Consider the following 57,679-nt stretch of genomic DNA (forward strand, 5'->3'; position numbering starts at 1 on the left):
AACGAATAGCAAATTTTCTGTAGGCGTGTATGCAGATTTCAGCAAAACATCGAAATTAAATGTCAACGAAATTGGAAGTTTTCCTTAATCCATGAATATTGGTTCCCACGAAAATAAATAAATCCACAGTACTGAAAATTACTTTAAATAAATCTTCACCTTTCTCTCTTTTCTTTTTTTAGATTTTCCATGAACCGATGCGCGAGTTTTCTTACCGATTGAAAAGAAAAAATGAATTGACATAAGTTAGTATGTCAACTTATCAATTATAATACTTTTTGCTTGATGAATGATTTCTAATCAATTTGTGTATTAAAACTGATTTTCTTTGAATGAAAAAGTGTAGAGTTTTGTTTGGGGAAAGGGTATTTAAGACGACGACAGAAACTAATTGGGTTTTTAGCTAGGAAGATGTTTTACACGAAAAATCGAAATATTGACATACCACAATGAAAATTCTTGTTAGAAGAAGACAGCTTTAATAAATTGTAATAGTTTTATTGTCCGTTTAATGTCAATTGAGGTTAACCCTTTTGCACCTTGTATTGTTATATTATATTATTTATCTATCAAGACGGAACTATTACATGAAACTGGGTAAACTGGCTCCCCCCAAATTGATCTATTTGATTTAGTATTCAGATACAGGAAAATCGCCCTCCAACTTATTGGCCTACCCCAATTTCGTCCCGATCAAAAATTGTAAATAAAAGTTGACATTGACTAAAAGACAGTCGAAGGTATTAGAGGGATATTCAAACTCATAAGTCGAAAATGAACTGACAACACCATGGCTAAAAGAGAAAAAGAACTACAAGCAAAAAAAAGTACTCACAAACAACATAGAAAACAATAGACTTAGCAACACGAACCCCACCAAAATCTGGGGTTGATCCCAGGTGCTCCAGAAGGTTAAGAAAATCCTGCCCCACATGTGACTTACTTTGATTATTAGACTATTGAAAATAATCGTCTTCTTTAACGAAACTGATTTGTATTCCAATCATTTAAAGTGTAATATACAGTAAGCAAACAGTACAACTTCTTTATTTTCTGTAGCACGTGAGTTCACAACCGGTTTTGAAGATGTTCATGTTGTTAAAGGTTTAGCTGTCTATGTAGTGTTTTGAAAATTTGTTTGTCCGTTTATCTATTTTTGAGTATTTGCTATGACCTGCCGTGTATTTGTCAGTTTTTCTTCGAATTGAATGTTTTGAATGTCCCTTTTGTATTTTCCGCCTCTTTTATATATTTGATACTAGACGATCATTGGTATTCTGTATGAGGTGAAGTTTTAAGACTTATTGGTAGACTTTTAATCGTGATATAGTTATAGGGTCTTTTGTATAACGTCATTTTGAAAAAAAGGCAAAGATAAATCAAGGTGAAACCGAAGAAGTTTTTCTTGGCACTACTAATATTAAGAAATAATTGGCTAATAACCAAAATCAAAAGCGCAAACACATCAAACGAATGGAAATCAACTGTAATATCCCCGACCTGTCACACAAATTTATTGTTAAGTAGAAAATGGAAGATTACACCTGGTTTTATAGCTAGCTAAACCTTCCACTTTTGTACTTTGAATTTTTCAAAAAACTTAGGATTTTCTTATCCCAGGAAAAGATTACTTTAGCCGTTTTTGACACAACTTTTTGGAATTTAAGGTCCTCAATGTTCTTCAACTTTATACTTGTTTTGTTTATAACTATTTTGATCGGAGCGTCACTGATGAGTCTAATTTAGACGAAACGCGCGTCTGGCGTATTTAATTATAATTATAGTACCTTTGATAGCTTTTTATACAGTTGTTTTTAGTTCCACTACACTAACAAAATTCAGTGATCAAGTGAAACATAATAGGTTAATGCGATTCCCAAAAAAACTGCGTAAACATGATTATGGACTTTCAGTTTTCGATTTTTCTCGGAGTTCGGTTTATTTGTTATTTTACTTTATACATCACAGATATACAACACAAATCACTAAAGGCAAATCTGACAGTGACCCCAACAAAAATGTTATTGTAGTTGACAGTATGTAAAAGCGCCAGCAAAAAAGTGTTTGTTATTAAGAGTACTAAAGCTATATATTATACACTTTCTACTTATTTGTTTAACACATGGGTTGTCATTGTGTAATTTTGCTTTTCTCAGACTGGTTATGATTTTCACTAAATCCTTTGAAGGTGCAATTATTAGTATAAAATCATCCTAGATATCAGGATTGAAATTGTGTATGTCCAATGCGAATTCGTATAAATAAGACTCATAAGTGAACATATAGTACCAATTTGAATGGCCTAGAGGAACCAAATGACCGTCAGGTTTTGCAAAATATAGCAGTGGTAATCTATTCCTGGTTAAAACACACAATTATTCGAAAAATTTAAAGCTATTAATATATTTTTGATAATTAATGTCAATACAGAAGTCCTTGTCCAACACCAGGAGCTTATAATCAAGTGGGTGTCACAGGTTTCTGTCTGTCATAATCGTTTAAGATCAAATTATGCCATTCGTAGTCTCTCTTATTGTTTTCACATTTTGTCATCTTGGGACCTTTAAAAGCCTTTTTAATGCATGGATTTTACTTATTGGTAGTGGCCGTCGGGTAACCGATAGTTCACATTAGTTTCATGTTGTTGGTTTTTGGTAAATAGTCTCATTGTAAATCATAACTCTACTTCTTATTTTTATATAGTTATCTTTCAAAGACTACAAGAATACATTAAGACAAAATATTTAAAGATTTGTTTTTATTGTCCAATATTCTCCCATGTACAATGTGTTGGATATTCAACTAAGGCGAAATCAAATGGTGGATAGTATGGTACTGTATTATTCCATATCAAAACATGGTGGACACTATAATGCTGTACACAATCTCCATATAAACACAGGTTGCTTACACTGAAATGAAAAATAAAAAAGGTAAAAAATCTGTTACATATTCTTACACCAAATAATTCTTTATAGTTGATGTACCTGTCTCCTGTTAGAATGGAAGTATTTAATGTAATCATTGGTTGCTGTATACCATTTTAGTTTTTAGTTTAATCTATTGTTTAATTTAATGGTATTCGTTGGTTTCTGTGTACCATTTTATTTTTATGTATTGTTTAATTTTGTAGTTGTCATGGGTTGTTGTTTTTAGGTAATCATTTCTTGAATAAATCAGTTCGTTAGAATTATTTTGAATTTGAAGTTTGTTAAAAGCCGTATAGTGACCTGTCCTTTTGTCTTTGGTCATGCCAGTGGCAATCGTCTCATTATTTTAGTGTAAAAACAGCTTGACCGTTGTTTAAAATATGGACAAAATTAGGTATATTCTTTTTCTTATATCTTAAAACTTTTAATTAATTATAATGGTAGGTGTACATTATATTGTATATCTACAGGAAATAGTTAATACACGTATGATGTAAATGCACTAAACCGTTTGAAGAAACATCGTGTGTTCTGATCGGAACATCACACTGACGTCAAAATCCTTTTTTTCTTTTATTTAAAAATTCACATTTACGTCTCAAATTCTTAAGGTATTTCGCAAATGATCAGTTAGGGAATAAACAACATATATTCTTGTTATGATACATCATGCTTATTTTGTTGTCCGCTATACATATAAATACGAGATTGTACGTGTATATGTATCAATAGATAATGTCATAATATGAACTGAACGTGTGCATTCTTCCAGTTGATTTGACTTTCAAAAAATGGAGAGGGCTTGCTACATAAACAGTTTCGATAGATCGTTTTTGTCATATCTGTTTAAACATATCTATGACAATTATACATGAACAAGAACAAGTAATCAAATATAAATATTACGTACGGGCATCGTCCAACTGGGATAGCCTGAAACTTTCCTGGTAACTGTATTACCTGGTAATTTGTTTCATCTACAGTGATGTTTTGGTATACTTCGTGTCTCGAAATTCTACAACAGTAAATAAAAAAATAAAAGCTATCACACTATTTATATTTCATCCTGCTCAAATGTGTACAATTTCTTGTTTAATATTAACAGCATGATAATAAGAGACAAAGTCTTTAATAAAAGGTAATGATAAACACAGAGCTGGGCAGCAGTTATGATACCAATATCGAGAAAAAATACCACAAAACGACACGTATCAAATAAACAGGGGGTTTCCAAAGTAAAATTATTTGATTTTTCTTGATTTATTAGTTTGTTCTTGTTTTACAATAGTTAGTAACATTTTCTTATCAATGCAGAACTCTCAGTTTAATAAAAAATAAAAATGTATGTCTTTAGAATCCAACACACCTATATATAAATAATGTTGATTTCAAGATAATTTATCCATTTTTATGTTATTTGTTGCTGAAATACTTCTTCACGAATAGGTTGATCTAGATACCATTTTTGGTATAGTGTAACTTTTTACAGAATTTTCTGGTTCTACAGCAATGTTTTACATATTGTTTTGTTTTTACTTTAAATCCAATGTTTACCTATTGCTGCTTAAAATATTTGGATTCCTAAAATATTTATATTATTTGTCTTTCGTTTTACACGATGAAGATTATTTCAAAAACATAAACTGAAATGTCAAATATTGGGTTATTTGTAGTTCTGAAATCGATATATAGGAATTGGTTAACCTCGATTATATACTAGTACCAATCAAATGACGAACTATTTGACAATAATTTGTGAATGATCAGTGAGGACATAGAAGTCTATATATAGTTCACACTTACGTTTGACAACATGAACAAACTTCAGAATTACGACCTGATGGAGGCCTTGTGCGGTCACGTATTTCTGAATTATTATTCGTTCGAGCAAATCTCTGTGTTGTTGTTTCCACTACTTTTGGGACTACTTCTGGGACTATTTGGGGGACTTTATTTTTTGGTTGGCTGTATGTCCGCACGGCATCGCCATGCCACCTTTCCTTTTTAATAACTTTTGACGTTTCACTTAGGATTTCTGTTTCTGATTGAAAAATTCCAGGAAATAAATCATCCAGGTCTTCATCATTTCCAATATCACAGTGACCGAACACCTTGCCCTTCTGATTGTACTGTTTTCGCTTAGCTCTCCGTGTTGTTTGTCTTATCGGGACTATATCTGGAATATTTGTTTCTTTGTTTGTGTATGCCCATGCAACATGTTCATTCAAAAAACTTGGAATGTTTTGAGAATTTCTAAGTCTTTCATTAATCAATTGTCTGTTTGCTAATCTTCTTGGATTTCTTTGTCTTGGATTGAAAAATCTCCTATTCTTTTGTTCATTTCGATTTAAAAACAAGTTTCTTGTCTGTCCATTTGAATAGTTTATAATTTGTAGAAATAGCACGAACATTGTAACACACATATAACTTATATCCATTTTTATAATTACGAAAGAGAAAATTCAAGTAACGTAAAGTAACCTCTTTCACCTGCAAAATAATTAATGATAGAAATTATATTGATAGAAAGACTTACTAGTTTGTAATATTCTATTACAGATTCATTGTTTCTTCAATGAAAAAAGTAGCTTAAAAGAAGTATGCTCAGTTGTATATATGTAAAATGTAAGACAGAATAAAGACCTAGAGAAAAATTTAGCAAACAAAGCATCAAATTAGACAATAATGTTCATTTTATATCTTGCATAACTGTCAAGTGTATATGTTCATTCTATTTTAATAAACTATTTTCTTTATTGTTTTTCTATAAAAGCTGATGTCGAAAACATGTCAGTCTGTGACACCTTCCTAATTCTAGAAATTGTCCCTAATGCAACTGTTATATCAATAATATAACAGGGACGACCAACGGCTTGTCATTTACACCATATAGGTTGATTAGAGAGGCATTTTTTTGTTTTGTTTATTTGGCCATGATATCATTCATGCTCATTTTAATTTTCTGACGAGGTGAACAGAAAATAAAATATTTCTTGAAAAGGTTGCTATGTATTCTAACCAAATCAAAATCATAAAAATTTGTGTTTAACCAAAATTTATACAAAAAAATCATGAAAATTATGGCAAAATAAACAATAAAACTTTAGACATTTCTTCATCTTGTGATATCTATTTTATAAAAACCGCCCATAAGATGACTTAGAAATATTTTTTGAAAAAATATTTATTTTGGTTGAAATGATATGACATTTTTAGAGTGGGAACTCACTTTTGTCCTATAACTGTATGTACTGTCGCTTTTACAGCGGACAAAACCACAAGTACACTTAAAATAGTGTTAGATAACACTGTAAAAAATGCTTGCAGAAGGTTAAATGAAAATAGAACTATTTTTCGTGTGATTGATGAATATTGCAAGGATGCCCCTTTTCCCCTATAATTTAGAGATTTTTCGAATTAAAATTTGTATAAATTTTTGCTCGCAGTTGGGTTGCAGATTAACATACTTATAGCAATCAATATACTAGTAATTTATTTACTGAAGGTTGAATAAATTTCGAACTATCATTTCTTACCAGAACAGTACTTGGACAAACTGAATCCGTTTCTTCATTAAATTTCCTAATTCAAGTCTAGTTTTTATATATCTATGTGTATTTACCTCACTTGTGTGTCATACGATGATGGACATTAATTACATGAGACTGACATCAGGTGAACACACAGACAGTATTGTTGATCATTTCCGATTTGCCTTGGGAAATCCAATCAAAATTTCTATTTCATCGTGACAATTACATAAGACAAATTCAAAAATGTAAAAAAAAAATGTTCAATTGTAAAAGTTGAATCATCAGTAGGCGCTAAAATAATTGCCTGGACATTGGACAAAGGTAAAGGGAAGGTTGTGGTTGGCTAATTATGCAGTGCATGCAAATTAATAATTTTGTCAATTTCAAAAACAAGCTACATGAAAACTCACAATGATATATATTTCTCCTTGCTCACTTCTAAGTGCCATTATAGCTGCATTGAAATTAAGATTTTCCCTGAGAAGCCCTAAACTTGTGAAAGACTAACAGAGAACAACTTGCGGGGGTGATGCTGGAATTAATCCAACGTTGCACTTCTTTTCAGTTAGTGGCTAAATTTAACCATGGACAAGCCTTCATCGCTCGAACAATACACAATTGCTTTCCTGCCAACAAATCCACCCACATCACTTACATAATTATTCAATTGACACGAAAATTTTAGGTGGACGTTGGATTATTTTTGCTTGGTTAATACACTTAATCTAAACAAAGCAGTATTCATTCCTTTCCGGAAGCCTGCATTCCTTTTATTAGATCGAGTTTCGTGATTTAAGAGGTTCGATTAAAGGATAAGAAGGGTATAATACGTCAATGAGACAGCAACTGTAGTACATATTTCATTATGACTGCATATTCGATGATATAGGCAGATTTCATCTTACTTCTTCTATAGAACGCCCAAAACCTGTAAATACGAAAGCCAATAGTATCTCATTCGGAGGCAAGGGTAGAGTTCTGCAAGTCAAATAAACAAAAATCAGTTAAGTTAATTATTAAAACCAATTGAGACTATATAAACAAAACTCTGCCACTTAATCGTTTATTTTGTAAAGTGTTCAACTGTAAAAAAAAAAAAAAAAAGAGAAAAAAAAAAAGAAACAAAAGATACTAAGAGGACATTCAAACCACTTAAGCCGAAGAACAACAGACAAAGCCATTGTTAAACTGAAAACGACGAAAAGACAATACTAATAGTTCACGAAACACTACATATATAGAAAACTAAAGATAGAGCAACACGAACCCCATAAAAAGTGGTGTTGAATTATGTGCTCTTGAAGAGTGAGAAGTATCTTTGTTGCCTTTTGTCCGTGTTGCTTAATCTTTGTTTTTATGTTGTGTTTTGTGTACTATTGTTTGTCAGTTGATCTTTTTCTTTTTTAGCATTGACGTTGCCAGTTTGTTTTTGACTTATGAGTTTGAATGTCCTTCTGGCAGCTTTCGCCTCTCTTTTATTCCACTAGTGTTCTTATCAAAGTCCCCATTCTAATAAAGCAGGTGAATGTTAAATTGCTGCAGTGCGAGTCTGCTTAAATTTACCATCTGGAATAACCTAGTAAGTTATACAAAATACTCTAACAGAGAACCTACCCCAATCCCTAACTCTGGTTTATTGTATCAAAATCAACGTATCTGTATGTTGTTGTTTTTTTTTCAAATGAAAGAATACTACTTTGCATTGACCATTTTAAGAACATTTATTTATTTCTGGTGTCTGTTTTCTCGTCTTGAACGCACAACTGAAATTACTCTTGGATATAAACTACTTGCAAAAACATGACGATATTATCGGAGTTATGGTAAAGAAAAAAGACAATTGTTCAAGGAAACAAGAGAGAAAATATAACAATGATTTGCAAATCATATTCCGATTATAATTCCCCTTGTGTTCACCTAGCTACGTTTTTTCTCTGCTCACTTCCTTACAAAAGGATAAACAGGTGTCCTTGTCGTTAATTTAATATGACATCAAATGTTAAGAAACAATTATATCAAATTCAAATATACGCAAACAGTTCTTTTGTTTGAAATTTTGGTAGTTTTTATTGGTCTAAATAAAGATCTAATTGCGAGTAAGTACTTTTAATAACAAAAATTAGCTATATCATCTATTGAAATATCACGGCTGTCTCGTTATTTTCAAACTAACTTTTTCCGTACTGACTTATGGATTTATTTTTTTAATTTTCTCTTTTTCAAAATTTTTCCAAAGATGGTTAGAAAAATAGTATCTTTTCTAAAATAAAGATTAAAAACATTCAAAATCTAAAATCCACTTAAAAATATTGCAAATCTGTCAACGAATCTCTAGAAAGAATCCTGGTGTTACAATGGATCCGTGTGATTTTTAAGATGTTTTAGGTTATAAGTCTAAATTCGTTAATAATTGCATCGAAAAATCAAGGGCTATATGATAGCACGAAATTCTGCATACTATTTTATTTCTTCGGTTAAACATACGCAATTATAAACAGATATATCATGTTAAGGAGGGGTATTTGCGAAAAATACCAGTCGAGAGAATGTTAAATTTCGCGAGCCGTAAGGCGCAGAAAATTCATTCTCAAGATTTTTACATAAGGTGTAATTATAAGGAAAATGTGACACTCAAATAGGTCTTTTCAAATCACATATCCATCACTCAACTCAATCAATTAACCATTTTCCTTTTATATTCATACGCGACAATGATTTATTTTATTCATAATGGACAATTAATTACGAACAGAAATATAGCGTGTTTTGATATTGGGATATATTTTCCACCTCTGTTGTAGGTCTAAAGTTGAACAGCTGGCCTTACAAAAGAAACCGATTTAAAATTAGAATCAAGTAAAATATACATTTGTAATAAGCTAGAACACCTGTTAAAGTTAGGCGTTATCTTATCTACTTACCATCATTTTAAAATATATGCATTATAAAACAGCAGTAAATCAACAAGTAAAGCTAAATAAGAACGTACGTTACAGATTTATTGACCCAGTAACCTACATGTATATATACATGTTTTTAAGTAAGATATCTTACATATAGTAATAGATGGTTGGTGCGACAAGGTTGTCCACCAACTCATTTATTATTAAAATCCTTTACTGCACTGATACACACGGTATTTAAAATTCATGTAATTGAAACCTTGCAAAGGGAAGAATTTTGGCAAATACAAAATATAACTTAAAGACAATAGTTGACAATGCGACATACTTAAATCGGAAGGAATAGGGTGAGCTTGTTTCAATTGGACTAAAAAAACTCAGTTTATAATATGAATAATACAGGTCAACATACGGCCTTCTACCGTGACCTAAAAACAAGTCTCCTTATAGATTTTATAGTAAGTTAGGATAGCTGTTTAACGTACTGAGACAATAGAATGTAAATTCAGGAAGAAAACATAGTCTAATATTGACCGACACTCAGAGCCGGAACAAGACAGATGTTTGCTACAAAAGAAACCGTGGTGACAAAATGTAAAACAAAAAAAAAAAAAAATCAGAACTATAACAACATAGAAATCAATTTGATAAAAATGGTCGGTTATGCAAAAGTGCTTTAACTTAACGTTCAGCAAAACACAAACAACCCGTCAGTTTTAATATTTTTCCGTTTGTTCAGTCTTCAATGTTGTCATTTGTATATTGTTGGTAGCATCATAAAATTGAGAATGGAAATGGGAATGTGCCAAAGAGACAACAACCCGACCATAGAGCAGACAACAGCAGAAGGTCATCAACAGGTCTTCAATGCAACGAGAAATTCTCGCACCCGGAGGTGTCCTTCAGCTGGCCCCTAAACAAATATATACTAGTTCAGTGATATGAACACTATACTAAACTCCAAATTGTACACAAGAAACTAAAAGTTTAAATAATACAAGACTAACAAAGGCCAGAGGCTCCTGTCTTGGACAGGCGCAAAAAATGCGGCGGGGTTAAACATGTTTGTGAGATCTCAACCCTCCCCCTATACCTCTAGCCAATGCAGAAAAGTAAAGACATAACAATACGCAAGTTTATTTAGTTTATCAGTTTGTTTTTGACTTAGGAGTTTAAATGTCCCTTTGGTATATTTTGCTTCTCTTGAACTAGTTATATTATAAATAGAATGCATGTAAAAAGACGATACACTGTGACCTGTTCATCTGACGCAACTTATTATCAAGTCAAGTCAGGATCAGAACAAAACAAGTGTCTGAGAAGAAAGCTGATGAACTATAGGGTATGTCAAAGAATGTCATGTCTTTTTTCTAGGTACCAAGACCTTGTTGATAAATATTCCGTATCAATTTCACAAATAATACATGATGGTCTTGGTGTATAGATTCTGCGTACTGACGTTGTTTATCATCTTAAAAACGTGTTATATAGTTCTTTTATTTGTCTTTGTTCTATTATTAAAATAACTATCTGTTTGGTGATATTCATTTGATGTGGATCTGTACTTATGCATCCCGTCAATGTGTTATTTGTATTAGCTTTCATTTTTGCTGGTGTGCTTTGTAGGGAAAATGGTAGTATTTAATTTTCCCAGCATTAGGTTGGCCTTTTGTGTACCCAAGGCAGGTGAAGGAAGTCAAATTAGGAGCGCTGTGATTGGATGTAAGGGTACAATATATTTTTTATTTATCTATGAATAACTGCAGTGTGTATATTTACAATATAAATTTTAAAACCTATTGAAATATTTTCTAGAGAATTATTCGAAAAGACTTGCAAAATTTCATAAATTTGGTGCAAAATGACGGTGGGCATGGATAACATAAACAAGCTCCGTTGGAAGTTGGTCATGATACTATTTGGCTTTAATTTTTAAAACAGAGTAATAAAGTACTAACACAACATATAACTGTTTTATCCAGGTTTTTATCTTAAAAAGTGGTAAATTTAGAAAATGTTAACATTGTCGCCAATGGCAGAATAAATAGTACCGTTTTCCCTGTATGTGTAACCTTTTTTGTTTCTTTGGTACATACGACGGGGCTCTGTACTTTTAAACATCCTGCCGTTGTTATTGTTCTATTATGATGCCATTTTGTTATTGTTTTATAATAATGCCATTTTGTTATTGTTCTATTATAAAGTCATTTTGTTATTGTTTTATTATAATGACATTTTGTTATTGTTCTATTATAATTTTGAAAATGCTTTTGAATTGAACGACGAAATTATTTATATCTCTATACCTGTGTGAGGTCAGACTGTAAACGTCGCACAGGTAGAGATATAAATAATTTCGTCGTTCAAAGCATTTTCAAAATTATAATATTTCAACCCTTTATAGGTTTATTTAAAATACAAAATTAAGTAAACAATGAATGTGGTTGTTAAATTTGATACATGCTTTTTTTGTGCTTCTTTGTTAAATATTTGTTTGTTTTTTTTTCTGATTGAGATTATCCGTATTCTGACAATTTTACTTATTATGTCTGTTTTGTTCACGCATCTTTGTAAATATAATGGACATGTTCAAGAATATTTGATATTTCCAAGCGAGATAACACAAGTTGTTTAAGAAATTAAAAAAAAACTCTGGTAGTTTTAAATTGCTCACCGAGATATAATTTTACTATGACACATGATATCTCGTATGTGTATTTAAATTAAGTCTTCGTAATTTTGGTAAATTGACACGGTATATTTGACACGGTATATTTTGATACATTTTTCTGTATCAATTTAAAATTTGCTAGAACTTTCAACAACAATTACCACTTTTTATTTTTAAATAATGACAGTAGGCAAAGCAGACATGTGCACTATTATAAAGTCATTTCTATTATGTCAATCTATTTCTATACTGTACATTCAACATCTGTCGAACGGAGGTTTGGAGTTTGCATTTCAAAATGCAGTTGACAACAGTACACAAGATTTAAAATATTTTTTTCTTGATAGTTAGATTGTTTCATCATTTTTCAATCTTATCTGCTATGGAAAAATTAACTGCGACGAAAAATGGAATTTAAATGATTATTGTTAAAGCATCAAGCCATAGTCAAAGGTACAATAACCACAATAAAAACAGGGGGAAAAGAAAAAAAATATTTATTTTTTCTGAAGAATCATATTTGGAAATCCTTCTAAAAGTTCACTTGCTATGATTTTTTTTTATCACATTTAAGGTAGAAAAGATATATCAAAAATTATAACAGGGTATAAGTGTTTCCCGTTTACATCAATGATAACTATTTATATTTTTAAGATTTATCAATGACATAGCACGTGTACTGGTTAATGTAAATCAAATCGATGTCCTTCATTCTTGTGTATGATTTGATGCAACTATCATACAAGTCAGAGGTTTAACGCTATAAAACCAGGTTCAATCCACCATTGTCTACATTTGAAATGGTTGCATGGTTTTGCATAATATTTATTTCGTCTGTTTTTGTTTTTGATTGCATAAACTCTTTTTATAAATTTCATTTTTTATTTGTTAAAATAATGTATCATTTGATTGTTTCTGTTTGTCTAAGGTTCAGTTGCAAATATTTGATGCAATTTCATGGTCAGACGTGAACATATAAGCAATTCATCTATTATATGTTGATTCTACAAATAGGTGTCACTATTTATCCACTACGAAAGTTTTGCAAAACAGGCCATTGTACATCTTCTTATTTTAACATCTTTTCTATTTTTAAATAAATGATGAAAAAATGTAAAGCAAACATCAACCAATTAATTATAAAATATTCTTTTCACCTGTTATACTATGAATAGAATATGTGTTTTTCTGCATGACCTACCTTTTGCATGTATTGAAAATATGTCCTGATCCAACCATCTGTCACTGAACGTAAGACTAACAAATAACAATCAATTTCAATATCATTTCACAACTTACATTATGATTTGAATAGATGTAAACCATATATAATATATTTATGTTATAAAGTTATCTGTTCTGCAGAACCTACTTATTGTATTTACGCTCATTTGTCCTAGTCCTGAATTTGCAAAATATATAAGCAGTCGAACTTAATGCAATAAGCAACCAGTTAATATGGATTTCTCCGTGCGATTTATTCTATTTTCAGGAATATGACAATTGTTGTCCATTCGTTTGATGTGTTTCAGCTTTTTTATTTTGCCATTCGAATAGGGACTTTCCATTTTGAATATTCCTCCGGGCTCGGAGTTCAGTGTTTTTGTGATTTTACATTTTTCCCAGAAGTACATTGGATGTGAAAACAATAATATATCAATTGCATGTGATTGCTTATGTGTTATAGTTCTATATTTACTATTTAGCACTGAAATAATGCAAACAACAAGCAATACATTATAATATTATGTCATCATATGGAATACATGTTAAAATGATATATATATAACACAGTGACCTATTCTGCAGAATGTTCATATTGTATGTATTGCTCGTTTGTTCTGCTTCTCCGACCGTGCAAGGGCCGTATAGCCAGTCAAGGTCGTTAAAAACATCCATTTGTTGTTGTTCTGCTTCTGAATTTGCCAGAAATATATGCAACTGAACGTGAAGCAAACAACACTCATTAAATTGTTAATTATCGATATTTCGCCATTGGACTTTAAATAAACTATATGTTAAAAGAAGAACCCAAATAAACAGGTACTGCAGAAAGTACCTACTGCATGAATAGGTATTGTACTGAGCTTCTCAATTTTTTTTTACATCTTATCTATGTAAAGTATAAATGGGGAAAGACTATTATAATTAAATGGATATTATTGGATAATGTTCAGTGGCAATTATTCCATGCAAATTCAGGACTGGAACAGGAAAATGTTCAGTGGCAATTATTCTATGCAAATTCAGGACTGGAACAAATTAGCAATTGATGCAACATAAGGAACAATATTGCTAAATTTCTGACCATGTAGTTGTATAATTTGATGTGAGGAAACAAAAGTCAGAATGTTTAATAAATTGCAATAAGTGGAGTGAAAGATGTACGCTTACAGTCAAGTCGTGGTAATAAACATCATTTCAATTTAAAATTGATTACTCAGATACAAACACAGAATCATTTTACCGGAAATTACTGTTAAAAATGGAATATGTGTATACTTATATTATAATAATTGTGTTTATGAACTATTTGTGTATAATTTTTGTGTTCTTGTCTTTCATTTTTGGTAATGGACTTTGTCTGTATGCCTTTTAGTGTTTCTTTGATTATACCAAATCCTGTACCAAGTCAGGATTATGACGGTCGTTGTCAATTTGTTTGATGTGTTTTTTCTTTTTATTTTGCCATTTGATTAGGGACTTTCCGTTTTGAATTCTCTTCAGAGTTCAGTATTTTTGTGATTTTACTTTTTTCCAGAAGAACATTGGATGTGAAAACAATAATATATCAATTGCATGTTATTGCTAATGTCCTATGGTTCTATATTTAGCATTGAAATATTGCAAACAGCAAGCAATTAAACATTATAATATTATGTCATCATATATATTATAAATGAAATAGATGTTAAAATGATACATGTAACACAGTGACCTATTCTGCAAAATGTTCATATTGTATTTATTGCTTGTTGTTCTGCTTCTGAATTTGCCAGAAATATATGCAACTGAACGTGAAGCAAACCACACTCATTAAATAATTATAGTATCGATATTTCACTATTGGATTTTAAATAAACTATATGTTAAAAGAAGAACCCAAAATCAACAGGTACTGCAGTAAGTACCTACTGCATGAATAGGTATTGTACTGAGCTTTTCATTTTTTCACATCTTTTCTTTTTAAAGTATAAATGGTGAAAGACTATTATAATTGAATGGATATTGTTTGATAATGTTCAGTGGCAATTATTCCATGCAAATTCAGGACTGGAACGAATTAGCAATTGATGCAACATAAGGAGCAATATTGCAAAATTTCTGACCATGTAGTTGTATAATTTGATGTGATGAAACAAAAGTCAGAATGTTTAATAAATTGCAATCAGTGTAGCGAACCATGTACACTAACAGTCAAGTCATGGTAATAAACATCATTTCAATTTAGAATTAATACTCAGATGCAAACACAGAATCGTTTTACTGGAAATTACTGTTAAGGGCATACGATACAGTTTTGAACCTGTATTTACAAGTTGATGAAAATTTGCATGTAGGCTATTTTTTACCTCATTAAATCAAATATGTAATAAAAAATATACCTTCATGTGCTACTTTTTGAGTAAAATGAGGTCGAAATTTTGTATATTTGCTCAAAATTCAGATTTGTGTCCGTATTTTCCGTTTCGAAAGAAAGACATAACTTTTTTGTTTTAAAAGATAAACACAAAATGGTTTTTGTTAAATAATCGGTAATTTCTGTATTTTATAAGTATAATTAAAAATTATGCAATTTTTATTCCGAAATAACTCTATGTTTATCAAATGTTCATGAATAGAGGAAAAAACGTCATTTTTTGCTGCATGTTTTTCAAAATTAAAAAAAATTACGCTATTTACAGTTATATAAAATTTGGGTCACATAATCTCCTTGCAAAATGAAACAAATTGCTGTTTTAAAAAATAGGGGTCCATGCACTCGTTTTCAAATTAAATCAGTTTGAACGATAAAAATCAGTCGAAAAATGCATCTTTTCCCGATATGTCATTTGATAAGGAACTTGCCTTTTTGAATTTTCCTCGGAGGTCAGTATTTTTTTGATTCTACTTTTTCAGACTGGGAGATTACTCACCCATGCAAAAGCTTGAACAGTTGACTGTAAAATTATAATTAAAATGACCAGTTGCACCAAAATTAGCAGATATAATTCATTCATAATTCACTCCTTGCTCTCTATGCAATATGTTTTTAAATGACCTTTATTGAATTCAATATTAGGAGGAAATGAAACTCTTGGTAGAATTCCTTGTATGAGTCTACATAGCAAACATTGTCTTTTGATAATCGCTATTGAGTCAGTGATAAAACTGAGAATGAAAAAAGCTATATGGAATAAGTCAAAAAAGATAACAACCCGAACAAAGAACAGATAACAGCCGAAGTCCAGCAATGGGTCTTCAAAGCTGCAAGAAAATCCCTCACCCAGTGGTAGACCTCAGCTGGCCCCTAAATAAAAGTGTGTACTAGTTTAGTGAAAATGGACATCACACTAAAAAACATATAAAACTAAAATTAATAAACATACAAGACTAACAAAGGCCAGAGGCTCCTGATTAAATAATAAGCTTATACATGAATAGAATAAGATTCTGAAACTTGGTTGACACCATTTTTCACTATTTTAATTGCTAAAGTTTTAGGTGCTTTTGTTTTACTTTTAGGAAGTGTCCTATTAATAAGGTTCTTTGTATGTTTATAAATATACCTAACCTTTGAAATAGGAACTTAAAAAATGATTACTCAACAAGATTAAATGACTTGACAATAGTTGATTATTCCCACATTTAAGCATGCTTAATATCATTCTATTACATATGGATAAATTACTGGCTATAAGATCAACATAACACCACTAATGATAGACAGGCAACCATACAATATGGCACATAACATCCAAATTGGCCTTGCCTAAACCTAACATTTCTTAACCTCTTTATATAAAGTGTCTAACGGACAAAAAGTGTTCTCTTTTAATATTGGCTGCTTTTTCCTATAATTTGCAATACATTGCTTAAAATGTACAATTACAATGTATAAATGTACAATTACAATGTATAAATGTACAAATGTAAACACATTAAATAAAGTGAAAACATGTATATAAAATTAAATATTTTATTAAAAATATGACAACAAAATAGCACAAAATATCACAGACAGAAATACAGTGGTAATTGGACATAGAAATTTTATATAAAAACATTTACTACCAGTTATGACATTTTAATAATATAAATCTGTCACCTTAAAGTAAATGTAAAGTAAGATTGGCATAGATCGTGTGACTTTAGTGAACACACAGAAACCACATCTAATACATTGATTAATGAATTCATTACACTTCAGATGTATTTTATGACCTTACACAAGAAATGGTAGCTATTATTTATGTTGGTATACAGAACCAAAATTAATATTTCTACAGGTATTTTTCCCTGTTTAAATATTATGGGTTTTTTTCTTTATGTTTTTGAAAGATCATAGTGATATTTCAAGAATCTTTCAAAATGAATTTTTATATAAAGAGACATTAATTTCTATAATTTTGCACAAAATATCAACATAGAGGAGACATCAGGAAAATAGTCATGTTAAAAATAAATTCCCATATTAACCAATTCAAGAAAATCGTGTTTAAATTTCCTTTCAATAATGAGAATTTAATTACATACCAGCATATAAATAAAACTACAAACTAAAAGTGTAATACTATATGCCAAAGATAATATTCACTACCTTATTCATTAAACAATCAATATAAGGTCATATTTTCACATCCTAATGTCATTGGTAGTCCATTACAATGACAATTTTAACATAACTTTTATATTCAATAGATTGCATTTATTGCAACTTCAGGTATCTTCGTCATCAGCTCCGGCAACACTTTGGGCAGGGTCAGTATCTGTATCTAGCAATATGGCGTCCCTTTCTTTTTCCTGTAAATATACATATCAGGTTTTACAAATGTAAATTCATTAAATACTATGTTTATAGATTTAAGCAGCAGATAGCCTTACTAATATCCTACAGTCCTCTAAGATTACAGCCTACTCATGCCAAAATGCAATTGTTGTGTGATAAATCATATTTTGCTCTAAAGAATTACTAACTTTAGTGATATATTTTAGAATTAATAACATGCAAATTTAACATATGAGAGTTTTGCTCAAGAGAATAGCTAACTTTAGTGATATGCTTTAGATTTTATAACATGCAAATTTAACATATGACGGTAATTCTATTTATAGTATCTTGCTAATTATAAGATCAAATATACCGGTAATTCTAACATAAATACTAATACACAAACTGAATAATACTGGTAACAACTGTCTAATACCACATGTTTTTAGTATGGATTGATTTATTTGATTGGTTTTTCCTTCCTCAAACAAGTCATATGATAAAAGGCACATACACTATTTTTTTTGGCTATATGTGTCATATTTATAAATATATTACGTTAACGTTAATATAATATGTGAACATGCTTATGTATATTTATTGTGATCTAAATATATAGATGTGCAACACACAATAATGGATCATGCAACTTACATGTGTTTGTGTGGATAGTTTAAGCCACACGTGTGAATGTTATAGAGAATTATATAAAGCATTGATCTTAAATGCACAGACCTGAGGCACAGACCATTAAAAGGGAATAGAAATTATAGGAACAAAAGCATGAGCAGGACTTGTATGAATATTACTCAGTCCTTCTCTCAATATATACTTAACCTGTACTAAAAGGTCATATAAAAACTTTACATTTCTGTTATAAACAAGAATGTGTCCAAAGTACACGGATGCCCCACTCGCACTATCCTTTTCCATGTTCCATGGACCGTGAAATTGGGTAATAATCTAATTTGGCATTAAAATAAGAAAGATTACACTATAGGGAACATATGTACTAAGTTTCAAGTTGATTGGACTTCAATTTTATCAAAAACTACCTTGACCAAAAACTTTAACCTGAAATTCCCACTTTCATTTTCTATGTTCAGTGGACCGTGAAATTGGGGTCAAAAGTCTAATTTGGCTTTAAAATTATAAAGATCATATCATAAGCAACAAGTGTATTAAGTTTCAAGTTGATTGGACTTCAGCTTCATCAAAAACTACCTTGACCAAAAACTTTAACATGAAACTCCAACTTTCATTTTCTATGTTCAGTAGACCGTGCAATTGGGGTCAAAAGTCTAATTTGGCTTTAAAATTAGAAAGATCATATCATAAGCAACAAGTGTACTAAGTTTCAAGTTGATTGGACTTCAGCTTCATCAAAAACTACCTTGACCAAAAACTTTAACCTGAACGGACGCACAGACGGACGGACGGACGAACGAACGAACGGAGCCACAGACATATAATGCCCCTCTACTATCGTAGGTGGGGCATAAAAACACCAAAATGAGAAAGGAGATGTGGTACATGAGCCATAATGGTTCATCAAAGAAAAGGTATCACTTGCAACTGAATACAAAAGTTCAAATGAGAGGGTCTAAGAGAAAAATTAAAGTTATGATTATCAAATGTTCTCCAAAATAATATTAAATCATAAACACCTGTAAAGGTTGTTTGTTGTTGTTTAATATCACTTTCAGCAACCTTGGCTATAACAAGGTGGACAGTTATAATTAGTGGAGGTAGAGTTATAAAGAAGTAGCCATGTCAAAAGTTGACACACTTAAATGTCTTTACTGCCAGAAAAATAAATTAAGCACAAAAGTAACAGAAAACTATAGCTATGCATTTCTCATTTAAATTTTCACTGAAGTCAATCAGTCAGACCAAAAATGTAGATCACAGCAACCTATATAATTGGATATTTGATTTACCATATAAGAGGTTCATAGCAAGGAGACAAATCACTCGTCTAGTATAAAGGATTTCTAACGAATGGCTCAACTTAACCAAAGCTATGAAAGTTGGAATTTATAGGTTAGGATATGTCAATTATATCTTGCCTTAAATTTCTAGTGAAAGTGATTCAACTGTTACTAAATTTTTTTTTTGTATGTAAGTAAATTATGTAATTGTATTATTGATATATGGTCACAACAGATTACCTATTTCTTAACCCTAAAATTTTTTTTATGGAAGACGAATTGAATTTTAATAGATTACCTATTTCTTAACCCTAAACTTTTGTTTATGGAAGACGAATTGAATTTTAATAGATTACCTATTTCTCACCCTAAAATTTAGTTAATTGAAGACACATTAGATTTAATATCTATTACTCAACCCTAAATTTGTGTTTATTGAAGACGCATTAGATTGAAAAAGGGTTTTCCATCATTTACTTCTGAGAAACATACTAAAAACTCAAAAACTTAACCACAACAATTTTGTTTTAAATGAAATAACTGATGTATTTACATATTGTTATTTCACACATATTTTACTGAATATATGATGTTTTATTTAAAATGATATCTGATTCTTATAAATATAGAATAATTTAAGAAAGAAAAAATATATGAAAGCTTAGTTTGGACAATTTAATAGCAATTCAAAATAAACAGTTCCCCTTCAGCATGGAAATGACTATAATATAACTATACACACTGATAAACTAATGTTGTCACAACATCATTAAAGTGGAGTTAAAGTCTTATGGGATTGTAAGTATGTTTTATTTTATCACCTTGCACTTTCATGACTTGGCTGTGGTTTTCTACAGCAGTTGGTTCAAATTTCTGACCAGTTGAACAATTTGATTTTAAAAAACAAATTGCAATTTGGTCAAAATTTTGAATGAGTTGCAATTGGTGGAGAGCAACACTAACAGTCAACTCACTGTAACTAGATATAATAATATCATCATTCTTTATTCAGGTTTTACAAATATCATACTTTCTATCTAGCAAAAGTGGCATTGTGGCAATAAGCAATATCTAGACTTAGTAAGTTTTATCTAATTATAGAAACCCAGGAATTCACATCAGCTTAACATTCAGAAGTTTTTGTAAAATGTATTGATGAAAGTCAGGTAAAGAACAAGGATGTCAAATATGGCTGAACACAATAATGGAAGACATGCACAAATATTAAAGGATGGAACATTAGAAAGAATAACAAAACAGTGGATTTACTCTCTGTTTCCTCTGAGCCAGCTTTGAGGATGATTGTTCATGCTGTAAAAAATAGTCAAAGTTTATACACATAAGAAAACACGTTGAGAATCTATAAAATATATAAAGGAAATATGTGGTTGTTAGATTCTACAAGATAAAAAAAATGATAATGAAAAAAGTAAAAATACATGTTATGTAAGCAGACAAATGAAATGATAGTAATTTCAGGTACCGTGAAACCTTACAAGGTACCTAAAAATAATGACAGCCATCATACCTAACATCAAAATTACTAGTTAATATTTCTTTTTCAAAATCTGATGTCAATTCTTCGGCGTTTTGCATTTGCGCCGATCTGCATTTCAATTGCGTCGATTTTTTCTTCCATTTGCGCCGATTTTTTTTACAGGTAAATTACAGGTGAAAAGATATAAGAAGGTGTGTTATGAGTGCCAATGAGACAACTCTCTATCCCAGTCATGTTATTTTTCATTTATCATTAAAGACATCTTCTGTTAGCCAATTGTACAAATGTTATGAATTGTCAATCATAACATGTATATAACTGCTGTCCTCTGCGCACCACGGGGAGTTGGAAGTAGGGTTTCCAGCAGGATTAATCAATACAAAAGCTTTACATACTTTAAAATCAAGAGGTAACAAGAGTGCACACGCTGAAATGTCTCGCCTTCTATACTAATCATTGATATTATGTTGATAGTCCTAAGTATAAAGCTAAGCTTTAATACAACTGTCACATAAACTTAACATTAACCAAGATAACTAAACAAAGACCAATGAACCTTGAAAATGAGGTCAAGGTCAGATGAACCATGCCAGGCAGACATGTACAGCTAACAATGCTTCTATACAACATATATAGTTGACCTATTACTTATAGTTTAAGAAAAATAGACCAAAACACAAAAACTTAACACTGCAATGAACCGTGAAAATGAGGTCACGGTCAAATAAAACCTGCGCGACTGACATAAAGATCATAAAATATTTCCATACACCAAATATAGATGACCTATGGCATATAGTTTTAGATAAAAAGACCAAAACTCAAAAACTTAACTTTGACCACTGAACCATGAAAATGAGGTCAAGGTCACATGACATCTGCCCGCTAGATAGGTACACCTTACAATCATTCCATACAACAAATATAGTAGACCTATTGCATATAGTATGAGAAAAACAGACCAAAACACAAAAATTTAACTATAACCACTGAACCATGAAAATGAGGTCAAGGTCAGATGACACCTGCCAGTTGGACATGTACACCTTACAGTCCTTCCATACACCGAATATACTAGCCCTATTGCTTGTAGTATCTGAGATATGGACTTGACCACCAAAACTTAACCTTGTTCACTGATCCATGAAATGAGGTCGAGGTCAAGTGAAAACTGTCTGACAGACATGAGGACCTTTCAAGGTACGCACATATCAAATATAGTTATCCTATTACTTATAATAAGAGAGAATTCAACATTACAAAAAATCTGAACTTTTTTTTCAAGTGGTCACTGAACCATGAAAATGAGGTCAAGGACATTGGACATGTGACTGACGGAAAATTCGTAACATGAGGCATCTATATACAAAGTATGAAGCATCCAGGTCTTCCACCTTCTAAAATATAAGGCTTTTAAGAAGTTAGCTAACACAGCCGCCGGATCACTATTCCTATGTCGAGCTTTCTGCAACAAAAGTTGCAGGCTCGACAAAAACCTAAGATAAAAGCTTTCTGCTAATGCTAAAATGAAGATTTATAAATCTTTTTACAGCACTTAAATCCATAAAACGGAATACATTCAAATCATAAATCTGTTCTTGTCGAATGTTTATAGGCAACACATCTAATATATTCCTTTCTTGTGATTTCGTCTCTTCTATATTTGGCATAATTGTTGATAGCGTAGTCCATCTTTTTTTGTCTAGTTTATGTACTGATGCGGGTATTTCTAGAGTTCACATTTTAACGTATGTTTAACGGTCTGGATTTTCTTGATAACATCTATAAAAACATATAAGTTGGGGTTCAGCTGCTCAGAAATAAGGTGGATAGCGTTACATTGTGCATATATATGTACTTAGTCTGTAGGCAAAGAATGTAAGACATTTGTCATCAGAAGGGAATGTCAGACATTTTGCCAAACGTGAAGCAGTCATCAATTTCATTTTAGGGAAGGAATAGTAACCCGAAAAATGGGATAGCCATTTACCAATGTCGCTTGATTTGTCTTTATACTCTGTGCTTAGCCCATGTAAAAGTATTAACTTACCTGTAACTTACCTGTAAATCCAATTAGGAGAAAAAATAAAATCGGCGCAAATGAAAAAAATGTAATCGGTGCAAATGAAAGATTGAAAATTTTCAAAATCAGCACAAATGTCATACGCCCCAACTTTTGTTTTAAATTGCTGTTACAATTTATACATTATATTAATCCATTTAACAATCCAATTTACATAAAGATTTATTCAAGATGTCTTCAACAAAGCAAAGATAAACATTTCATTAATTGAAGAAAAAATCTGTATAAATTCTAATACTTTGTTTCCAAAATTTGAAAGCTCACATTCTTTCTTACAGGATTTTAAGTGAAGATAAAATACAAACAGATAAGGGAGATAATTATGAATATTTTTTGCATATTTTTAAATTATAATTAAAAAAGATATTTTAAAACATTATTTTAAAAAAATTATTTAAAACAACATTTTTAGATAATACAATGAACAAAACTAAATCTTTCTTTCAGTTCTGAAAATAATAACCAGTACCAATCTAAATTAGTTAGTTATGACAACAAGATTTCCGCTCCAGTATTTAATGAAAGCCCTGTCCAAAGTTCTTCCCCTTTCCTGATGTTAAATGATAATGGATAAAATGAAGCAATGCATATTGACAGCAGAAGATTTCTATGTAAGACAGAGTCTATGTTGACTAAGCCTATATATATATCTACAATGATATACTTTAGTTGAGACAGGCTGAAATATACTACTAGAAATAAAACGCCATGTACCTATTTTCAACGCAAAGGAATTTATAAAAAGGCAAATTTCATAATCTTATCAAATATAAAGAAGAGAAATATATAATTTTGAATTTAGAATCAGATCATCTTTGCCAAAAGGTGTACTACCTGGTAGTTAAACATGTTTCTGAAAATCACCAGACCTCAAAGTTAACTTCCATTGGAATTTATTATCTTCCATAAAGACTAATCTCAAAATAACATCAACTGGCTTAAGTAAATCTTTTCAAATATTTTTTTGAAAGACTGATAAGTTTACGAAATTTGTGAAATATATATGACCATATTATGTTAATATTCTATATTAATAACAGTGATTTATAAGGACCACTGAATGGATACCCATGACTCTAACTGTAGGTGAAACTCCATACCTTATACAACACCAATTGATCATTATCTTTGCTATCAGGAAAATCACTCTTTTAAAACAAACATAAATATTTACTATCATTGTATTTAGCTTACATAGTTAAGGGGAGACAACTTTTTTTGAACCTAAAAAAATTACTGGAAAAGTATGATCAACATATAAAATTTTGGCCCTCAATTAACCATTATTTTGACTCTACTTATCTTAATTAGTTCTAAACTTTATGGCTAGCTGGTTGTAAAACAGTAATAAAATTTTATTATATATCAGCATAATCTGGTTATTTTCTAAAAAAAATAATTAAGTAGAATATTGTCAAAATTTTTATTATGTCAACATGCCAAAATACAAAGTGATTACTACACAGTTTTTTGTACTCCATGCATGCAGAGTTGCTTATTTGACAATATAATATAACATTTTTAAGCAGTGTTATACAAAGACTTTTAACAAAATATTTTACGAGATTCTTGTCCATTCATTTTCAAATAAACTGACAACAATTCAAAATTTGGTACAAATGTTGTTATTGAATGAAGTGTTTATTTAATTCCAATGATTTGACTTTCAGCTCTATTGTGCTATTTCCTGTATTATGTATTTATTTTATTTTATTTAGTTTCAAGCTTATGTTTTAAGTACCAGACAAAAAACATAACATAAAACATCAATAAGATGCTAAAAGAATGTAGAGTTATAGAAAGTAAAATCACTTGTCTATCAAATCAAAAGAAAACATTCAAGTTGATGGCCAAATATGGTTCATAATTCAATCTATTTATATTTCTAAATTATTTAGATTTTAAAGTTTCAGATAAATGAAGTATGTCCAGTAGGTAATTCTAGTTTATAAAAGATCAATTGGACATATACCACAGTTATTATTCAAACAGATTTCTTTTAAACTGCAGTGATCTGCAGAGTTGTCTCCCATAACATAAAAAAAGAAATGAGACTTAAGAAATGACTCTGTTATTGGATCTTTATAATTTAACTGAAAACAATGAAATCTGAAAAAGTCGTGAACAACAATTCTAACAAATTCATAGGATGTAAATAGCATGCAGTGATTGTGTTTTTTCCCTGTCACCTTTTACAAAAAATAATATTTGTTTTGTGAACCATGATTTGACTAATTAAATGTGTTCTGCAATATAAACTAACACCAGGTATTGAAATGCAGGGTAATAATTCATGAAAATGTCTAGCTGTGATAATGTCATTATCTTCCATAATATTATACAATTAACTTAAATATATACTTTAGATTTAGGAATTTATTTTTAGAAAGCTCATAAATGATAAATGTAAATTGACCAAAAAATAATGCTCACCTTGAAATTAGAAACAAAAAATATCCTTTTATTTACAAGTTTTAAATTTATCAATAAAATCACCAAGATGCTCAAATTGAATCATTTATTCAAATAGGAAGAATATATAGAATTTGTACTTACATATAGTTCTAATATTTTATCACTAAGAATTTTAAGATCAAGGGGATTTTTCGTCATCATTAGCTCTTTAGATAACTTGTTAAACTCTATATTGGATTCTCTTTGTCTTCTTTTCAGTTCATATATTTCTTGATCTGTTTCTTCACATATTCTGTAAAAAATAAAATAAAATAGCACATTTCAAATTAAGTAATAAATTAATTTTCAAAAAATGATTACCAAATATAATCCATTTTGAAAACTAGCGCACATGCACATACCAAATATAATCCATTTTGAAAACTAGCGCACATGCACATACCAAATATAATCCATTTTGAAAACTAGCGCACATGCACATACATAGTTACCACTACAGTCTTGTAATTTTAAAAATACATTTGATATAAAACTAGATATAAGATGTAGTATGAATGCCAATGAGACAACCCTCCATCCAAGTCACAATTTGTCAAAGTAAACCATTACAAGTCAAAGTACAGTCTTCAACATGGAGCTTGGCTCACACCGAATACCAAGCTATAAAGGGCCCAAAAATTGCATGTGTAAAATCATTCAAGGGGGAAAATCAACAGTCCAACTGTATGTTTTCTAAAAATATCATTGCTGGTCATGTTTTTGTACCCTAAGTACTACTAGGAGCAGAATTTCAACAGGTATAAACAATTATAAATTGGAATATCTTTGCAAAGTGTTTTTATTTTATTTTTTTTGAAGATGTTACTATTAGTATTTTTTTCCCTAGATAACAGTAGGTGTTGTAAGTTTATTATTTAAACACAAAAAGTGTTTCATGGTGATGAATTAACATTCAAAGAGTGATATTATACAATATTTGTAGATCTTTGAAAATGAAATGTTGAGATTAAATTCCAAAAAGGTCAATGGGGATGTTGGTGTAAGTTGACAAAACCTTAGGGATGTCTACAGAATTTAGGTCTAGTAAACATAGTAGAGTGCAGAGTTCATAAAATTAAATAATCAAGTTGCATATGTGATCTTTTTTAATAAACATGATCTAACAAGATCATTTTTATAGACTGTCAGACACATGCCCTATATATTTCTGGTCCAGAAAAAAAAATCAAAATTGGCTTGTTTTTTTTTTGAATTCTGTAAAAGAAAGGAAATTGATGCATTGTGATGTCATAAAAAGAATGCTGCTACACATACAATCACAAATCTACAAGTGTTCTTTCTAGTCTTTGTTTTAACTATGATTCATTGTGAAAATAGTCAATTACTAATTTCAAAATTCAGGTAGAAATAGTGGATGATTGGGGGAGTTATTGAACACATGTCAACTTAATCACACCCAAAATAATTATCATACATGTTCAGAGGAAAACAACTACATGTATTACCAAATTAACATTTAAACTTCAGACAGTTTATGTCTTTCAACAACTGGTTTACATAAACCTAACAATTAACAATAAACACCTTCTTAAAATTATTCCTGAAATATGTAATGTTAAAGTGAATGCAAAGTAAAAACCTTGTGGGTGACATGTGGTTATGTCTATGCAATGTCGATTTAAATGTCAAGTCTATACCTGTTTAGACTCCTTTATGACTTAGAGATTGACATTTTGCACACTTGTCGATCGATAATTTTTTCTTTCAGTATTGTTTGATTGCCTACTCACATTTTTTCCTTTTATTCAAACACTAGTGGAGTGAACACTCTAAAATGTCTTCCTTGCTTTACTCATAATGATTGAATTAATATTGAAAGTCTTTAAGATATAAGTTCAACTGCAAGTAACTCATAATCTTAACTTAATCAATGATCCATGTAAATGAGTCACAGTCAAGGTGAGATGAAACCTGCTTGACCAACAGTTCCACCTTAAATTCATTTCATATACCAAATATAGTTGACCTAATTTTTTATATAGTTTTTGAGAAACAGACAAAACCACAAGACTTAACATTGACCAATAAACCATGGAAATGAGATCAAGGTAATATGAACCCTGCCAGACAGACAAATACACCTTAAAATCAGTTCCTACACCAAATATGGTTGACCAAAAATGGTTAATAGTATCTGAGAACTTGACCTCAAAACTTCAACCTTGATTACTTTTCCATGAAACAAGGTAATAAGGCCAAAAGAACCCTATATTACTTACTTCTGGTATTCTCTTTGAATAGCTTCAGACATGGCTATAGACTTCTGTATCAACTGTCTGTACGTTGGACCTTCTGGAGTAAGAAGTTAAGGAAAAACAAAATTATCTCCCCTTTCTTCTTATTTATTCAAAAATTTAATGCTACTTTTGATAATTCTATTGAAGTGGAAAATCGTTGACCAAGCACATTTGTTTGAAGCATAGAATGTGTACACTATCAACAAAGCATTCAATTCTTATAACTACATATTTATGCTATAAACCATTCAGAGTAATACCAAGCTTTCTATCTATTTTTCAGTGCATTATTTTAATATTTTCATGTATAGCATGTGCAATCAAAGCTGTTGTACTTTGTACATAAATATAATATCACACTGGAATGCCTCTTGATTGTTGTCAGCTGATTAGTTATAAATGAAACATACATGTAATGTTATTGTTAGGGATGATATTGCTATTTTAACAACAAATGCCATAAAAGCTTTAATGTCCCTAAAAAACTGTTGAATGACTGCTTTATTTCATTCAAATACAATTCACATACCACCAGAACACACATTATTGTAGTTTAAGAAGTTCTTGTGTTGGTTTGTGGTAAGGAATTGACAGTTTTATTGTTTTATTTTTAAACCAAATTTGTCTTGACACTATAATGAGAGAAACTAAACAAATATGTATTTGTGAAAAAAAAAGGACTTTTTTTTTTTCAAAATTGACATCTCATTAGATTAGTTTTTTAAAGAATATATACTAAAAGCATTTAAAAAGCCTAAAAAATAACATGTGTTGCACATCACTTCTGCATGTACATGTAAAAAATACAGGTACATCGCTATACATCTACTACAGTTTTTTTCATGCTTATTAGTTAAATGCAAGTAATATCAATTAAATTTGAAATTCTATACTCAATACATTTTTATGCAATAACAGAGCTTTTGCATCTATATCTCTAGATAGATATACTGACTTATCTAATGGCTTTTCAATGTTAGTTAGCTCATTGAGAGACATTCATTCTTTATTTGGTTATGATTATCAAAATACATTATATAATGAAAATAACAAAAATCCTTTTTCCATTTTACCAATACATGTGCATTTCAGTAAGCTTTTGTACAAAATTGAAATATTGAAAGATTATTAATGGTTTAGTTTCAAACAAGAAGGTGTTTTTCTGCTGAAATCTCACTAAAGGATAACAGCTCTGAGACAAGATGCACCGGAGAAAGAGTCTCAATTTTGAAAAGTCATTGAAATTCTGTGAACCACTGGTTTCCTAAGCATCGTCAATGAAACAGGATTATGAGACTCTCTACTCTAAGAATAACCTTTCTCAATCAGAAATATGATCTAAAAAAAAGATTAAAAAGATCAAAGTAAATAGAAATAATGAAGTTATATATATATAAAAGGATATGGCAAGGCTGATATTTCTGTTCTTCTGATTTTCTTGCCAGGTTGATGGAAATCCCTCAACTGTCTCATATGTAAATAATGTGAAATAAGAGGACTTCTACCCTGGACATTAAACATAACTCTCTCATATTCTGGACCAGGTCCTATTTGATGAGACTGAAAATATAAATAATAAAGGATAATCATAATGAAATAAAAATACTGATTATATATTATACACATAAGAAGATAAGTATTTTTCAAAACTATGAAAAAAATCTAACTTTTGAACTTTTGTATAAGTGTAACACGATTTTTACTTTACAAGCTGTCTGGTATTCTTTAAAAGTTTTGAGGACATTTAGATATTAGAATTTATCTTTTGTAAAAGTACATTGCTCCAATGGAAACAGTTATTCTGAGAAAGCTAACTATGTTACGCCGACTTATTTCAATGGGTTTCGGAACTATCAAGAACTTTACTACTGGTATACAGACAAATTCCAAATAAGGTTTTCTAAAATAAGAACTGTATCTGTATACATAGACTCTATCTGATCAAGTTACAAAACTAAATACTGAGTCACTGAACCATGAAAATTAAGTCAAGGAATTTGCTTACATTGAGAGAACTGTGCATTAAACATTAAAAATGATAATAATATCTAGCATTTCAACTGGCTGAAACAATAACTAGCATTTTCTATTTTCTACAAAGCAGTTTTAATTTCTATGAAATTCTTGCAGTCTTAGCAACAAAAATAACCAACCCATCCTGAATACCAATTATTTTCCATAAAACATTTCCTAAAAATCTATACTTTTTCTCTATTCAATAACATGTATATCTTAAATATAAAATTAAATGTGTAAAATATATGATGAATTTCAATGTAGTATATTGTACTTTAATATCTAAAACTGAGAGAGACTATTAGCCTATGATAAAAAAATAAATCAGGATGTGCATATTCAGGCAAATGATATATTAATGGGATATGAATATACTCTGCTTAGTACCGGATACCAAATAGATTAAGATATTCAAACATGCTATCTTACAAGGTGACAGCCCACAGGAAAATCTGTCACTTTACTTTACCAACAATTCAAACTCTGATCTGACCAGTCTTTGCTCCTATTCCTAAATGCCATGGGCCTGGGAAAGATGCAACAAATACCCCATTTTTTAAAGTCTTTGGTTTGTCTAGACAGGGATTGTACCTCCAGCACTATAGTCAAATAACCTATAAGACCACTGACTGTACTGAGGCAGTAAATGAATTAAAGTGGCTATGAAAATGTAATAGCAAACTAAGTGTACAATTTTAAAGGTCTGGCAATGAAAAGGATAGAATAAATCCATATATGACTACAGGGAAAATTGTGTTGGTTTTAGGAGAACTACTACTAAAGTGAAAGAGCAAAGCGAAATAAAAAGATTTCATAACAGCAACAAAGTGATGATTTAAGTATCTTTTTATTGAAAGAAACATGAAAAAGACTGTTATGAAAATACAGAAGACTTAAAGACAAACATAAGAACTATCCATAATCTCCCATTTTTCTGGCTTATTGGTTACCATGAATTTAAAAAAAATTAGTTCAGTGAGATGTAAAGAGAAATATATCTTCATGCAAGAAGCCATTACCATAAGAAAAGGATGATTGGTGGAATTTTAATGATATATTTGGTTTATAATGAAATCTACAATATAAACTGTATATCCTGGTTATATAAATATCTACTATATATTTATCTTAAAATACCTCCGTGCTCTTATCATTAAGATAGGCGTCTATCTGCAGAAAATTGTCAGCATACATGTCAGTTATATTGTGGAATGTCTAAACTGTATTATGAGGCATCCATTATATATACATGCCTAAGCTTAGGCTTATAAAATAGGACTTACTTTCTTGATACATGTATGTCAATGGAAAAAAAGACTTTTTGCGGGTGAAATTGGGCTTTAAAGTTAGCTGTAATTTTTTTTCTCTCCTATCTATAGAAAAACTGTAAACAAAAACAATCTGCTCTAGAAATGAAATGTAAGTGCACAAATACACATGATTTTGTGTTCACAAACATATCTTTAGAAATGGTAACAGAAATTCCAATTGGTGGGAAATCTTTCTGTAAAATTTGGTCTCATTCCTATGCAAACTAGTATTTTTTTATTTTTTTAATGGTGCATAAAATTAAGGTTGTCAATTGTTTGATTTCAACTGATACTTACAAATATCCGAGGGGGGTTACTTCCTATATTTTAAGTGGTATGAGTGTTGCTGCAAAACAGGGTCCCTTTTTCATACCCTGCTGATTAGAACAGGGTCCCATTTTCATGTCCTGCTGGTGAGAACAGGGTCTTTTTTTTAAACAAAGTATTTGTCTAGAACAGGATCGCTTATTTAACTGTTTAAGATACAGTTTGAACCCGGGTCTAGTACAGCATCTATTTTATACCGTCTAGAACTAGATCATTCCCAGTTCATATTTTAACAACTGTCAGGGTATACATTTTCTGCGGTGTGTGTCTAGAACAGAGTATGTTTTTCAATATTTTTGTTTAGAACAGGGTATGTTTTTCAATATTTTTGTTTAGAACAGGGTATGTTTTTCAATATTTTTGTTTAGAACAGGGTATATTTTTCAATATTTTTGTTTAGAACAGGGTATGTTTTTCAATATTTTTGTTTAGAACAGGGTATGTTATTCAATATTTTTGTTTAGAACAGGATATGTTTTTCAATATTTTTGTTTAGAACAGGGTATGTTTTTCAATATTTTTTTGTTTAGAACAGGGTATGTTTTTCAATATTTTTGTTTAGAACAGGGTATATTTTTCAATATTTTTGTTTAGAACAGGGTATGTTTTTCAATATTTTTGTTTAGAACAGGGTATGTTTTTCAATATTTTTGTTTAGAACAGGATATGTTTTTCAATATTTTTGTTTAGAACAGGGTATGTTTTTCAATATTTTTGTTTAGAACAGGGTATGTTTTTCAATATTTTTGTTTAGAACAGGGTATGTTTTTCAATATTTTTGTTTATAAAACAGGATATGTTTTTCAATATTTTTGTTTAGAACAGGGTATGTTTTTTAATGTTTCCTGGTTAGAACAGGGTATGATTTGGCTAGTGCTGTTGACACAGTTATACTCGAATTGATAGTCAGTAACCCACCTTGGACAAATATATTCATCAAAATATCCAGTTTCAGGATTGGTGAAAATGAGATGGAAAATAGCAGTAAGTGAATCATAATTACAGATTAATTACGGTGAACTGCTTTGACCAGAGCCATCATACTCAATTAAATTGTGTCTTCCCATATATGACTGTTTGTTATCTAGTTTCCTAGTACATGTAACTTTGGAATTTAACTGAATATACATCAAAGATTGAAGCATTAAATATTTGCTGAAATATAATTAAAAACATTTCCTCTTAAGAGTAAAGACAAGCAGATAAACATATTTCAGCTCTTTTCCCCTTGAATCCGCCTGGAATCCTTGTAAGAAAGATTCTAGGTTAAAAGAGGCTTTTAATTACTGTTCCTGCTAACACATTATTTAAAATGTGTACAGATTAACTGGGGAATTAGTAGCGAATCCAGAAATATCATAAGGGGGCATTTACATCTGAAGATAGGACCCTACCAGTCATGCTTCAATGATTCCCTAAATAACCAACCAAATTGTTCCCACAAAAGAGGGGTCAGATGATTATATAAAACCAATTACTCAACAATTTTAAGAAGATTTGATGATGTTTTAAAATTATAATAGCTAAAATCATAACATTAAGTACATATACATGCATATACACATAATAGTAAATATCTAAACTGGCCTAGCATTGTATCTACCTGCTGAGCAAACTTCCTTCTTACTGTTGATCCACATGTAGCCAGTCTTGAAGGACTTGTCCTAGAGAAGGTGTTATACATCCCTTGTTGTGAGGTAACTGTACCATTGGTTGGTAGACTGAAGTTTGTCATCTTAGTTATCTCCCTTGAGGCTCCTTGGGGGGTCTGTCTAGCAGAGGATACACTGCCTTGTCCACCTGAACCAAGATTGTCTATTACTTTGTGGAAGGATTCCATATCCAGACTGGCACTTACTGGAACAAGATGAGCAAACACAATTTAAAATTGAATACAAGTACAAATTCAATTAAAATCTGAAGTATATGGAATGCTAAAGGTAAAAGATTTTTAATTAGGTATCATTTACCATATAATGATTTCAAATTGTATTATGCATCCCAGTGATTATTTATAAGCTTATGCTACATAACATGAGTAACAATTAAAGATGTGCTGTTTATATAAGCTCTTGAATGTGTAATGTCAGTGAAACAGTTAAAGTTTGTTATTCAAGCATTTTTAAGAATAGCTTTTTACATATAGCTGATACCTTACTATTATATTTCATGATTAAACAATATGTAGATGTTTTGTGGATATTATCGTATTACATTTTATTATAAAACTAGAGGCTCTAAAGAGCCTGTGTCGCTCACCTTGGTCTATGTGAATATTAAACAAAGGAAGCAGATGGATTCAGGACAAAATTGTGTTTTGGTGATGGTGATGTGTTTGTACATCTTACTTTACTGAACATTCTTGCTGCTTACAATTATCTCTATCTATAATGAACTTGGCCCAGTAGTTTCAGTGGAAAATGTTAGTAAAAATTTACAAATTTTATGAAAATTGTTAAAAATTGACTATAAAGGACAATAACTCCTTAGGGGGTCAATTGACCATTTCAGTCATGCTGACTTATTTGTAAATCTTACTTTGCTGTACATTATTGCTGTTTACAGTTTATCTCTATCTATAATACTATTCAAGATTATAACCCAAAACAGTAAAATTTCCTTAAAATTACCAATTTAGGGGCAGACCGAACAACGGGTTGTCCGATTCATCTTAAAATTCCTGGGCAGATAGATCTTGACCTGATAAACAATTTTACCCTGTCAGATTTGCTCTTAATGCTTTGGTTTTTGAGTTATAAGCCAAAAACTGCATTTTACTCCTATGTTCTAATTTTAGCCGTGGTGGCCATCTTGGTTGGATGGCTGGGTCACCGGACACATTTTTTAAACTAGGTACCCCAAAGATGATTGTGGCCAAGTTTGGATTAGTTTGGCCCAGTAGTTTCAGAGGAGAAGATTTTTGTAAAAGATTACTAAGATTTACGAAAAATGGTTAAAAATTGACTATAAAGGGCAATAACTCCTAAAGGGGTCAACTGACCATTTCGGTCATGTTTGACTTATTTGTAAATCTTACTTTGCTGAACATTATTGCTGTTTACAGTTTATCTCTATCTATAATAATATTCAAGATAATAACCAAAAACAGCAAAATTTCCTCAAAATTACCAATTCAGGGGCAGCAACCCAACAACGGGTTGACCGATTAATCTGAAAATTTCAAGGCAGATAGATCTTGACCTGATAAACATTTTACCCCCGATGTCAGATTTCCTCTAAATGTTTTGGTCTTTGAGTTATAAGCCAAAAACTGCATTTTACCCCTATGTTCTATTTTTAGCCGTGGCGGCCATCTTGGTTGGTTGACCGGGTCAAGCCACACATTTTTTAAACTAGATACCCCAAAGATGATTGTGGCCAAGTTTGGATTAATTTGGCCCAGTAGTTTCAGAAGAGAAGATTTTTGTAAAAGATTACTAAGATTTACGAAAAATGGTTAAAACTTGACTATAAAGGGCAATAACTCCTAAAGGGGTCAACTGACCATTTCGGTCTGTTGACTTATTTGTAAATCTTACTTTGCTGAACATTATTGCTGTTTACAGTTTATCTCTATCTATAATAATATTCAAGACAATAACCAAAAAAAGTAAAATTTCCTTTAAATTACCAATTTAGGGGCAGCAACCCAACAACGGGTTGTCCGATTCATCTGAAAATTTCAGGGCAGATAGATCTTGACCTGAATAACAATTTTAACCTGTCAGATTTGCTCTAAATGCTTTAGTTTTTGAGTTATAAGCCAAAAACTGCATTTTACCCCTATGTTCTATTTTTAGCCATGGTGGCCTGGCCATCTTGGTTGGTTGGCGGGGTCACCGGACACATTTTTTTTAACTAGATACCCCAATGATGATTGTGGCCAAGTTTGGATTAATTTGGCCCAGTAGTTTCAGAGGAGAAGATTTTTGTAAAAGTTAACGCAGGACGACGACGGACGACGCCGGACGCAAAGTGATGGGAAAAGCTCACTTGGCCCTTCGGGCCAGGTGAGCTAAAAAAAGAAACAATTAATTTCCGTATAATTCAAATTGAATCCCTTCAAATTTACAAATTCGAACAATTAAGAAACTTCTTTTTTAGTAAGGTGTACAAATATCAACACATGATTGAAACAACATACATTGCAATATAAATATTTACATAAAAATATGTTTTAATGGGAGCATACTGGCTTTTTATCAACGCATAAACACTTTTGGATGTGGTTTTGATGCCTGTATAACCAAAGACTGGGATTTTGGTTTTGCTGCTCCCCCAGTAAGACTGCTGTGTTCTCCTGCCTCGTCACCATAAAAAAACTCTGATTCAGTTAGTCAATAGGTTGTTTCTAAATCTCATGAAACTTGCAGTGGCAAATCCATGTAGAATGTACGTTTCATGCTTGGTCCAGTTGGAAAATGTCCGATAAATTTATATTTATCTGGTAAGTATCACCATTTTGTAAGCCTTACCATAATTCAATAGTGTGAAATTTCAAGGTCACTTATCTATATATATAATCATGAGTTAGAGGGTAGGGTTTTATGAAAGACCACATAAAAACATATAAAAAGTTTTATAAAATCAAAGTTATAACTGCATGCATTAAAATTACATAAAACTGCAAGTTAAAAGAGGGATGGTTTAATTATTATATATGTTCAATGAAGATAAAACAATGAATGAAGGTATGAAGGTTTGGGATCAACCAATCAAAAGGGTGCTTTACGATGCCCCTGCTGTATATAATAAAGCATAGTGTTGATGTTCATGCAGGATGTTAATACAAAATGTAATACAATATTGACAATGGAATGATAATGTGACATGAAAACACTGAACATATTCTGTGGAACACAGGCTTCAAACATCAACAATTAATTATTATACCTGATAGATTTCCTGTAATGGGGAAAATAATTAAAATAAAATTATACAATATATCTAAGCCTTATGAATATATAAACTAAAAGACACATGATTTTTTTTTATCTTTACTATAAGTTTTTTCATTTTAATATTAATAACATGTAAGAATTTTTAAAGCTGAAAAATTGAAAAAGCTATGGCACTAAAATATTGCATTTACTCTCACTGATCTTAGGGTTACAAGTGCTAGAGAGTACTACTTTCAATAACACTTGCATACCCAATAGAATAAATGAAAATGCAAAACAAAAACATTGTCCTATCCAATTGACATGTTGCAACTGTTTAGAAAAAAAATACGTCAAGCAATTATCCCCAAGATGTTTCAAATTACCATAGAGAGCAAACTTCTAACTTGTACAAAATATATATTCACTGAAATAGAAGACATGCCACTTTTTCACACTACATCTACAACTCTCACACTACTACTGTAACTATTCAAAACAGTTTTAAAAATACTGTTCCTACCTTCTTTATTTAAAGCAGCGGCTTGCATAATTTTCTGTGTTGTCTCCGACACCTGTTTATCTGCCTTCTTGCCCTTGGCTGAATCTGTTTCTATCTTTTTCACATCCCATTTATTGAAAATCTGACCTGGTGCTTTTATTCCTACAAAATATAACACAAAACAATCATATATTGAAACAGAAGGGACTCATTCAATTTCATTGGTCCCGATTTAGTGGAATGAGTAAAATTGTATTTTTCATGGATACATTGATTTCATTATATACAATTAAATTCTTAGTTATTGTTAATTCAGAAATTATTGTGTGCATTTGTTATTGTGATTTTTCAAGTATGGACAAAAATGCGAGTTTCAATATTATTGTGATTTCAAAAAAATCTGCATACAGGTCTATATTTCAGATATCAGAATGAACTTAGTTTCTCTAATCAATAACTTTAATATTTTTTTTATCATTGCGATACTCACCCAGATGCATTATTTGCATTTATATAGAGATTAATACATGGCCTTTTCCATATCAGCCTGGGTATCATCCCGAGACCCCCATATCAGCCCGAGACGGATGATACCCAGGCTGATATGGAAAAGGCCATGTATTAATCGCTTTATCATATACTTCCAACAATAGTTTTATGTAAGGCAAATAAACAAATGCAATAACTAAAACAGTAAAAAACTTTATAAAGAAGTTAAATTATGAATCAAATATACTATAATTGTCCAACAACAGCATCACTACCTTCATATATATTTATGGTAACATTTCCTATAGAGGCATTTTGAAATATTGAAAATTTGAAAGAGTTTTATGATCATTATTACTCCATGTTTGTTGTACTATAAAATGATTCAGTGGCATTTGTTAGCAAGTACTAAACTATCCCCACAAAAGTTCCCGTAAATTTTGACGTCGTCATAAAAAATATCTGACGTCACAATGGAAAAGTAAACAACCGATACCGGAAACACCGGAAGTAACTTGCACGAGAGGCACTATTATGGGTTTTGTGCACGAGATGCACCTGATATGGGTTATCAGCCAGGTTGGGAAATTATGGCTTGTTTACTTCCGCTCATTACACATATGCAAAAGCTATCATATCAATGCTAAGTATATGATAAAAAAATATAATTTCTGAATTTACAGTATCTTATAACTAGGAAAATCATGAAAATTGGTAAATTTGAATTGTAATAATTTTTCAGAAAGTGAAATGTACCTGTTATCCACTCAAATACTGTATTACATAATTCCTGTTTGAATTCGTCAGCCAGTTTGTTACTGGACTCTGGAAAAGCCTGGCGGTATATCAAATATACAGCTTGTGCTAAACAGTTGGGGTATACCTAAAATAAAAGAAAATCTTATCTTAAAGTTTGCTCATGCACTTCACAAAATGTGTTTATATAAAAATCTAAATCTGAAAACTTAATGGTTATCCAAATTAGTTCAAATAACCTGAAAATTTGTATGGAATATTTTTAAAATTTTTAAATCAAACAAAAATTAAGAGCAGGAACGTTTTGATATGATGACTAAAAATGTTCTCATATTCATTGATGATTATGGAATTTCAATAGTTTGTTTTTTTTGTTTTTTTTTGGTTTTTTTGGTTTTTTTTTTTTTTTTTTTTGGGGGGGGGGGGGGGGGGGAGGGTGGGGTGGCATACAGAATTTCAGAAAAGACAATGGATTTTTTTCAAAAGAGATAATATTAAATCTTAGATATTGAATAAAAGCTACTTTCTATTTGTTTCTTAAAATTAAATATTCTAACATTTACAAACTGACTTAGAATACTAACAATGAGTTATCTAATTACAATGTTTCATTGGAACATTATTCTAGTTAGAACGGAATGCAGAATTCTGATAAGGGAATTGATCAGGCACATGTGATATCAAATTATTTCTCATTGAAATCCCAACTTTTACAGAAGAATGAACAATGGTATTGGCAACTCAGACCATCTTCAAGAAAGACCATGTATCTGAAAATGTTCAATTGTTCCTGTTTCATAATACATAAAAAGCAACATATAACATTCTATAAAATATTTCATCCTTATCTCTCGCTTCTGTAAAACTACTTGAAAATTATTTCAATTTTAATATGATGAAGACAATTGCTTTTGAAAAAAAAAATCTGTGAAAAACACTGCTAGTCCAACCTTTCAATCCTTCTATCAATCAAAATAAGACGCAAGGAAATATACAGAACATTGATTTCATAAAAAATAGACCAGAGGCAGATTTAGAGTGGAGACCAGGCCCACCTTTTCTGGGTAAAATGTTGTTGATTATATAGGATATCTCTGGAGCATGACCAGAACAGGCCCTCTTTTGGAGTCAGTGGGCCCTACATGAAAATTTCTGGATTGGCCACTGTAGACACTGCATGTATCTATATCCTTACCCCTAAAAATTTGTCCTTGACATCATTGTGTATACTTGTAAATAATGCTACATAACTATCAGCTATTCTGTCATATAACAAAGATTTGTTTTCTGTTGTGTTTCTACCCTGAAAAACAAAATTTATATATAAGTCGTAAATATTTTCATGAAGCAAAAATACAATGTAAAATTAATTTCAAATTCAAAAAAATCTTATTACCCAAAGTCATCTTTTTTTTCATGCCAATTTAGAGTTGAGAATGAACAAGTTAAGAATTAGCGAAATATATGTAACGATCATTCCAACTTATTATTACAGTAGTAGCGAATACAGAATCCCTTTGCTTAAAAAATGGCAACATCAAATGTGTACATAACTTTGAAATTTACCTCTGACAATATGACCGGTTCAACCAATAAATATTATCATGTAAAAATTCTATAGAATGTAGAAAGAATTGTATTTATCAGCATCAAACCAAATATCAAACTTAATTTATTTTTTGTAGGATCACCAATTTAAACTGGAAAAGCATATATAATAGATATAAGAAGATGTGGTATTAGTGCCAAATGAGACAACTCTTCAAACAAGTCACAATTTGTAAAGTGTAAAAAAACATAATTGGTCAAAGTGTGGCCTTCAACAAAGAGCTTTGCCTCACACCAAACAGCTAGCTCTAAAGGACCCAAAAATGACTCATGTAAAACCATTCAAACAGGAAAACCAATGATCTACTCTATATTATATAAAATGAGAAACACTTATGAACTATTCATGCATATAATCTTACCTCATCAAATTTGTTTAGAAATATCCACCAGAATGTATCTTGTAGTACTGCTACTGATGCTTCTGATAAAAATAACTTCTTCCAGAATTTCTTAAACCCAGGCTGAAATGAGATCAACATATATTCCTATTGAAATAATAATCGAAGAGTAAGTGTTTTTAATTTCAATAAATAAAAGAGATGTCAGGAATACCTCAATAAAACAGCAACCAAAAAACATAATAAAAACAAGACAAAGGACATTGAATAAATAAACTGAACATATGTTCTACTTTACATATTATAATAGGTGAACAAATCTTGTCTCTAACACTATACTGGCTCTCTTTAGAGGTTAGCTCTTTTGATATTGATTTGAAAAATTCATGTTTAAAGTGCAGTAAAATTAACCCAAATTCAAAATTTGAAAATTTGAAATCCAAGAAAACAGAACCAATCTAAGCCCACAGAAAATAACTTCTAAACATGTTCAGGATTCAAATATATTCTTTTAGATCAACTACTTCATGTTGCAGATTCTTAAAAGAAATTGACAAGTCTGGATTTCCTTATGTACCAGCCTTCTTTTAAGACTGCAATACCCTGAACAGTTTTCCTAAAAGCATAGCATTTTTTGCTCCCTCAGAGACAAACCATTTATACAGGCAACAGCTTTTAAAAAATGTAGGTCTGTATAAAAAAGAAGATGTGGTATTATTGCCAATGAGACAACTATCCACAAAAGACCAAAATGACACAGACATTAACAACTATAGGTCACTGTACGGCCTTCAACAATGAGCAAAGCCCATACCGCATAGTGAGCTATAAAAGGCCCCGACAAGACAATGTAAAACAATTCAAACGAGAAAACTAACGTCCTTATTTATGTAATAAATGAAGGAAAAACAAATATGTAACACATAAACAAACGACAACCACTGAATTACAGGCTCCTGTAGTTTTTTTTAAAGAAAAAAAAGAATATTGGATGACTTAACAAAAAGTCACTGTTTTACTGGGTATCTTCTAGGAATCTTTCATAAAGTGCATTAAGATTCTGTATTAAAATAATAATCGAGGAGTAAGTGTTTTTTAATTTAAATAAATAAAAGAGATGTCAGGAATACCTCAATAAAACAGCAACCAAAAAACATAATGAAAACAAACAAAAGGGAACATCTAAAGTCATTTTATGTGGTACATGTATTGGTTGTACTTTCTTGTTAGTACATTTACTTACATTAAAATCTTGAGCTTTGGTAATTTTATGAAGTATTGGTAGTGATTCAATTTGTGCTGGCAGTTCTACCAGTTCCCCGTGACGGAAACCTGGAAACTGACAAAACTCTATAGTTCTCTTCCTAGTCTCTAGCATCGACTCAGCAAAATCCTAGAAATAAATTAAAAAGTATCATTATAAATATTGTTTAATCTTACTGAGCTATAAGGTTTGCACTGCTCAAGAACGATAAATCTTGTTGGTAGACTTAATTGGGCATGCCAAGGAAAACATTTTTGACAGATAAGTTTTTGTACTATTATGGTTGTAAGAAATCATACTGAAAATTAAAGTGCACTTAAATAAATCATTTAAATAAACATGATAAAGAAATGTGAAAACATAAAGCAAGAGCATTGCATCATTATTTGGACATCTTCAGATGAAGCCTAAACAACAATAATCTTACAAAGAAAGACGTAAAATTTTAATATCTTATTTTCTGCTGTCCACACGATTTGTTGAAAATGGTCTATTGATTATAACTGTAAAGACACTGTGAATATCTCAAATATGCAAATGAATCATATCACATATCACAGAATCACAGTTCATTTGTACCAAGAAGTGAAATTATTTTACAAAAACAATACAATAATTAATCAGGTAAGGTGTATAGCAAAATAAATTTATAATCAGGCATTGACTATAATACATCACATGCAATAAAGCAATTATTTTCATTTTTAAGTAAATATAGACAATACAGAATGCATATTTCATTCAAAGCAGCACTGTAATCATTTTGTTGATTCTGTAAATTCTGAGGTACAGCATAAAACAAAAATTTAAAGTTAATCAAAGGGAGATAACTTAATTTTGATTGACTATTGTGTATCATTAATCCTGAGAAAGTATTTTATATTATACTTTGGTGAATACATTAACAGTCAATTTTTACTCCTCAAACTAAAAGTAAAAATATGTAGTCTATATCAATGAAAATTTGATCAGAGCTGTAACCATAATTAAGATTTACTACATATAAAATTGTATACATAACTCAATTTCAATTTTTGAAATATCTGGTTCAATAGACCACTTTTGAGTTCATCCGCCCCCGGAAAAAACTTGTCAATTATGCACGCCTTTATGACGTCATTTACCAGATAGAGGGGATCGCCAGTATCCCTGCACTATTAACGTTCATCAAGCGTCTTAGTGATTGTCATTGTGCGGGATAAACTAGAAATAATGGTTGTTCTGTAGGTACTTAATTACAATTCCCTAATGACAGCAGTGCTGATTGTCAATTATTAGAATTTAATTTGCCGAATAATTTGTGCAATATAACATTATATTTTTTCAGCCATTTGCTCAACATTAGAACGGAAGTGACGATGCCCCTAAAAGCACGAATGATGTTTATTAAAACCCAAGTTTTTGACGGAAATGCATCAAACTTGAAAGTTGTCTATTAATAAAAAAATAGTGAATAAAATAGGGGAATGTGACAGAGATAACAACCTTTCCAAAGACAAAGTTAACATTTTTCTCATCATTTCAATCACACGTACTTCAGTGTAATCAAAATATAAGGAGTTGCATACATTATGTAACTGTTATAAGACTTATTTGTATTAAAGACCTCTTTTAATATTCAAGTCATTTTTCCAAGTAAATTGAAAACCTTTGTTTTTATATTTGTCAATATTTGTCAAGTCATTTTGTTTATAATTCAATTGTGTGTATATGTATATTTTATGTGTTTGAAACTTTAAGCAAAAAATATATAAATTCAAACTGAGCAGCGTATTAGTTAATATTACGACATCACAAGGCAACAATATCAAACGCAGATATATATATATATTTATTTTTATTAATAATTTTATGTAAAATACTTATATGCAAAAATTAATTTCAATACAAAAAAAATGTCTATTCTAACATAACATATATAGTCATTCATGGTTTCAGTGTGTGACTGAAAGCTGATTGTGTACAAAATTGAGCAAAATGATAGAAATAACAAAAGCTCAATAGAAATGTTTAACTTACTGACTCCATTTTACTAAGAAAAGTCTGTAGATATAACTTAATATATTAATTTTATATCAAAAAAATATGTAAAAGGCTCAGTTGAATCCTGTGTATCGCCTGCAAAATATGTTGTCAGTGTAATAGTCATGTAAAGTGAAATGACTGAAATTGTAGTCAATAAATCAGAAAAATATGGCAAAAGTAAAACAAATCAAACTTTTCATTTAGATGCTATTTCTTGATCATAATGAAGCTTTAATTCAAGTTTCATAACATTTCATGAATGTTTAACAAAATTATTAATATCTAGATACTCTTGTGTCACAGACTCAACAAAAAAAGGTACACAAAATATCTTAAGTTCTTTGTATTTTAAATGTTAATTGTTTTGCCGGATATTATTTTCTATTCTGTAATTATATAATTATGTATCTGCATATATAATTTACTGTTTGATAAATATTTATTTCTGTATCTATCAGCACACTTTTAGCCAACTATATATAAGTCCTTTTCCTGACACTAGCATGTATACGTCTATTGTAGTTATGGACATACAATGTATTCAACATAAATAAAAGACTTTTTCACATTTACTTAAAATGAGATGTAAATTTTGTGTGATAATGATACATTTTACATGCAGATTTAACAATAAATCCTGAAGTGTACATACATGGCATACATTTATTTCTTAAGTGGATATTGTCTACTAAAGTTCTATGTTTTGTCACAAGCAAGAAGAAAAGAAAATATTAGAAATACACGCAAAATAATAGCTATATCTCAAAACTTTGTTTACAAAATGTTTGTAATTGAATTTTGTTTTTAATGTTTTGTTGTACATGTATTTTTTAAAAAACTTTGACTTGACATTTTAAGTTGACAATATCCCATAATCACAATAATCCTTTAAAGGGCTTTAATTTGAAACAACACCACTTAAATTTTCAAATCGATTCCTGAATTAATCAAAAGTGTAAAATTAGCAAGAACACCATATTTTTAATAGTTATTGACAAGGGATATAATTCATCTTTTTTAGAGGGAACACATTTACAATCTTTAATACTCACCCCACTTTTTGAGTCCTGTACATTTTCATACAAACATTATACTACATTAGTACAAAAAATACATGCTATCATAAAAAATCATGCAACTACTTTAAGAAATATCAGAATGAAATAAATTAGTGCAACTAATAAGATACCTTACATTGTGCAATATATATCTAACTTTTTAAGATTTGATACAGTGTGCTGAAAGCTTAATTCCAGAGAAGTGTATCTTTATACCCATATAAAGAAAAGATTATTTCCTAATACATGTTTTATAAGGAAAGTTCATAATAACAATTTTACATGAATTATAAGGAAAGTACTAAATAACAACTATAAATATTGCAGTGTATAAAGTTCCATAGCAAAAAATCAAAATGTAAGGAATAAGAATGGAAAAATAACCTTTTTCAGTAAATTAAATAAAAATTTAGAAAAACTTTTCCCAACTTAAATTGTAAACTTCATTATATGAGACAGTAAATAAAACAAGACACTTTTGTTTGTAATTTATGAAAGAATGGTCATTACAAAGATAAAACTTAAAATTTGAAGGTATCTACTCAAGGAGTTACATACTATCAATATGATCTAACCAAAATTTCTCCTTTTTTGAAAATGATGTAAGTGCCTTGAAAGCTAAAGAAATTCAGAAAATTAAGAACATGCAACATGCAAACAATTATAAATAAAAACTTACGAGACTCTTTGGTACTTTTGCACTATGATGAGTTTTCACAGCATCTGAGTCTGTCATTTCTGTCATAAAAGCTGAAATTTATTTGAAATAAATTAAAATATAATACACTAATCCATAGTGTCATAAATCTGAAAAATCCCAATATTTGTGAATTATTTTGTCATGCTTGGGTCATTTATAGCTTACTTTATTGTACAGCTTTTTCTCCCTGTTGAAGGCTGCAAGGTGACCTATAAAAATAATAGAAAAATTCTAACATCATCTAACTTGGTGTTACCTTAATACTTTTCTGAAATAAAATTCCTATGAAAAACAATACCATAAAAATTGGATGGAAAGCATATGTTTCAAAATATAAACATATGATTACAATAATCATAATATATCATCCATTCACTTAGCTTTGATACCACTATATAGCAAGTATATGATCAGGAGAAAGCAAGTTATTACCAATTCTTAACTCTAAGTATTTTCTCCAAGTGCATGTTATGAGACAAACCCTAACATCTGACTGATGTTCCTCTATTAATTAATACTAACAGAAGATACTAGTTATATACAGAGCCTTCAAACCAGACTGCAAGCTTTGAGAAGACACTAGTTATATACAGAGCCTTCAAACCAGACTGCAAGCTTTGAGAAGACACTAGTTATATACAGAACCTTCAAACCAGACTGCAAGCTTTGAGAAGATACTAGTTATATACAGAGCCTTCAAACCAGACTGTAAGATTTGAGATGATACTAGTTATATACAGAGCCTTCAAACCAGACTGCAAGCTTTGAGAAGATACTAGTTATATACAGAGCGTTCAAACAAGACTGCAAGCTTTGAGATGATACTAGTTATATACAGAGCCTTCAAACCAGACTGCAAGCTTTGAGATGATACTAGTTATATACAGAGCCTTCAAACCAGACTGCAAGCTTTGAGAAGACACTAGTTATATACAGAGCCTTCAAACCAGACTGCAAGCTTTGAGAAGATACTAGTTATATACAGAGCCTTCAAACCAGACTGCAAGCTTTGAGAAGATACTAGTTATATACAGAGCCTTCAAACCAGACTGCAAGCTTTGAGAAGATACTAGTTATATACAGAGCCTTCAAACCAGACTGCAAGCTTTGAGATGATACTAGTTATATACAGAGCCTTCAAACCAGACTGCAAGCTTTGAGATGATACTAGTTATATACAGAGCCTTCAAACCAGACTGCAAGTTTTGAGAAGATACTAGTTATATACAGAGCCTTCAAACCAGACTGCAAGCTTTGAGAAGATACTAGTTATATACAGAGCCTTCAAACCAGACTGTAAGATTTGAGATGATACTAGTTATATACAGAGCCTTCAAACCAGACTGCAAGCTTTGAGAAGATACTAGTTATATACAGAGCGTTCAAACAAGACTGCAAGCTTTGAGATGATACTAGTTATATACAGAGCCTTCAAACCAGACTGCAAGTTTTGAGATGATACTAGTTATATACAGAGCCTTCAAACCAGACTGCAAGCTTTGAGATGATACTAGTTATATACAGAGCCTTCAAACCAGACTGCAAGCTTTGAGAATATACTAGTTATATACAGAGCCTTCAAACCAGACTGCAAGCTTTGAGAAGATACTAGTTATATACAGAGCCTTCAAACCAGACTGCAAGCTTTGAGATGATACTAGTTATATACAGAGCCTTCAAACAAGACTGCAAGCTTTGAGAAGATACTAGTTATATACAGAGCCTTCAAACCAGACTGCAAGCTTTGAGATGATACTAGTTATATACAGAGCCTTCAAACAAGACTGCAAGCTTTGAGATGATACTAGTTATATACAGAGCCTTCAAACCAGACTGCAAGCTTTGAGATGATACTAGTTATATACAGAGCCTTCAAACCAGACTGCAAGCTTTGAGATGATACTAGTTATATACAGAGCCTTCAAACCAGACTGCAAGCTTTGAGAATATACATACTTCTAGCTGAGGAGAAAGGTAGTCTCTCTACTTTCTTTGTTTCCTGGTCATCTTCAGCCAAAATCTGATCTGCATAGAATTTTAATTTCTTTTCTAGGTCCTCAAGATCTGATTCTAAATCTTCCATCATGTGTAACCCAATAGCTGCAAGGATGTTAAGGTTCATACCACTTAAAATTAATATTCTCTGAAACCTTCTTTTTAATTTGTTTTACAAGATTTGTTAAGTAGTGACCAAATGACATTTGCATAACACTGTAAATTTGTTATCTTTCAGTCTGACATCTGCTTTTTTTCTAATACTTTTTCAAACCCCTTTTGCAGTGATGAAAATTTCTTCAAAATAAGAAGAAAAAAAATGTTAATATGGACTACAATTTTGTCAAGGATACGAGCTGAATCTCTAATAATGGCAGCTATATCATCTTGTGAGCCAAGTAGAAGAGCCTCATTTTCAAGATCTAACGGACCTTCTGTTGCCATAGGATAAGGCCAGTCATCCTAAAATATAAATCAAAATAAGTGTTGAGAGGATCGATATCGAATTAAAGGGAAACTTTCACTTTTGTTTTACTCCAACTGTAAAAATTAAGATTCCAAAAATATAAAAAATATAACCAAAACAAAATTGGTCATGTGATACATGGGCATTAAACAATTGTTCATTACATAATGTGAACAATTTTTATTTGAAACTGCAAAAAATAAAAATACTCTAAAAAATATTTTTAAACATCTAAGGCACATGTTTTGAGGAAAGGTCAGCTGTACAAATATCAATGTAAGGCACAACATAACAAATTACACAGTTATATTTATCACATGAAAAATAACCAACCATTTGTTAGCATTCAATAGGTATTTTTTCATATTTGAGGCTGTTTAAATTGTGGCAGCTATATCATCTTTCCTTTTATAGCTGACTATACAGAATGGGTTTTGCTCATTGTTGAAGGCAATACATTGGCCTTTAATTGCTTCGACTTTGATGGATAGTTGTCTCGTTCAGATGTTGACAATCATACCATCTTTTGACATAAGGATGCCTATCTCATCTTTTGAAGCTTGAAATCTGTTCAAACTTTATTTTGAAACTTTCCTACCATTAAAATAATTACATGTATACATTTGTAAGTTTGTCTTACGTGCTATAACTGTTAAATAATCTCATATAGTCCGTCTAACACCTTCAGAAATTATCATCAATACACTTAAATTCATATATACCAATAACCTGGTACATTTCAAGTTTTTTTAAGAGGGATTCATTATGCTGAGAACAGAATGTACAAGATAAATTGAACAATTTATTGCTAAAAAAAACCAAAATCATATCAATTCGTGAGTAGCATGGTATTTTTATTGTCCACTATTGCTATCGCACCCCTGAATATACCATTGAATGACTTACTAATTTCTCTGCTGCCAAGAACTCCTCTATATTTGTTGGGGGTTTAACTTTTGGCTTTGCTTTTTTTCTTGCTGCTTCTTCCATTTCTTCTTCTTCTACCATAGCCATTATAGCAGCTACTTTGGGATCTAGTACCAAAGCCATGGCACTTCAATATAATATCAATATTTATCAAATAAAATATTACTTTAATAAGTATTCATAAAAATGAAAGAACTGAAACAAATACAGATTATTCAGACTTGCATCAGATTATTGTAATACATATAACATAGCCTCAGGTGGCATGTCATGCCCAAAAAATGTCTTTTCTTCCACTCTATTCTGCAGTATATAATATAGCAATTGGTGTTAATAATTTGCTGTGTAACCTGTAACAAACATTCCTATAAAACTATCCAACTTTTACAGTAATTATTTAATGAATGGCTATTATTTATTTTGAATTTATTGAACCATAAGATTAATTTTTGACTCTCCACATTGAATAATCTGTGAAGCGGATTATGTAAAATGTGAAGAGTCAAAAATTAGTTTTATGGTTCAATAAATTCAAAATAAATTATTGCCATTCATTATAAATAGATTTCTATCAAAAATAAGGCTCAAAGAATTTTTTATATTATTTATATTAACAATAACAACGCACACATGTGTTGCCGTTTGAATACACAACGTCAGAGCGGGCGTGTCGCCATAAAAATTGACAACATTGAAAATAAAAGTAATACTTTTAACCAATCAGTAGACAGTAAATACATGTACACCAAATTTATTCATTATTATTGGCTATAACTTCTTGGGTCCATCGACTTATCATGCTTATGGTTGAATTTGTTTGGAGCTAGATTTAATTATTAACATGAAAAGGTTATTAATAAAGGAAGCAAAACAGTCTATTATGATCTGTTTTAAAGCAGAATGAAAAAAATCCTTTTTATCAATCAGGGACATGTTTCTCCTATTTCACATCAAAGGTTTGAAGAAGGTTTTCTGAAACTTCATGCAACGAATGTTCCAGTTGTAAAGAGATAGAAACTTATAAGAACATATTTTTTTAAGACACAGAAATAAATCAATTTTGAAGAGAATTTTCTAATTGAAGGTACATGTACATTTGTATTTTGTTTTTGAAATAAGAATATTTTTGAATATACATGATATAGTGTCATTCTTTGCTGTTTGGAATTCATTTTATTTATTTGGATATGATCATGATGGTTGTATATTTCATGAATTCCAGAGTATTCTTAAGATAGTATCATTTATTCTATATTGGTTTTATTTTAGTATGTTTCTCTATATGAATTGCATTTTGAATAAAAAAGCATATTCACCTGAGAAAGTGTTATTCACCGCGCTAAACGTCACGCGCTTTTACATGCAACGTTATGGTAAAATGTTTCGTGTAAAATTAGTTTTGGTATTATGTTTGTCATTAAATACATTTTCTTTTCTCGGAATATGGAATAAAACAATTACTGTCTTTTGTTTCGGTAAATATGGGGTTTAATTGACTTTTGAAAAACTGATATTCACTTCGGCCGTCGGCCTCAGTGAATATCATTTTTTCAAAAGTCAATAAAACCGCATATTTACCTCATCAAAAGACAGTAATTGTATAGTATAAACTGTATATTCACATCTTAGACTTGCAAATTTTTTAATTTTTAATTTCAGTTTTATTAATAAACGCAAGTTACTGTTCTTCGGACGAATTTGTAATTTACCACAAAGAGCAATTTCATTTCGTATTTTCGTACGTAAACTTTTTGAACTCAAGTATTTCAATCAAGAGTACATCAATTGTGCATCGGATTTTTCAAAGGACTGTGTGGATTTACTCTACAAATACCATTTATCGGACTATTTAACAGAGTTTATAGATAGCGGACATTTTCCGTCTCAGCGTACATGGAAGGGAATAGTTCACAGATCTATAATTAAATATGAACTTAAGAAATGGCAAAAAGATATAAATATAGATGGTGACTTTAACATTTTCAAGAAGATACAGAAGTATTTCAGCCTCATCCTGCATGGACTGTTGCACTAGACTTTCCATATTTGCGTAAACAGGCAAATTACATACATTGTGTAGTATCCCTGTGTTGCTTGGTCCACAATACGAACAGTGATAGTATTTTATGTGATAAATGTGGTAAACTTTTCAACGACCCGTGTATTCACGCAATTTCCTCGTGTGACTATTTATCTTAGAATGTTAGTCTTGTAACAATGTATGTATTATTGTATGCACTGTATTTTGAACAACAGAAAGACAGATATTTTTATTTTTGGTTTTACACCTACAGGCACATGCAGCTTCCTGAGAAGTTGCAGAAAATAACCATTTATATCGTCAATATCGTGTTTAGCACTAGCAATAAATATCACAGTATGGAACCAGTAATTTTCAATTGGTAGATAAATGTAAGGTTTATTTCGCAGTTCTTTTTTTCTTATAAACACATTGTAAATAACCTTTTTATTTCGTTGCCAACAACGCTAAGTGTCCATCTTCCTTCAAATTACAAGCGAGTATGTTGTGTAGAATTAAAGGCAAGTAATGAGTTATCTAAAATGTGTACTTCTTATCCGCACCCAGTACCCATTTATAGATCATAAAAACAATCTTTGGGTAAAAATATTTGCCACACTAAATATTGCAAAAATAAGCATAAGGGTTTTAATTAAAACTTTGTCTATGAAAAGAACGCGTGCTGCAAGTCTTACTTTTGTTATACTGACTTTTATACATATATGGCAGGTGTTTTCTTTGAAGAGCTTATGTCTAAACTGTTTTTCAAAATGTCGAATCAAAATATCAATACAGTAGTCATACTTTTTTTATGTTCATAAGTTCATGGCTTCAGATCAAAACGCAGCTGTGAAACACAGCTACTTACTTTAAGTCATGAACTACTTAGTAATCTCCCGATGATAATGTACAAACTGATCTCATAATTTTAGACTTTTCAAAGGCATTTGACAAGGTACCTCACAAAAAGTTATTAAGGAAGATGGATAACTATGGCATAAGGGGAAATACCTAGCTAAATGACTCTGGTAAGTTGGGCACCCCAAGGCTCAGTCTTGGGTCCCCGCTGACTACTTTTTCACATCTTCATTAATGACCTACCTGCAGCAGTAACATAAAGAAAAACAAGCTTGTTTGCAGATGATTGTATCTTATACAGAAACATAACAAATCACCAAGATTGTACCATACTACAAATTGACCTAAATGGGAACAAACTTGGGGTATGCAATTCCATCTAGTAAAATGCAACTCACTGTAACAAGATCACATAGAATCCGTCAGCAATGCAAAATATCTTGGTATCACCCTTTCTCACAACATGTCTTGGGATACACATATCAACAACATTACCGCAAACTGAGCAAATAAGATCTTAGGCTTTCTTTAAAGAAATTTGAACATAAACCAGGAAGAAACAAAAAGTTTGGCATACAAATCCATGGTACGTTCGAATTTAGAATACTGCTCTTCAGTTTGGTCACCTCACACGCAAAAACAAAAAAACAACATTGAAAAAGTACAAAGAAGGGCAGCACGCTACGTCACCAACAGGTACCACAACACCAGTAGTGTCACTTCCATGATTGACCATCTTCAATGGAAGTCACTCGAAACTCGCAGAAACATCAATCGAGTAACTATACTGTACGAAATCTCACACAATCTCATTGCAGTAGATCCAAACCTTTACCTTTTACCACAGCCAGTCAAAAACACCAGATTCACTAATTCATTACAATACCAAACATTTAGCACAAGAACAGAGTACAGCTTTTTCCATTCACAGTTGTACTGTGGAACTTACTTCCACAGATCGTCATCAGTGTAAACTCCCTGGATCAGTTTAAAATCTGATCCAGATTCAGTATATTAGATATCCAACCTGTTTGTAAATATGTAATTGTGTTAATTCATGCTTTGTTTTTGCACAAAATTATTTTTTAAACTAAGTTATTGCACTCATAAATTGTTATATTTTATTAAGTGTCTGTTTGCTATGCGCCGACGTATAGTCATCAATGTGCTGATGGATTGTCGTATGATGTAGATAAAGATGTAGAATTCATACCCTCATTATTATGATAAATTTGCATAAATTGGGTTGTTATTTTTGTACGGTTCGGTTTTCAAACTGCATCTCGATAATTATTTCTCCGTAAAGGATTTTTTTTGATGTAAATTAATATAAATAGCCTCTGTTTAATACAAAGATTCAGGTAAATGACACGGAAGGACAGTTCTTTGCAAAAGTAACAACCCATAACGATTTATATATTTTTTACAATTTGGTTTAGTAAGACTACTCTGGTTTCAGGACTACTGAACACTGCACGCATTTAGTCAGTGTACGGTCTTCTCGATTCACTCATATGTATTGTGACAGCTGTCAGTCTTAGTTATATATATAGCCAGTTGTTGATTTGGGGTTGATCGTGTATGCTAGCCTATTGATCTGAAAAAAATATATGTTTCGGGATAAAATCGACCATTTTTTTCCATTTCTTAGCAGATTCTGTAATTAACCCCTCTTTAAAAAGCACAGACCCCTTTTAAATTCTCGTTTAAAAAAGTTGACGGCACTTGATTTTAAAAATAGCATTCGTTCCATCAGAGATGTCTCTGGTTCCATCATATGTGACAGTTTTCTTATTAATCTTTTCCTGAATGCTGTATCTTATATATCTCCAAAAACATATACATAGTATTAATATGATTTTATCATTGATGCATCATATGCACAGGCACCGTTCTCTCATTTAAAACAACAGCTATACCTTATCTGATCTTATCTATATATAATAATGTCCTTATACATAACAGGTTTTATACTGAGGTATATAGGTAATTTTATCAGAGACAAGTATAGGTGTCTCTGTCATCTTTGATAGTAACAATGATGTACAGCAAAACACATGGAATTTCAATTAGAATAGGGCAGCAAATTTCGATACAGGATGCATCTTACTGATACAATGTTAATTGAAAAGAAGAATTTACTGTGACCATTATATGCAATTATTATTATTCACATCTTTACAAAAGTAGATTATTCAGTTTGCACAGGGACTTTCTATAAAAACTATAGAAAGTCCCTGGTTTGCATGATTTCATCCCCCCACCGACCACCTACCCCGGGCCAAAAAAAAAAAAAAAAAAACAAACAAAAAAACAAAAAAAAAAAACATTCGAATTAAGGAGAGAAAACTCAGAAGATTTTTATGTTTATTTGTTAATGCATTAAAAAGTAACATGACCAAACCTTTCCTTATGATACTCTGAAAGCATTTTATAAAAGCTATCTTCTCACATTTTATTTTAAAAATCAATCATTATTTTACCCTTTTCTCTGTCAAATCCATACAAAATGTGTTATTTTATCACAACATGTATTTTTATATTTCTGAACGTTATCACTATTTACTTCATTTTTGCAAAGTACTTCTTTGTCAGCGGCCATGCCATGCCATCTTGACTAACTTTGATGTCACCTATTTAATTTTTATAAAAATGCTCAAATGGTTTTATTTAATTCAAAAACTATATGAGAAGAGCAGAAAATTTCTGACGTTGACTGTTACTGTACCTTTAGAAACTACTTTCGTTTCAAAATATTTTATTTACATAACACGATTTTTATAAATCCGAGGTCAGGTCCGTGGTAAACATTGTAGCCATACCCATACAACAAAGTGCGAGAATATGCGAGACTTCAATAAAAACATTAGAAATGGATTTTGCACATAAAAATCTTTTGTGCATTAAAATGCAATTAGGAATAATGATTTATGAATATATTTGAATTAAAATGGATTTCCAACCAAGTCTGTTTGTTCTGGTTTGGTTTTCCAGCGTAGGTCCAGTTGTTGTGAATACAGGTAAGTTTCATTCATTTTGCACTGGTCAACATCGACAACAAATATAACATATTTTTTTTTATGATTTCTTCAATGTAATGTACCTGTAAAATAGAAAAAATCCTTAGTTTTATAAATTCAAAATATAAATATGTATATATATTTTATTTAATCAATGTCCAGTGGCACATATTTCAGGCATGTTCAGAACGAGAAAAAAAAATAACAAGAAATGTGTGCAAAAGCCTGAATAGGTAGACTGCCCCTGGATGATGAGGGTATATTGGATAGGAGAAGACATTTTGTCTTGCAACAGGACAATTTTAGCGTTTGTTGCAACGGTTGTGACTTGTGTTCACATCCTGAGAGTTATGCACTCTCAACACGAGGCATCATATTTATCATCCCCATTCTGAACTGATCTGGCTGTCTACTCCAGCTCACACATGCTGGACTGCCAAACTGAAGACTAACTTTGGCAAGGATTTTACTGCCTGTTAGATGGCCAAAGTAACCACATTTTTAGTTCCCAGTCACCCTTGGGGCTACATTGGGTTACATTTTTTGTACATGTACATGTACTTGTAGATAGATGGAAGCTTAAGACCATTGCTGTTTTGCTTTCTCAATGACATCGCAGGTCTTGTTTTGTTGGAAAATGTCACAACAGCCTGGTATTTGAACTAAGATAATTCAGCTTTTTCTGATTTTTATTTTTAAAAATAATTAAATTATAATCTCGACCAGCTCCCATTTTCATGAAATTCAAGTTTCTAGATAAAATATTTTAAATTTGATATTTTTGCCATTATCACCCCAAAGGGTAAATATATGGTAACAATTTTGACCTGTTGTAGGGCAAATCTCCAAACATGGACCCTTTGAAAAGGTTTGGATATCTCTGACAGAGTAACAATATTTTATGTATTATTTCAATTTACTTTTTTGGCATACATCTACATAGTACATTTGGTACATTTTTTTGTAAATTGAAATACTTGAACATATAATGAGGGTATATTGTTCATTTTGTTAATGTTTAAATGTTTATACTTCTTCAAACCATGCTATACAAGACTACTCCAAATACAAATATATCACCACAACAATGTGAAATCTGCAAATTGTGAAAGCAAATTTTTGTTCTTCTCATATGTATGTTTATACGTAATTACTGCAGTATAATGTGAGCTCCATCTGATTGAAATCCACCTTATGCAAATGAATATCAATCCATGTATCTGTTAACTTAGTTTGGATTGACAATTGACAAAATCTCTACATAATTCTGTGACTATTTGAAAATTTAGTGATAAAGGAAGTTGGAACCCTTCAAAATAGAACCCAATCCATCTTTTATTGTGTATTTGAATGTTCCAAAATGGCAGCTCCCAGTGTAGCAGTTACAAAATGTACATGTATTGGTGGATATAAAAAAGGGCATGCCCATCTTTGTGTGCTGTAATTAATGTACATGTAGGTGGGAACTGTAAAGTTCATTATTAAAGATTTCAAGTAGATTTCAATATGACATATATCATGTATATGAAGACTGTTGATTATTTTATTGATAAATTTCATTAGTTTGTTATCTTGTGTGCATCTGAACCAGGTGCCTTACTCCCTAAATCACTCTGCAACATGAAAGTACAAAATATATGTTGATATCCATTGTAAGATTTGTACATAAGAAGTTCTCGGAACCATTTGTAAGAGGGTCATACACTGAAAAAATGGTGATGAATAATGATAAACTAGCTAACAATGTCAAAAATATCAACTGGATAACAATTAATTTCAAGTATGATATATTCAAATGTACATTAAATATACGTTAAGAAAAATACATATTTTGTTCATAAAGGAATAAACTTATAATTCTATCCATTTTATTGTTGGTTCGTGAACTGCATCTACACATACATTTTTGTACTTGTGTGGGGTCTGCATGGTCTAAATCCAACAGAACTAATTAAATGATACACATATATATTATATATGTTGTGTACAAGATGTAAGTTTGTACAAATTATAATTTGTACAGGGTTTTTGTACAAGTTTTAAGTTTTTGAGACAAACCTTCTTGCACCAATGTTACAACATTACAATTTGTACACAACATACATTGTACATGTAAACATGTATAGTAGCTTGTAACTTTTCAAAACTTGTGAAAAAATACAGTACAAGGTACATTTATATAGTGTACTGTACATGTACATTGTTTGGAATGATTGATTGATTGATTGTTGGTTGCTTAACATCCAGTGGCAAATATTTCATGCATATTCAGGACGAGAACAAGTTCACAATAAAAGTTTGGAATGGTTCTTAGTGATCTAAATTTAAGGAATTTGAATAGAATATAAAAAAAATTTATGCCCTAGGTTTTTTCTGGTGTCATACATGTATGTGTGGCTATCTGTTTGTTCATCCATTCATTTGGTTTGTCTATCTGACCTGCTTCGAATTCATGTTAAAGTCTTTAGTCAAGGTAGATTTTGATGAAGTTGAAGTCCAATCAACTTGAAACTTAGTACACATGTTCCCTATGATATGATCTTTAGATAAGAGATTTGACCCCAATTTAGGTCCACTGAACATTGAAAATGTAGTGAGAGTGGGGCATCTGCAGTCCCTAGTACACATTTTTGTTTAGCATTTTACACTAGTTATACATTTGTACTATGAAAAAAGTGCAGTAACATCTGGAGTCTCATTTATAATAAATATATATGTCCTCATTTGTCTTTTTATCATGGTTATGTAAAATTTTATTAAAAATCTTGTTTTTGAAAGGCCTAAAGTAGTTTTATTAATCAAGGCAAAAAACATGTTTTGAATTCTAATGATAACTGATGAACTTTTATACAGGTCTAATCCACATGTGATACTTAAAGTTTTAT

General features: G+C 30.8%; 3 protein-coding genes across 8 annotated transcripts in view; 1 reads left to right on the forward strand and 2 right to left on the reverse strand.

Annotated features, from left to right (window-relative positions):
- Positions 1 to 2,743: 2,743 nt before the first annotated feature.
- On the reverse strand, positions 2,744 to 6,549 carry LOC143070520 (uncharacterized). Its single transcript, XM_076244776.1, has 4 exons — positions 6,467 to 6,549; positions 4,734 to 5,420; positions 3,841 to 3,945; positions 2,744 to 2,912 (listed from the first exon to the last, which is right to left on the reverse strand). The coding sequence occupies exons 2-4, from the start codon at positions 5,366 to 5,368 to the stop codon at positions 2,759 to 2,761; spliced, it is 894 nt and encodes a 297-aa protein (XP_076100891.1). The 5' UTR covers positions 5,369 to 5,420; positions 6,467 to 6,549; the 3' UTR covers positions 2,744 to 2,758.
- A 10,653-nt stretch (positions 6,550 to 17,202) lies between these two features.
- Positions 17,203 to 51,445, reverse strand: LOC143071567 (protein FAM227B-like). 6 transcript variants are annotated; one of them, XM_076245952.1, is made up of 20 exons: positions 51,360 to 51,445; positions 48,876 to 49,023; positions 47,857 to 47,965; positions 47,465 to 47,608; positions 45,488 to 45,558; positions 44,803 to 44,817; positions 41,705 to 41,854; positions 40,483 to 40,584; positions 39,708 to 39,815; positions 38,513 to 38,639; positions 37,289 to 37,429; positions 36,779 to 36,790; positions 33,489 to 33,742; positions 31,386 to 31,418; positions 29,638 to 29,792; positions 28,215 to 28,292; positions 26,077 to 26,227; positions 24,621 to 24,668; positions 21,209 to 21,250; positions 17,203 to 18,040 (listed from the first exon to the last, which is right to left on the reverse strand). In XM_076245952.1, exons 2-20 carry the CDS (start codon positions 49,017 to 49,019, stop codon positions 17,957 to 17,959), a joined length of 1,968 nt encoding a protein of 655 aa, XP_076102067.1. In that variant the 5' UTR covers positions 49,020 to 49,023; positions 51,360 to 51,445; the 3' UTR covers positions 17,203 to 17,956. The 6 variants fall into 6 exon arrangements, with proteins under 6 accessions (XP_076102067.1, XP_076102069.1, XP_076102068.1 ...); XM_076245954.1 differs by lacking the exon at positions 44,803 to 44,817; XM_076245953.1 differs by lacking the exons at positions 36,779 to 36,790; positions 44,803 to 44,817 and adding an exon at positions 43,745 to 43,768.
- A 3,152-nt stretch (positions 51,446 to 54,597) lies between these two features.
- Positions 54,598 to 57,679, forward strand: part of LOC143071560 (chondroitin sulfate proteoglycan 4-like) — a 24,913-nt gene continuing 21,831 nt past the window's right edge. Inside the window, exon 1 of the mRNA XM_076245933.1 lies at positions 54,598 to 54,794. Coding sequence (XP_076102048.1) covers positions 54,725 to 54,794 — 70 coding nt within the window. The 5' untranslated portion in view covers positions 54,598 to 54,724. The remainder of the gene's footprint in view (positions 54,795 to 57,679) is intronic.

This window comes from Mytilus galloprovincialis, chromosome 4, assembly GCF_965363235.1.
Source record: "Mytilus galloprovincialis chromosome 4, xbMytGall1.hap1.1, whole genome shotgun sequence".
Taxonomy (NCBI): domain Eukaryota; kingdom Metazoa; phylum Mollusca; class Bivalvia; order Mytilida; family Mytilidae; genus Mytilus; species Mytilus galloprovincialis.

Bases quoted from the DNA above. Each gene is read 5' to 3' on its own strand.
- LOC143071567 (XM_076245952.1), bottom strand. From the start codon at position 49,019: ATGGCTTTGGTACTAGATCCCAAAGTAGCTGCTATAATGGCTATGGTA. The intron at 47,966-48,875 runs GTAAGTCATTCA...TTTATATTTTAG, and splicing joins TCTTGGCAGCAGAGAAATTA to GATGACTGGCCTTATCCTAT. The intron at 29,793-31,385 runs GTATTTTAAGAT...TTATATTTTCAG, and splicing joins TTAATGATAAGAGCACGGAG to TCTCATCAAATAGGACCTGG.
- LOC143070520 (XM_076244776.1), bottom strand. From the start codon at position 5,368: ATGGATATAAGTTATATGTGTGTTACAATGTTCGTGCTATTTCTACAA. The intron at 3,946-4,733 runs GTAAGTGTGAAC...TTACTGTTGTAG, and splicing joins GTTTGTTCATGTTGTCAAAC to AATTTCGAGACACGAAGTAT. The intron at 2,913-3,840 runs GTACGTAATATT...TTTTCATTTCAG, and splicing joins ATCCCAGTTGGACGATGCCC to TGTAAGCAACCTGTGTTTAT.